General features: G+C 34.6%; 8 protein-coding genes and 1 pseudogene across 16 annotated transcripts; 8 read left to right on the top strand and 1 right to left on the bottom strand.

The window, feature by feature from the left end:
• The first annotated feature begins 2,686 nt into the window (after positions 1-2,686).
• LOC118061442 (copper-transporting ATPase HMA4) lies at positions 2,687-8,253 on the top strand. 2 transcript variants are annotated; one of them, XM_035074869.2, is made up of 9 exons: positions 2,687-2,885; positions 3,133-3,413; positions 3,688-4,433; positions 4,550-5,021; positions 5,123-5,290; positions 5,793-6,047; positions 6,301-6,423; positions 6,739-7,224; positions 7,660-8,253. In XM_035074869.2, exons 2-9 carry the CDS (start codon positions 3,138-3,140, stop codon positions 8,059-8,061), a joined length of 2,928 nt encoding a protein of 975 aa, XP_034930760.1. In that variant the 5' UTR covers positions 2,687-2,885; positions 3,133-3,137; the 3' UTR covers positions 8,062-8,253. The 2 variants fall into 2 exon arrangements, with proteins under 2 accessions (XP_034930760.1, XP_034930759.1); XM_035074868.2 differs by having other exon boundaries at positions 3,136-3,413.
• A 4,219-nt stretch (positions 8,254-12,472) lies between these two features.
• LOC140954764 (copper-transporting ATPase HMA4-like) lies at positions 12,473-12,850 on the top strand. The gene has a single exon (XM_073405509.1). The coding sequence runs from the start codon at positions 12,473-12,475 to the stop codon at positions 12,848-12,850; it is 378 nt and encodes a 125-aa protein (XP_073261610.1).
• A 3,731-nt stretch (positions 12,851-16,581) lies between these two features.
• LOC118061440 (uncharacterized) lies at positions 16,582-19,804 on the top strand. 2 transcript variants are annotated; one of them, XM_035074867.2, is made up of 3 exons: positions 16,582-16,716; positions 16,944-18,715; positions 19,520-19,804. In XM_035074867.2, exon 2 carries the CDS (start codon positions 17,296-17,298, stop codon positions 18,673-18,675), a length of 1,380 nt encoding a protein of 459 aa, XP_034930758.1. In that variant the 5' UTR covers positions 16,582-16,716; positions 16,944-17,295; the 3' UTR covers positions 18,676-18,715; positions 19,520-19,804. The 2 variants fall into 2 exon arrangements, with proteins under 2 accessions (XP_034930758.1, XP_034930757.1); XM_035074866.2 differs by lacking the exon at positions 19,520-19,804 and having other exon boundaries at positions 16,944-18,946.
• A 1,307-nt stretch (positions 19,805-21,111) lies between these two features.
• Positions 21,112-23,255, top strand: LOC118061439 (ADP,ATP carrier protein, mitochondrial). The gene is made up of 4 exons (XM_035074865.2): positions 21,112-21,259; positions 21,655-22,166; positions 22,258-22,629; positions 22,722-23,255. Exons 2-4 carry the CDS (start codon positions 21,678-21,680, stop codon positions 23,016-23,018), a joined length of 1,158 nt encoding a protein of 385 aa, XP_034930756.1. The 5' UTR covers positions 21,112-21,259; positions 21,655-21,677; the 3' UTR covers positions 23,019-23,255.
• Positions 23,256-24,221: 966 nt separating this feature from the next.
• Positions 24,222-28,517, top strand: LOC118061438 (pentatricopeptide repeat-containing protein At2g22410, mitochondrial). The gene has a single exon (XM_035074864.2). The coding sequence runs from the start codon at positions 24,351-24,353 to the stop codon at positions 26,355-26,357; it is 2,007 nt and encodes a 668-aa protein (XP_034930755.1). The 5' UTR covers positions 24,222-24,350; the 3' UTR covers positions 26,358-28,517.
• A 378-nt stretch (positions 28,518-28,895) lies between these two features.
• Positions 28,896-34,186, top strand: LOC118061437 (E3 ubiquitin-protein ligase BIG BROTHER). 7 transcript variants are annotated; one of them, XM_035074861.2, is made up of 10 exons: positions 28,896-29,062; positions 29,655-29,743; positions 29,833-29,987; positions 30,219-30,456; positions 30,760-30,794; positions 31,453-31,494; positions 31,837-31,964; positions 32,878-32,986; positions 33,082-33,133; positions 33,420-34,186. In XM_035074861.2, exons 3-9 carry the CDS (start codon positions 29,847-29,849, stop codon positions 33,130-33,132), a joined length of 744 nt encoding a protein of 247 aa, XP_034930752.1. In that variant the 5' UTR covers positions 28,896-29,062; positions 29,655-29,743; positions 29,833-29,846; the 3' UTR covers position 33,133; positions 33,420-34,186. The 7 variants fall into 7 exon arrangements, with proteins under 7 accessions (XP_034930752.1, XP_073266966.1, XP_034930753.1 ...); XM_073410865.1 differs by lacking the exon at positions 33,420-34,186 and adding an exon at positions 33,250-33,358; XM_035074862.2 differs by lacking the exon at positions 33,420-34,186 and having other exon boundaries at positions 29,838-29,987; positions 33,082-33,358.
• A 1,879-nt stretch (positions 34,187-36,065) lies between these two features.
• LOC140955205 (uncharacterized) lies at positions 36,066-37,021 on the bottom strand. Its single transcript, XM_073407165.1, has 2 exons — positions 36,406-37,021; positions 36,066-36,357 (listed from the first exon to the last, which is right to left on the bottom strand). Exons 1-2 carry the CDS (start codon positions 36,748-36,750, stop codon positions 36,142-36,144), a joined length of 561 nt encoding a protein of 186 aa, XP_073263266.1. The 5' UTR covers positions 36,751-37,021; the 3' UTR covers positions 36,066-36,141.
• A 20,233-nt stretch (positions 37,022-57,254) lies between these two features.
• LOC118061436 (uncharacterized) lies at positions 57,255-59,395 on the top strand. Its single transcript, XM_035074858.2, has one exon. The coding sequence runs from the start codon at positions 57,270-57,272 to the stop codon at positions 59,133-59,135; it is 1,866 nt and encodes a 621-aa protein (XP_034930749.2). The 5' UTR covers positions 57,255-57,269; the 3' UTR covers positions 59,136-59,395.
• Positions 59,396-65,681: 6,286 nt separating this feature from the next.
• LOC140956175 (uncharacterized) lies at positions 65,682-67,556 on the top strand (annotated as a pseudogene).
• Positions 67,557-71,135: the final 3,579 nt, after the last annotated feature.

Below are 71,135 nucleotides of genomic sequence, written 5' to 3' on the forward strand. Positions count from 1 at the left end.
TTTAATATCTAACTAAAATCATCTCATCAACATCCTTTAAATGATACTGATTATGTAAAAAAAACAAAGTCATGGATTTCTTTTTCGTTTCTTTTTTATATCATATTGTCTTATCTCTTCATTCTTTTTTAACTATTATATATTGAAAGTTAATTTGCGTAAGACTTGCACATTGATTTTAACTAAGCATTAAATGGTTGCTATTTCTTACTTGTATATTATTCTTCAGGACTTTTATCAAATAATCAAACCTTGTCATTTTTCAAAAGAAAAATTCATAAAATAGTTACCCCACTTCTTTGTTGATCTTGACATGCACATTGTATGGTGTGCCACTGTCATGGCTTGCCAAAGCAAAAGCTCTGAATAGTTGCCATCAGGATCTTACAGAGCACCAGAAAGACTGGAACGATGTGACCTTGCACTCCTTGGATTCGAAAACTTAGCCATCACAAAGCAATTCTGATCAGATTCCAGGAACATCGTGCATCTTTGCCATGGCTGAGCACACAAGCTTTAAAGGGTTTGATCCACTGTTACTCCGTAGTGGAGACTCTGACAAAGTGCTCGCCATGTCTGAGTGCACAAGCTTTTCAAGGTTTGATCATTGTTTCTTCGTAGTGGAGATCGACGAGGTGCAAGAATCCAAAATAAGCATGGCCTGAGAACAAAGAGATATACAGAGGACCATCCAGGACGATGATGAAGTGGTCCTCGGTCAAGACTCCCAACGTTGTTTAGCCAAAGTTATTGAAGGGCAAAAGTCGAAACAACCCTTGATCTGGTTTTGGAAGAACATCATGAGAGCCAGACTTGATTACTTGAGCTAGCATGCTCATGTGATTTGTCTCGATTAATCTTTGAATAATAAAAGATTAGTTTTGGTTGTCCAATACATGAAGGTGAGCATACTTTGTGACTATCCAAAATATCTGTAAAAGCTGATTTGAGATAAACTATATCGAATGATTTTTTTTTTTTTAAATTTGAATAATTTTGATTTTAATTTTTTTTTAAATTGGTTTGGTATTTTTTTAAAAATAAACTAAAGAAATTCATTGTAAATTCAAAGCTTGTTGTGAACTAAAATCGATTAGATCAAAATCATAAAAATAACCCAACTAAACATCTATTAATTCAAATTAGAATTATTATGTTTTAATAAATTCAAACCAATAGGTTTGGTTCTTTTTATTGAATTTGGTTGGATCTTTTAATCCAAACCAAACCGTTTGAACCAATGCTCTCCTCTGTTGACTCATAAAAACCACAATTTCTTATCAAAAAAATAAAAGTTTTTTTTAATTAATATGAATATTTAAATCAATTTACATAATATTATTTACATATTAATATTACACAATGTCAAATAGCCATATTACTATTACTTTCGATGGCTATTACTTTGCTCACGCTCCCTTTTTATCACATTTTTTTTCCTTCTCCTCACATTATCTTTATGCTTAACATACTCTTTTTTCTCCTCATATTTATTGACCTGAACATGGAAAGATTCCCTATTTTTGGCATGAAAGCTCTTGGATTCATTAAGCAAATATAAGCTCATGATGTTGTCATAATTTCGATAATCGAAATGCTGTGTCAGTGCGAGAGTCTTGGGAGTGAGCCTTGACATGTGACAAGAAGAAAAGATGACAAGAAGAAAAGATGACATGTTCCCTTTCTCTGTATTCTGGGTTTAAATTTTATTGTGCATGTCTGTCATTCCTGCGATACCTTATATATTCATTGGATTTGTAGGATATTCAGTGAGCCGTGAGATTAGTCGTGGTACGTGCAAGCTAGCCCGAATACCCATGTAAATAAAAAAAAGAAAAAAAAAAAGATGACATGCAATATTTAAACGTTCTATACTTTTGATGGCTTTATCACATGTACTGTTTTTAATTTTAGTACTATTGATATTGATATAGATGGCTTTATCTACAAAATATTTTTTATTTAAAAATATTTAAAAATCATATATTTTTTTATATTAACATGTAAAAACAATTTAAGGACAGGAAATGGTACCTTTTTCATTACTTTGTGTATGAAATTATTCCAATTTATTTTTTCCACCTTTTCTTTCTTTGTTTATTTTTTTCCTTACAAGGCTCAAAACTTATCCAAACATGTCAGAATAGTTAAATCGAGTAAAATTAAAGCAAATCAAATTAAATTTACACCCACCAAATATATAAACATATCTTTTCAATTTAGATTGAATGTTAGATCAACTTCTGAAATACAAGTCAAACTTATCATAAATTTTTTATTAAGTCATTGTTATTTCAATTTTTAAAATAATTAATTGATGTTGACATGATCAAGTTTAAATCAGAATAATATATATTTTTTTAAATTTATCAATAAATTAATTCATCGGATTGAGTTTAATAATTATAATGCTGATAGTAGCAAATCATGTTGCTGATAAAAGGCAATTTGTGATTAACGAACGGTGATAATCATGGTGGTGTTTCAAAACCATAGTTGAATTGTTCAATGTACCAAAGTTTAAAAATAAAAAAGATGAGGGATTTAGCTGTCAACTTATAAGCAATGCTCTAAAAACGCAAGGGAAAACCATTTTCTCCACTTGCAGTCCATCCACCAATTATACAGTGCCAAGTGGATCAGTCTAGACCGGGTGGGAAGGCTTTATATAAACCGTTAAGATTTCAAAAATTCAAAAAACCTTAAAAAACCCACAAACCCCCAAAGCACAAAACTTTCTCGCGCAACGCAACCCTCTCTCTCTCTCCCGCCTCCTGCCGACGTTTTACACCTGTATCTCATCTCAATCAAAATCAATGAAACCCTAATCATCAAATCGTGATCCCTAAATTCCCCCTTTGAGAACGGTTGATTTCTTCAATAAAGTAAGGACCTTTTCCTCTCCTTCCCCGCGGTTCTGTTGACTTGGAGAACTTGATTTTCTTAATATTTTTTGTGTTGAAATGGTTCGATTTCAATAAGTTATGGATTTATTTTGGTAAATTAGAAATATGTTTTTGTATCTGTGATCCTGTTAAAGTTTCAATGATGGGGGTTGATTGGTTGACTTTTTTTTTTTTTTTAATTTGGATTAAAGAGTGCTAAATTAATGTTTTTATTTTTCTGATTTAGCAGATATGGGCTCGGATGGTGAAATGAAAATCAATGGGAAAGAAGATGATGATCTGAAGGCACCTTTGCTGAAGCCGTCGGAGGATGTTGCAATTACTGTCTTCCCTGATAAAGGAGATAAGAAGGTCAGAACTGTTAAGTTCAAAATAGGGGAAATCAAGTGCACATCGTGCTCGACGTCTATAGAATCTATGTTGGGAGAGGTTCATGGGGTTGAAAGTGCTGTAATATCGCCCCTTGATGGCCGTGCTGCTATCACTTATGTGCCTGGGCTTGTTGATGTAAGTCAGCTTGGGAAACTTGTATAAGCTTATTGTTAGTCATGTTTCTTTTGTCCTGTTAGAATAAGTATGTTTATGTATGTTTAGAGTTGTTTTGTTTCGATTATTTATACTTGTCAAATGTGGATGAAAAGGCACATGTGGTGGACTCTGTGATATTTGTTTGATTTCGGATTTGAGATAGCTAGTTTGAATTTTTTGTTGGTACTAATTTGTATGGTATTTTTCTCCTGTTGATGAGTAGCAATTTTATGATTTTTTTTAATGTCTTTAGGTTAATAAAATCAAGGAAACTATAGAAGATGCTGGATTTCCTGTTGATGAATTTCCAGAGCATGATATAGAAGTATGCCGGCTTAGGATTAAAGGAATGATGTGCACCAGCTGCTCTGAGTCTGTTGAACGTATCCTTCTAATGGCCGATGGAGTTAAAAAAGCAGTGGTTGGTCTAGCTCTTGAAGAAGCAAAGGTCCACTTTGACCCAAATCTCATTGATACAGACGGCATTCTTGAAGCAGTAGAAGATGCTGGCTTTGGAGTTGAGCTCATCAGTTCAGGGAATGACATGAACAAGGTGCACCTTAAAGTTGAAGGATTTAATTTTGCAGAAGATGGTAACATGATCCAATCATGTCTTGAGTCCACACCAGGTGTGAATCATGTTGAAGTGGACTTAGCTGAACATAAGGTAACTGTTTGCTATGATCCAGATCTCATTGGCCCAAGATCTATTATACAGCGCATTGGAGATGCATCATCTGGTCCCAACATTTACCACGCAGAATTATATGTTCCTCCAAGGCGAAGAGAAACAGAGCAACTACAAGAAGTTCGGATGTATAGAAACCAATTTTTGTTGTGTTGCCTTTTCTCTGTTCCAGTACTTGTATTCTCCATGGTACTCCCAATGCTTCATCCTTATGGTAACTGGTTAGAATACAGGATTCACAACATGCTCACAGTTGGGATGCTTCTCAGGTTGATCCTTTGTACACCAGTGCAGTTCATTGTTGGCCGAAGGTACTGAAATAAGCATTACTTCTATGTTCATCAATTTTATTTTTACTTCTAAATTTTCTGTCATTGATAAGTGAAATTCAGACTGTTAAAATCTTTACTATTGATGTTATTTTCAGGTTTTATGTGGGATCATACCATGCTTTGAGGCGGAAATCTGCTAACATGGATGTTTTAGTTGCACTAGGCACTAATGCAGCTTACTTCTATTCTGTATACATGGTGATAAAAGCTATAACATCAGATACATTTGAAGGGCAAGATTTCTTTGAGACTAGTGCCATGTTGATATCGTTTATTCTTTTGGGAAAATATTTGGAGGTTGTGGCTAAAGGCAAGACTTCAGATGCTTTAGCAAAGCTGACTGAACTCGCTCCTGAGACAGCTCATTTGGTAGCAGTAGACAGTGATGAAAATGTTGTCTCAGAGATGGACATTAGTACTGAACTGATACAAAAGAATGACATGATTAAGATTGTTCCTGGGGAAAAGGTCCCTGTTGATGGGATTGTTATAGATGGTCAAAGCTATGTGAATGAGAGTATGATCACAGGGGAGGCAAGGCCCATTGCTAAAAGACCTGGAGACAAGGTATAACACTGCAATTCATCTGTTGTTCACATAGATTTTATATGCAGCATTTGTACAATTCAGAAGGCTCAGCCAGGAATTTCTGTTTCAATTGTTAACAGGTGATTGGCGGGACCATGAATGAGAATGGGTGCTTAGTGGTCAGGGCTACTCATGTTGGATCAGAAACTGCACTTTCCCAAATTGTTCAACTTGTTGAAGCTGCTCAGCTTTCCAGGGCCCCTGTTCAGAAACTAGCTGACCGAATCTCCAAGATTTTTGTTCCTACAGTGAGTTCATTATATCCTTCGTTTGATATCCTAATTAATGTTTGGTTATCGGGTCTTTTATGAGATGACACACTCCACATGCTTTACAAGTTTGCTATTGCTTGAATCAGTAAAAATCTAAGTAATTTAAAAAATAATAGACTTTGCTGTCTGACTAGGAGAGAGATGCATCATTCTAGAAAATGAAGCGAGTTTCTCTCTGTCTCTCTATCTGTCTTTTTCTGAGGCTTAATTGATTTTCTTGAAGAGTTCTCTCCCTCTCCCTCCTTCCTTTTGTGTGTGTTTTCATCTAGTTCTCTCTTTATATAATTTTCTTTCCAAGGGCTTGCACTTTCATGATATAAGGCATCCATCTGTACATATAATAACTGTGAGGGCAAGGCACTTTCTGATCTTTTCACTCTTGCACATGTTTCAATACTGTTTTTTTTTTTTAATTATATGGGATAACTGGGAATGCAGAACATTCCAATTTTTATGTATCTTGGAAATGCCATTTCAGGTTGTTATTGCAGCATTTATTACATGGCTGGGATGGTTTATACCTGGAGAAGCTGGTCTTTACCCAAAGCATTGGATACCCAAAGCAATGGACAGATTTGAGCTTGCACTGCAGTTTGGTATTTCAGTACTGGTAGTTGCTTGCCCATGCGCTCTAGGTCTGGCAACACCAACAGCAGTCATGGTTGCCACTGGAAAGGGTGCTTCTCAAGGTGTGCTCATCAAAGGCGGAAATGCACTTCAAAAGGCACACAAGGTAAGGCAACTTTTCTGATAAACCTTCATCTCTGTTGTCAGAAATTGGGTTTAATGCATGGGCTCCTTTGCTGTTATGAGAACTTAGCAAGCCTTATCCGTGGTAGATTTGTTTCCCATGAAGCAATTTCTTGGCCATTTTTTACATTAGGCAAGAGTAGATTTCACAAATACATTTCATATGCACTAGGGACAAAGTCAATTGCCGAACTTCAATATCTCTTGTAACTGATCATGCTGTTACTGTCCTCCAGGTGAAAACGGTTGTCTTTGACAAGACAGGGACATTAACAGTTGGAAAACCAGAGGTAGTTAGTGCTGTGCTCTTTTCCAGTTTATCAATGGAGGAATTTTGTGACATGGTTACTGCTGCAGAGGTGGGCATCTATATCTCGAGCATTGTTCTGATATCAAAACTATAGGATTTAGATACATCTTGATTTTCATAAAAACATCTTGATTTTCATAAAAAAGAGGTTCGAGAGGCCACTTTAATAAACAGCTTGGTTTACCATGGGGAGGGAAGGAATAGTGCTGTCTGAAAAATAAGATTAGTTTCCATTTCTGAAGTATTATTAAATATGTATAGTTATTGTTTTCTTGAACAATCATTGATATATTAGATACTGAAATCATACTCATAACATGTTGGGGAAGATGGCTTATTTTTATTTCCCCATCCATATCCTCAGGCAAATAGTGAACATCCAATAGCAAAAGCTGTGGTGAAGCATGCTAAGAGGCTGCGCCAGAAGATTGCTCCTAATGCAGAATATATTGCAGAGGTTAAGGACTTTGAAGTGCACACTGGAGCTGGGGTGAGTGGAAAAGTTGGTGACAGAAATGTTTTGGTTGGGAACAGGAGGCTCATGCAGGCATGTAATGTCTCAGTTGGTTCTGAGGTTGAGAACTACATTCAAGAACATGAGCAATTAGCTAGAACGTGTGTGCTAGTAGCCATAGACGGAGGGGTTGCTGGAGCTTTTGCTGTGACTGATCCAGTGAAGCCAGAGGCTGAGTGTGTCATATCTTTTCTTCGTTCCATGGGCATCTCAAGCATCATGGTGACTGGTGATAACTGGGCTACAGCAAGTGCCATTGCTAAGGAGGTTGGGATTGAGAAGGTGTTTGCTGAAACAGATCCATTAGGAAAGGCTGACAGGATTAAAGATTTACAGGTATGCTTACTTTCCAATGCAAGAAAATAAACAGAGAAGTAGGCAAATAAAAATTTGTGACGTGCTGTTATATGTTAATGAATTGGAGCTTTGAATAATGATTAACCTTTACTAATCTTATGAGGATGGTGACATTCAATGAAACATGCAAATGCCCATCCCTTTATATATTGAATGTATTATGGTATGAAAAAAAATGTTAACAGTTTACATTGGATGAAATCCTAGATGAGTCCCAGGGCAAGACGATGACAAGAAACTTTTTTGAGTTTTAACTTCCACAATTGGCAGCTAATGTAATTTTAAAAGGGGTCTGAGCGGTTCTGTTTTTTATTCATTCTTTTGCATTTTGATTGAAAAGCAATAGGGTTGGGTTGGGTGTGAACTGATTTCTTACTAGTGTTCAAATTGTGTAAATTTGTAAACTGAATGCAGGGAAAAGGAATGACTGTAGCAATGGTGGGAGATGGAATAAACGACTCGCCAGCTCTAGTTGCAGCTGATGTTGGGATGGCAATTGGTGCCGGCACTGATGTGGCCATAGAAGCTGCTGATATAGTTCTCATCAAAAGCAACTTAGAAGACGTAGTTACAGCCATCGATTTATCAAGAAAAACCATGTCCCGGATACGGCTAAACTACGTATGGGCTCTCGGCTATAACATACTCGGCATGCCTATTGCTGCTGGTATCCTATACCCATTCACTGGAATTCGGCTACCACCTTGGCTTGCTGGTGCTTGTATGGCTGCTTCATCACTTAGCGTGGTTTGTTCTTCTTCTCTCATGTTGCAGTCTTATAAGAAGCCTTTGCGCGTTAGAGATAGAGCCTCTTGAAGGAAAACTCATTACACGATATTTGACAATCTCATGTTAGCTAGTTTTTACTCTTTATCTGTATCTACCATTGCTCTGACTGCTGTGATTATAAACATGTGCATGCCCTTGGTAATATACACAATAAATTTGTCCTGATCTCAGGAACTAATACACTAGAGCAAAAAAGGATTGGAAGATTTGAATGAGAAATGACTAGAGTGTTCCATCCACCATGCTCATTTGCAGTCTTCCTACTTGCCAGCTGCAATAAACAGAATGAAGGAAATGTCAATTCTACTTTCTAATTTAGTGTATGCATTGGAAAAATTACCAAATCCTTAGTGGGAAATTCATTGGGAACATATATAGCATGTATCATTTGGAAGTTTATGCTTTCTTTTACCTCCCCAGATCATAACTGTGCCCTTCCTTTTTATGTGAAAGAGCAGGTGTTGCTGCTTGTGATCTTTCCCAAAGAACAAAGAAAATAGATTAGCATCCAAGGTACTGTGAGAGAGAAAGCAAGATAAAGTAACAAGCATAGACGTTAAATTTAAATATGATATTTAAACCTGATTGAATCAATATCAATACATCTTTAAAAAAAAAAAATAAAAAAAATATTATTTTAATAAAAATAATTGATCTGAATTGATTTGATAACTTATTTATGACCTAATAATCTAATAATCTAAGTATTTTTTATGTTAATTCTAGATAATTAATCTGAATGAAAATCTAATAATCTAAGTTATTTTCATGCAATTGATCAAATTAAATTTTTAGTGATTTAATTTACATGATCAAGTTTAATTTAAATCTAATCAGATTAATATTAATAGTCTTTAATAAAAAATATATTTTAATAAAATAATTAATCTAAATTGATTCACTAAGCCATCAATGACCTTATGATATAATAATCTAAGTTATTTTAAGTTATAATTGAACATACAAGTTATTTGCAATAAAGAAACTGCAGTAGTTCCTGTTTAGTGGTAGTTAAGGTTTTCATGGAATCAAGAAGGAAACAAGTTCAAGGTGGGAAGCTCAGCAGCATTAAAAAACAAGAGAGAGCTGGCTGGCTGGCTGGGCAAAATTATTTAAACAAAGAATAGCACAGTAATTAAAAAAATTTAACAGAATAATACAATTATTATTATTATTATTATTTTTTTATGAAATAGAACGCTTTAACTTGTAGTATTTTAAAAATACAACATTTTAATAAATGTTACATCGGAAAGCGTGACATGTTATTAAATTTCCACGTAGATGCTCTTCTTCTCTCTTAAGCCGAAGAACGCAAGCCCATTCTGTCAATTTTCCATGACATAGGTATTTAGAGCGTGTTTGGTAGTGTGGTAGCGGTTGCTTTTCAAATAGCTTTTCGTGCCGAAAAGCATGCCAATGATGTTTTTTTATTTTTTAAAAATCATTTTTAAGATCAGCACATCAAAACGATCTGAAAAGTACAAACCGAACTCAATTTTAGCAAAAAAAAAAAAAAAAAAATTCAAAATTTGACGAAACACAGTTACAAACGCAATGCCAAACACTCTCTTAGTCCCTTCTGTCCCTTCTCTTCTATCTATAATTGACTTTTCTAAATAAATCACTTGTTTTAGTTTCTTTCCATTTTCTTGAAAAAATTGCACTCCTTCACTTCCATTTGCAGTCCCAAGGTAGAGTCAACTCTTTTTTTTTTATTAGCCTTTGGCTTCTTAGAGGGTGTTTTGGAGTGTGGTAATGGTTGCTTTTCAAATAACTTTTCGTGTTAAAAAACATGCAAATAATGTTTTTTTATTTTTTAAAAATTATTTTTGATATCAGCACATCAAAACGATTCAAAAAGTACAAACCGCACTCAATTTTAGCAAAAACAAAATTTTTTTTTTGAAATTTTCCGAAAAGTAGGTTCAACCTCAATGCCAAACACCCTCTTAGCCTGCTTTCTTATCTTCTTAGGCCTTTGGTGACTTGCCTTTTATATTCAATTCAACTAAAAACTTTGTTTTCAAATAAAATTTTAACATATAATTTATATTATTAGAGTTCACTTTTTTTTTATTATCCATTTAAACTTGAAATTTATTCTTTATATTATTTTATACTTAATTTTTTATTAAATAAATAAAAATAATAAGATTGAAACTCATGACTGTTTAATTATAAAAAGCTATGATATCATATTAAAAAAACTAATTTTATTTAAAAATATAAACTATTAGATAAGATATTAGAAAATAATTTATAATTTATGTTATTTATATTATTCTATGTAATTTAATTGTTGTGATTAATAATTAATTGTTATCGCGATATTCATTAATTGTGGCAGTCATGAACAGCAGGAAGAAAAGCTGTGAAATTCATCTATTTTTTTTTTAAAAAAATTATATGCTAATTGCCTAATTTGTCCGAACAGAGAAGCAAGCTACTTCCTCTAACAGGAAACTGGATCGTTCTGTTTCCTGTTACATGTTAAAACCTTCTCTTAACTCAGAACCACCGCTTTCTTCGGTTGTTATTAACTCGAACTCGAACAAAAGGGTTGCTTGCAGCTCGTATCAGCATCCACTCTCTCCATTGTATGCACATATTGAGGATTACTTGTGTGGAGTTCATGTTGAGTTGGTGTGGATTCCAGCTGCTATACTTCTCATCGAAAGCAACTGAAAGATGTGGTTGCAGCCATGGAGCTATCGCGAAAGACCATATCCTGAATTTGGATTAGTTGCTCCTGGAAACTTGGCTGCAACATGACTAGCTTGCTGGTGCTTGCATGGCTGCTTCATCTCTTAGTGTGGTCTGTTCTTCTCTTTTGTTGCAGTCTTATGTGTAACCTCTTCGTATAAAGCACTGTAAACCTGCTTACTTGCTAGCACAGAGATGGCCTCATGGATTCTGTCCCAATTTCTGCTTTCTGCAGCTGATACTTTTTAATTTGCTTCAAATAAAACATAGTCAATACATCTCATTTTATGTCATTTCTGCATTTCAAGCTTGACATAAGTTTAATCAAAGCTTCCTTTGTCATGAGGTTTTGTCTTTGTAGTTGACTAACAATCAGGGCTCAAGCATTGGTAGCAGAAAAAGCATGAAACAGGTAGAGTTGAGGAGGCCTGATTCTATACTCTTCAATCATTATTTAGATTATTGATGAACACTATAATTGTACAGGCAAACCTATCGGGTCTTGATGACCCATCAATTTAAAACCTAGCTTAACTGCACTTGAGGTCTTGGCACAGCGGTTGAAGGGACTTGTTCCCTTTCTTTGCATTCTAAGTTCAAACCTCATCGTGCATGCCTGTCACCCCGCGGTGCCTTACATGCTCACTGGGTTTGCAGGATGTTAAGTGAGTTGTGGGATTAGCTATGGTATGCGCAAGCTAGCCCGGACACCCACGTAAAAAAAAAAAAAAACCTAGCTTAACTTGATTCAAGTTTGTTTTTATTTTTGAATTATCTAAAACGTTGACCTAACCAAACTCAGATGATAATATTATTATTATTTTATTCAAAACAATATGTTTTTGGATTTAAAAAAAAAAATTATGTTCAAAATAACATATTTTTATTAAAAAAAACTCAATGTATTAATTTATTGATAATAGGTTGTTATAAGTACAAAATGTATCATTAAAATCATTTAAAAAGATATTTAATTTTGATTGATACATTAATTGGTTAGATAATATCATCCCATAACAAAATATAAATAGATTTAATAAATAAATACTTTTACTTAAAAAATCACAAAAAAATAATTTCCTAATATAAGTAAATATCATTATAATTATATTTCAATAATTCTAATTTAAAAAGAATGCTAGTTGATGGTGCTACTCCTATAATATATTTTTAGGGAAAGTGCTACTACTATACTAGAAAATAAAATTTATTTAATCCTAAAACTTTTTAATGCTACATGGTGTAGAATAAAAGTTTATGTGGGATTATTCGAATACTGTCATCTCTTCAATTTTGCCAATGTATTAAATGGAGACCAAAAAAAGGAGAAAAATGAAAAACGTTTCAAACTTGAAAGGGAAAACTGAGACAAAACAAAGTTGTGGAGCTAAATTTAGACAAAACATAAACTTTAAGGGTGAAAATTGAAAATTGAACCTATGTGATGTGAATGTATTATGGTATGAAAAAAAATGTTAACAGTTTACATTGGATGAAATCCTAGATGAGTCCCAGGGCAAGACGATGACAAGAAACTTTTTTGAGTTTTAACTTCCACAATTGGCAGCTAATGTAATTTTAAAAGGGGTCTGAGCGGTTCTGTTTTTTATTCATTCTTTTGCATTTTGATTGAAAAGCAATAGGGTTGGGTTGGGTGTGAACTGATTTCTTACTAGTGTTCAAATTGTGTAAATTTGTAAACTGAATGCAGGGAAAAGGAATGACTGTAGCAATGGTGGGAGATGGAATAAACGACTCGCCAGCTCTAGTTGCAGCTGATGTTGGGATGGCAATTGGTGCCGGCACTGATGTGGCCATAGAAGCTGCTGATATAGTTCTCATCAAAAGCAACTTAGAAGACGTAGTTACAGCCATCGATTTATCAAGAAAAACCATGTCCCGGATACGGCTAAACTACGTATGGGCTCTCGGCTATAACATACTCGGCATGCCTATTGCTGCTGGTATCCTATACCCATTCACTGGAATTCGGCTGCCACCTTGGCTTGCTGGTGCTTGTATGGCTGCTTCATCACTTAGCGTGGTTTGTTCTTCTCTCATGTTGCAGTCTTATAAGAAGCCTTTGCGCGTTAGAGATAGAGCCTCTTGAAGGAAAACTCATTACACGATATTTGACAATCTCATGTTAGCTAGTTTTTACTCTTTATCTGTATCTACCATTGCTCTGACTGCTGTGATTATAAACATGTGCATGCCCTTGGTAATATACACAATAAATTTGTCCTGATCTCAGGAACTAATACACTAGAGCAAAAAAGGATTGGAAGATTTGAATGAGAAATGACTAGAGTGTTCCATCCACCATGCTCATTTGCAGTCTTCCTACTTGCCAGCTGCAATAAACAGAATGAAGGAAATGTCAATTCTACTTTCTAATTTAGTGTATGCATTGGAAAAATTACCAAATCCTTAGTGGGAAATTCATTGGGAACATATATAGCATGTATCATTTGGAAGTTTATGCTTTCTTTTACCTCCCCAGATCATAACTGTGCCCTTCCTTTTATGTGAAAGAGCAGGTGTTGCTGCTTGTGATCTTTCCCAAAGAACAAAGAAAATAGATTAGCATCCAAGGTACTGTGAGAGAGAAAGCAAGATAAAGTAGCAAGCATAGACGTTAAATTTAAATATGATATTTTAAACCTGATTGAATCAATATCAATACATCTTTTTAAAAAAAAAAATAAAAAAAATATTATTTTATTAAAAATAATTGATCTGAATTGATTTGATAACTTATTTATGACCTAATAATCTAAGTATTCTTTATGTTAATTCTAGATAATTAATCTGAATGAAAATCTAATAATCTAAGTTATTTTCATGCAATTGATCAAATTAAATTTTTAGTGATTTAATTTACATGATCAAGTTTAATTTAAATCTAATCAGATTAATATTAATATTGTTTTTAATAAAAAAAATATTTTAATAAAAATAATTAATCTAAATTGATTCACTAAGCCATCAATGACCTTATGATATAATAATCTAAGTTATTTTAAGTTATAATTGAACATACAAGTTATTTGCAATAAAGAAACTGCAGTAGTTCCTGTTTAGTGGTAGTTAAGGTTTTCATGGAATCAAGAAGGAAACAAGTTCAAGGTGGGAAGCTCAGCAGCATTAAAAAACAAAGAGAGAGCTGGCTGGCTGGCTGGGCAAAATTATTTAAACAAAGAATAGCACAGTAATTAAAAAATTTAACAGAATAATACAATTATTATTATTATTATTATTTTTTTATGAAATAGAACGCTTTAACTTGTAGTATTTTAAAAATACAACATTTTAATAAATGTTACATCGGAAAGCGTGACATGTTATTAAATTTCCACGTAGATGCTCTTCTTCTCTCTTAAGCCGAAGAACGCAAGCCCATTCTGTCAATTTTCCATGACATAGGTATTTAGTCCCTTCTGTCCCTTCTCTTCTATCTATAATTGACTTTTCTAAATAAATCACTTGTTTTAGTTTCTTTCCATTTTCTTGAAAAAATTGCACTCCTTCACTTCCATTTGCAGTCCCAAGGTAGAGTCAACTCTTTTTTTTTTATTAGCCTTTGGCTTCTTAGAGGGTGTTTTGGAGTGTGGTAATGGTTGCTTTTCAAATAACTTTTCGTGTTAAAAAACATGCAAATAATGTTTTTTTTATTTTTTAAAAATTATTTTTGATATCAGCACATCAAAACGATTCAAAAAGTACAAACCGCACTCAATTTTAGCAAAAACAAAATTTTTTTTTTTTGAAATTTTCCGAAAAGTAGGTTCAACCTCAATGCCAAACACCCTCTTAGCCTGCTTTCTTATCTTCTTAGGCCTTTGGTGACTTGCCTTTTATATTCAATTCAACTAAAAACTTTGTTTTCAAATAAAATTTTAACATATAATTTATATTATTAGAGTTAACTTTTTTTTTTATTACCCATTTAAACTTGAAATTTATTCTTTATATTATTTTATACTTAATTTTTTATTAAATAAATAAAAATAATAAGATTGAAATTCATGATTGTTTAATTATAAAAAGCTATGATATCATATTAAAAAACTAATTTTATTTAAAAATATAAACTATTAGATAAGATCTTAGAAAATAATTTATAATTTATGTTATTTATATTATTCTATGTAATTTAATTGTTGTGATTAATAATTAATTGTTATCGCGATATTCATTAATTGTGGCAGTCATGAACAGCAGGAAGAAAAGCTGTGAAATTCATCTATTTTTTTTTAAAAAAATTATATGCTAATTGCCTAATTTGTCCGAACAGAGAAGCAAGCTACTTCCTCTAACAGGAAACTGGATCGTTCTGTTTCCTGTTACATGTTAAAACCTTCTCTTAACTCAGAACCACCGCTTTCTTCGGTTGTTATTAACTCGAACTCGAACAAAAGGGTTGCTTGCAGCTTGTATCAGCATCCACTCTCTCCATTGTATGCACATATTGAGGATTACTTGTGTGGAGTTCATGTTGAGTTGGTGTGGATTCCAGCTGCTATACTTCTCATCGAAAGCAACTGAAAGATGTAGTTGCAGCCATGGAGCGATCGCGAAAGACCATATCCTGAATTTGGATTAGTTGCTCCTGGAAACTTGGCTGCAACATGATTAGCTTGCTGGTGCTTGCATGGCTGCTTCATCTCTTAGTGTGGTCTGTTCTTCTCTTTTGTTGCAGCCTTATGTGTAACCTCTTCGTATAAAGCACTGTAAACCTGCTTACTTGCTAGCACAGAGATGGCCTCATGGCTTCTGTCCCAATTTCTGCTTTCTGCAGCTGTTACTTTTTAATTTGCTTCAAATAAAACATAGTCAATACCTCTCATTTTATGTCATTTCTGCATTTCAAGCTTGACATAAGTTTAATCAAAGCTCCCTTTGTCATGAGGTTTTGTCTTTGTAGTTGACTAACAATCAGGGCTCAAGCATTGGTAGCAGAAAAAGCATGAAACAGGTAGAGTTGAGGAGGCCTGATTCTATACTCTTCAATCATTATTTAGATTATTGAAGAACACTAACTACCCGGCAGGTCAAGTTTATTTTTATTTTTGAATTATCTAAAACGTTGAACTAATCAAACTCAGATAATAATAATATTATTATTTTATTCAAAACAATATGTTTTTGGATTTAAAAAAAAAATTATGTTCAAAATAACATATTTTTATTAAAAAAACTCAATTTATTGATCATAGGTTGTTATAAGTACAAAATGTATCATTAAAATCATTTAAAAAGATATTTAATTTTGATTGATACATTAATTGGTTAGATAATATCATCCCATAAAAAAAAATATAAATATGATATAATAAATAAATACTTTTACTTAAAAAATTACAAAAAAATAATTTCCTAATATAAGTAAATATCATTATAATTATATTTCAATAATTCTAATTTAAAAAGAATGCTAGTTGATGGTGCTACTCCTATAATATATTTTTAGGGAAAGTGCTACTACTATACTAGAAAATAAAATTTATTTAATCCTAAAACTTTTTAATGCTACATGGTGTAGAATAAAAGTTTATGTGGGATTATTCGAATACTGTCATCTCTTCAATTTTGCCAATGTATTAAATGGAGACCAAAAAAAGGAGAAAAATGAAAAACGTTTCAAACTTGAAAGGGAAAACTGAGACAAAACAAAGTTGTGGAGCTAAATTTAGACAAAACATAAACTTTAATGGTGAAAATTGAATTTGTCCCCTTTGTTAAACCTGTTTGATACTTGGGACTTGGGAGTTGGGAATTAACAACATTCCTTGTCTGTAGCCAGCAACCTTTTCACCGACAACAACATCTCTACACGTGGCATATCTAAGTATATTCTCTCAAAGCCCTCTCTGTCTCGCTCTCTCTCTAAAACCCATCTATTCAAAGCGCTTTCTCTCTCTCCCCCCCTCCCCCTCTCCCACAGTGCACCCTCCATTGTGGATCACTAAAAGGGTAAGCTTGAAAAATAACGCCTTTTTTTTTCCAAAAACATATCATATAGTATAGTTTCATTTGTACTGTGTTTTTTAGCTTCAGTTAATGAAAAGATATCCATTTTTTAATAATTTAATAAGGAAAGTTTCAAGATTTATTGCTTGGAATAGAAAAGATTGGATCTTGTTGGGTTGTTTACTTGATTTTGATTATAAAATCCTTTTTTATTTTTTGTATATTTGCAGCTTTAGGAATACTGGGTTTTTGAGTAATATTAGAGATTAAGGTTGTAGGTTGGTTTTGGATGATTAGTACTCATTCTAATATGGATTGGATTGGTGGGGTTTTTGGTGGGTTTTGAGGTTTCTATGGCGACCCTTTTGTTTGCTTGGTGAGTAAATGAGGGAAAATGGGAGAAAGTGGGATTTTTTGGGGGGTTTTGTTTTGTTTGGCTGTTAAGTTTCTGGTAATGGAAACTCGGTTTAGATGATCCACGTAGTTATTAGTGGAGTGATTGCTTTCATGAGCATTGGAGTGTATGAAATTTGAAATTTTGGTTCATTAGGATTTTGGAATTCAGGAATTAAGAGTGTTGCCATGGATAATTCGGGTTTGGGAGGTCGTTTTTTGTCAGGTCCAAATAGCGGTTTGTTAGACCTTGAGTCCCCGATTCATAGACACCAACAATCCCAGTTAGGTCATCCCTCCATAGCGCACCAACATCAGGTTAACTTAGTGGGTTGTTTTGATAATGATCACCAACCAATTGGGCTAACGGAAGTGAAAGGTACACCATCAAAAGTATATTCAGCGAATTTTGGTAAAGGAAAAGCTGTTAGTCCTTTTAATTGCGCAAGCAGTGGCAATGCGAGTGAAGATGATGACCAGAGTTTTATGGAAGATGGGAATGGTGAGAATTCTACTGGTGTTATGGGAAAAAAGGGATCTCCATGGCAGCGAATGAAATGGACAGATAATGTCGTCAGGCTTCTTATTGCAGTGGTTGCTTGTGTGGGTGATGACGGTACACTTAATGCTGTTGAGGGGCTTAAGAGAAAATCTGGGCTTTTGCAGAAGAAAGGTAAATGGAAAATGGTGTCGAAGCTAATGATTAGCAAGGGCTGTCATGTTTCGCCACAACAGTGTGAGGATAAGTTCAATGATCTGAATAAGAGGTACAAGAGGCTGAACGAGATTCTTGGGAGGGGAACTACTTGTAGAGTGGTGGAGAACCCTGTTCTTATGGATTCAATGCCTCATCTTTCAGCCAAGGCAAAGGATGATGTCAGAAAGATATTGGGCTCAAAGCATTTGTTTTATAAGGAAATGTGTGCTTACCATAATGGGCAAAGAATACCCAATTGCCAGGATCTTGATCTACAAGGTTTTTCATTACCCCTTGAGAGGAGCTCTAAAGATAATAATGGGTCAGGGGAGGATGAAGCCGAGGGAAATGGTGACAGTGATGATGGTGATGATGATGATGGTGAATCAGATAATGAAGAAAATAATAATGCTGATGAGGATGGGGAGAGGGTAGGCCAGTTGTGTGAGGGGCGAGTGAATGATGAGCATGCCCATCTTTGGTCTCAATCAGGTGGGCGAAATAGTTTTGATGTTGAAATGGCAGCGATTTTTCAAGACCCTGCAGTGTCACCATGGGAGAGAAAGGAGTGGATTAAGAAGCAGAGGTTGCAACTCCTAGAGCAAAGGGTAAGCATCCAGGCACAAACTTTTGAACTTGAGAAACAACGGTTCAAGTGGTTGAGATACTGCAGCAAGAAAGACAAGGAGTTCGAGAGGTTGAGGCTGGAGAATGAGTGGAGGAAACTGGAGAATGAGCAGAGTGCTTTGCAACTGAGGCAGAAGCAACTGGAAATGGATTTTAGGAGTTCGGAACCATCATTCGACCCTGCTTGCCTTGGTATTGACGGAGTGCAAGGAAGAGATCCAGTTGATCTGAGCAGGCCTCAATAGCTTCTTTACAGATGGATTGACAGTTCACTCCTGGTATCTTGTATGACTTTCACGCAATATCTATAGCATTATGTACACGATACCTAACATCATGTACCGCACATATTGCCTTAGATTAACCTTAGGAATGTTCAATATGACTTGTAAAATGTGCACAAGCTTTGCTCGTCTTCTTTTAATGCATTCCTTTTGTGACTTAATGGTTGTTCATATGACTTGTAAAATGTTTAATTTGCTAGTAATAGCTACATGAACAGAAGCTACAATCCTACTCTCGAACAGAATGGTACCATACCCCTCCCCCCTTTCCATGCTCGCGTGTGATATTTTCTTGCTTGAAACTTTGTTGATTTTTTCTTTTTGGTCTACCAAATCGATAAGCTTCAAGCATTCCCATTTACAGTTAATGAAACGCCCATCTATCTTCTTTTCTTTAGTTTTTATCCTTCACTAGTTTGCACCGGCCATTTCACATCAATACAAGTTTTAAGCTGCTTAAGTTGTACTTTTCCTGTCAAATAGTGATCTGTAAGACAGTAAGAACCTTCATTGTGCACGTTATGTTGGTCTTCTCTGAAATACTCCTTCATCTAGGAATCCCATTCATTGTTCGTGTGAGGTATTCTCCAGGCTTCTCCACTTTGTTTTTGTTGAGTTGAATGTTCTAACATCCTATAAACATATTTTCGCCAGCTTTCACTGCGCTGCTACTAGAGTGTTTTGTCATGGTGGTTGCCCCTAGTGTTTGATTAATTCATGATTCTCCACGTTGATTTTTGTCTTATATGTTGTGATCTTGTTGCAATGTGCTTTTCATGCTTGAGATTTTCATTTGGAGGCGCAGGTCTAAATCGCAGGTGGGGTGGATACTTGGAACAAGGATCAGGAGATGGCAATCTCACATTGTACCTCTTAACACTACAGATAGTATCTGGTTATCATTCTGCGATAGAAGAGACAGGGACTAGGACAAAGAAGACATGTTTTCTTGCTCTTCATGTTTTAAAATGATAGAAATTTACTCAAAAATTGTTCTAGAAATAGATTTGTTTTTATCTGTTTCTTCTGTCTGCAATACTAATCAAATATAAAGGTGCCAACTTTTCAAGGCAAATTCTTTCACAATCTCTTAAGAATTCGTCGGTCCACTAAACTCAGCGGATTATGTTGAAAGATATTTATCTACTCATATTTTATAGCCAGCCCAAAAGACGTGGAATTTTTTTCCAAATGTTCACACATGTTGAATTCTTGGTTGCAGCCGGTACACTCAGTTTATGCAAAAATAAATATAATTTTCTTTCCTCCTCTAAATCTAAAACATAAATGAAATAATATTTTACCTATATATATATATATATATACAGAAAAAAATATGATAGTAGAAATTTATTTATCCAACTTTATTTTGAACCAAATTTATTCCTATTACAAGAATAGAAGAGTAAACAAATTATAATCAAAATAATAACAAATACAATAAAAAATGATAATGAGGGTAAAAGATTTTTCATCCCAGCTACAAAAATGTTTTTCTTCTAGAAGTTGAAAATTCTTGAAATAAAGAGGCAGGCAGTGGGGACAATTTCCATGTTTTCTTCATTTCCAAAATAAGACCTTTCCTTTCAAACATGCATCTCTCTTCACCTACCAAGGTTTTCATTGCCGTTGGATACAAAGTTTTTCATAATCATACCATCTTAAATTTATTTTGCATTCCAGTCCAACCATGCTTTTAAAAGTTTTTAATTTTTTTAGTCTCACATGAAATTTTATGTGTTATTTGATTGTTTTAATGTACTGATATTAAAAATTAAATTAAAAAAATATTTTATTTTGATGCATTTTAAAATAAAAAATACTTTGAAAAATAATTTTTACAATATTTTCAAATAGAGTTTTTGGTCAACCACCAAACCTTAGTAAAAACTCTTATCATAACCTGAATTAATATATGAATCTGGTGACTTGCTAACCTAGAATTTATTCTAGACCAGGTTTGATTTTGAACCAATTAAATATTAATCAAATTAAACTTAAGTGACCGAACTGATTAATCATAACTCAGTTGATTCGATCAAATTTGAGTGAGCTAATGTTGACTCAATGAATTAATTAAAAACTTTGTAAAAAAACAATCATTTTAAGATTAACTAATATTGACTCGATGAATTAAAAATTGACCCAATAACCTAGCAACTCAAATAGAATCAGAAATCTCCTTGACATTATTGATTTTCATCTAAGATCTCACTTTTTCTTTTTATAAGGGATTAAATTGTCAAATGCTATATTTGAGGTCAAGGAAAACAAAACAACAACAAATGTACAACAACCAAGAATAGTCTAGGGACTAAGTTATAGTTTTTTCAAACATTAAGGACTGATTTGTAATCATATTAAGAAATCTGGGACTAAAAATAACCCACTCAAACTAAGAAATTGCCATTCCATGGACTCACACCCCACCCCACCATGTCTCTCCCTCCACATATAAATATGCGTATTGCCTCTCCTCACCACCTTGCCGTTCCAAACCGTCAAGACTCCTCCTTTCTCTCTTCACCACCAACAAAATCAAAAGGTAATGCCTTTCTCTCTCCCTCTCTCTAAAGCTGTTTCCTTTCCTTTCGTTTCATTTGACACGCCGCATGACTCGTTCAATTGTGATTTTCATGTATTTTTGAGTTTAGTTCATTGTCTTTTGTTGGACTTGTCTATGTTTTCTTTATCTAGCATTAACATCTTCATGTTTATATAAAACCCACTTCACTTCGCTCTTACATCTCTCTCTCCCTCCCTTCTTTTGCTGGTTCTTGGCATCTTTGTTAGATCTGTTGCTAAGATATTTTTTTTCTCTTAGATTTTTAAACTAACAGGTTTGTTTTTATATCAATATTTCTCTTTTCTTTATAAGTTTCACTGGATCTTAAAGTTTTGTTGTACCTTAATATTGTTTGTTGGATTTAATTGGAACAGGGGTTCATTATTTGTGAGAGGAAATGGCTGATAGCCGCCAGCAACCATCTGTCATGCAAAAGATGGCAAGCCAGGTCCATCACAGTTCTAGCTTTTCCCAAGGCTTTCAGAGACCTGCTTTACACCAAAGGCAGTTTGCATATGGAAATTATTCCAATGCAGGATTCCAGTATGCGATGACAAGGGCATGCCAATCCACCCCTGATATGTCATTGATTGCATCATCTACCTCACCAGTATTTGTCCAGGCCCCATCAGAGAAAGGCTTGGCTAGCTTTGCTATTGATTTTCTTATGGGTGGAGTTTCTGCAGCTGTGTCCAAAACTGCTGCTGCTCCCATTGAGCGTGTGAAGCTCTTGATCCAAAACCAGGATGAGATGATCAAGACTGGTCGACTCTCTGAACCATACAAGGGAATTGGAGATTGTTTCAGCAGAACAATGAAAGATGAGGGGATGGTGTCATTGTGGAGAGGAAACACTGTCAATGTCATCCGTTACTTCCCCACTCAGGTTTGTTCCATCTTGGATGCTTTACTAACCTATTTCATTCCTTTTGAGTTTTATTTATGTGCTTATCTAGTAATTCTATGAACCCTCCCAGGCCCTGAACTTTGCATTCAAAGATTACTTTAAGAGGCTTTTCAACTTCAAGAAGGACCGTGATGGCTATTGGAAGTGGTTTGCTGGTAATTTGGCATCTGGTGCTGCTGCTGGTTCCTCATCACTACTCTTTGTCTATTCTTTGGATTATGCCCGAACCCGTCTTACAAATGATTCCAAGGCTGCAAAGAAGGGAGGGGAGAGGCAATTCAATGGCTTGGTTGATGTCTACAAGAAGACTATGCAATCAGATGGTATTGCTGGGCTTTACCGTGGATTTAACATTTCATGCGTTGGTATTATTGTGTACCGTGGTCTGTATTTTGGAATGTATGATTCTTTGAAGCCAGTGGTCCTAACTGGAAAGATGCAGGTTAGTAAATTCTGCTATAAATTGTTTAACAGTTTCGATCTCATTTGTCGGTGAATTCTCATGTAGTTTCATCTATCACACGATGATTTCAGGATAGCTTCTTTGCTAGCTTTGCTCTTGGTTGGGTCATCACCAATGGTGCTGGACTTGCATCCTATCCAATTGACACTGTCCGCAGAAGAATGATGATGACATCCGGTGAAGCTGTTAAGTACAAGAGCTCCTTTGATGCATTCTCTCAGATCCTCAAGAACGAGGGTGCTAAATCCCTCTTCAAGGGTGCTGGTGCAAACATCCTCCGTGCTGTTGCTGGTGCCGGTGTGCTTGCCGGATATGACAAGCTTCAGATGATTGTGTTTGGGAAGAAGTTTGGTTCTGGTGGGGCCTAATTAAGTCTCTTTCTCATTCCCCCCATACAATCATAGATGGTGATGAAATTTTTGGCGTTCCATTCCATAATTTATCTTGGATAATTCTTTAGGCTCATTTAATGACCTTTTTTCTCAAGGTGTTTTCCCGGTTTCAGGATTTTCATTCCTGCAACCCTGTCTTTTCTGAATGGTTTCAATTGCAAAACATTGATTTTTATCTTATCAAAATTATAGATGATCATTCTAGTTTTGTCATTCTTCCGGATTCTTTTACTCCAAGTGTTACCTTTTCTTCTGGTTTCGAAGTATGTGTTTATTTTTGTGTTATTATTTGTTTTTGGATGATTCCAATGTATTGATGTTAAAAATAAAAAAATATAAAAAAATATTATTTTTAATTAAGAAACATTATTGAAAAGTACATGGATGACAATACTAAGCAAGCACTAAGGCTTGTGGTGTGGTAACTGGTGCGTTTTAATTGTTAATTTAAAAATATTTAGTTAATCAATGCACAGTAATTTTATATTGGTCATATTAAAAACTCTTAAACTACTAATAAAAAAATTATAATTTATAATTTTTTTAAACCTGATTTTTTAAATTATATTGTAAAAATTAATACTAAGATAGTTAAAGGAAGTTGAATATGTTCTTATCTAAGCAAATTAATAATTTGATTTTTAACATATAAAAATAAAATATTTAAATATTAAAAATGAAGGATTTTTACTTTCCAATATAGATCTACTTGGATTTAAATAAAGTACTGTATAATCTAATTCAAAATCCATTTCTTACTTCCTATACTATTTTTCTTTAAAATCTGAACACATTGAATACTTAAATTTAATATCTACTAGATCGGATTAATGGATTGAATATTTACCAGATTAAATTAAATTGTTATCTGTGTATCTCATTTGAGATTTAATTCTTACCTAAAATTATCAAACCAATCCAAATCGATAAATCAATCTAATGCTTGACTTGAGCTGAATTTAAATTTGAATTGTTGGAAGAATTAATCCGATCAATTTGTATTCTAAATAATTTGGTTAAAATATTTCATCATCATTTTTATTTTATTTAAACTGATATTGTTTTAGTTTTATTTTTTTTCTAAAGTAATACCATTTAGACAAAAATTTAAAAAAAAACCCCATAAATTCAAGCCAACCGCTGATTCAAGGGTTGATCGTCTACACTCTACCCTACAATTCGGACCTTTCCGGTTAATAGGCCGACCCGGGCCTTATAACTAATGACGACTAGACTACTACTGACAGCCTTTCCCGCCTCAACTCATTCTCTCTCCAACCCCCACAAACAGAAAACGAACATAAACAGATGACAGTTTACTATGCAACCAAAGTAAGATCTCATCACTTCATCCCAAAGCCTCTCTTAAACCTCTTCTTCTCTTGTCTTTCTCTTCACTCACACTCTTTCTCTACTCACAATTCAAAGCCTACTTCATGGAACACAACACACACTTACGTTCTCTCAAACCCACTTCTTTCTTTACTAGAAAACTGCAAATCTTTTTCTCAATTGAAACAAATCCAAGCTCAAATGATCCTTACAGGGTTGATATTAGATGGGTTTGCTTCAAGTCGCTTAATTTCGTTTTGTGCAATATCAGAATCAAGAAATCTTGATTATTGTATCAAAATTTTGAATAATTTACAAAACGCAAATGTGTTTTCTTGGAATGCAGTGATTAGAGGGTGCGTAGAGAGTGAAAATCCGCAAAAAGGTTTGGTCCTGTATAAAAGGATGCTGACTAGGGCTGGTTGTAGGCCTGATAACTATACTTATTCTTTTTTGTTTAAAGTTTGTGCTAATTTAGTGTTAAGTTATATGGGTTTTGAGATTCTTGGACAGGTATTGAAAATGGGTTTTGATAAGGATATGTATCTGTATAATGGGATCATACATATGTTGGTTTCGGTTGGAGAGTTGGGGTTGGCGCATAAGGTGTTCGATGAAGGTTGTGTGAGAGACTTGGTTTCTTGGAATTCATTGATTAATGGGTATGTAAGAAGGAGGCAGCCAAGGGAGGCAATGGGGATTTATCAACAAATGATAACGGAGCAAGTTAAGCCTGATGAGGTGACAATGATCGCTGTCGTATCCGCTTGTGCACAACTAGATAGTTTGAAACTTGGGAGAGAAATTCATCGGTATATTGAAGAAAGTGGATTGAATTTGAAAATTTCGCTTGTTAATGCACTTATGGATATGTATGTGAAATGTGGGGATCTTGAGGCGGGGAAAGTTTTGTTTGATAATATGAGAAAGAAGACAGTTGTTTCATGGACTACGATGATTGTTGGGTATGCGAAAAATGGGCTTTTGGATATGGCTGGGAAGCTTTTTCATGATATGCCAGAGAAGAATGTTGTGGCATGGAATGCCATAATTGGAAGTTGTGTTCAAGCCAATCTTAGCTTGGAGGCTTTAGAATTGTTTCGTGAAATGCAATTGAGCAATATGAAACCTGATAAGGTGACCATGCTTCATTGCTTATCTGCTTGCTCACAACTTGGAGCACTTGATACTGGAATGTGGACTCACAACTATATTAAAAAGCACAATCTCTCTTTAGATGTTGCATTAGGTACTGCATTAATTGACATGTATGCAAAATGTGGGAAAATGACAAAGGCTCTTCAGGTTTTCAATGAGATGCCAAGAAGAAACTCTTTGACTTGGACGGCCATTATAGGTGGTTTGGCTCTTTATGGGAATGTAAATGATGCCATATTTTACTTCTCTAAGATGATTGATATTGGATTGATGCCAGATGAAATCACCTTTCTTGGGGTCCTAACAGCTTGTTGTCATGGAGGGTTAGTTGAAGAAGGTCGCAAGTATTTTGATCAAATGAAGTCCAGATTCAACCTGTCTCCCCAGCCTAAACACTATTCTTGCATGGTGAATCTTCTTGGCAGGGCTGGTTTGTTGGAGGAGGCTGAAGAGCTTATTAAAACAATGCCAATGGAAGCAGATGCTATGGTTTGGGGTGCGTTGTTCTCTGCTTGTGGAATCCATAGAAATCTTCTAATAGGGGAAAGAGCAGCTGCAAAGCTTCTTGACTTGGATCCCCATGACAGCGGAATATACGTCTTGCTTGCAAATATGTACAGGGAAGCTGGTAAGTGGGAGGAGGCTCAGAACATAAGAAAGATGATGATGGAAAGAGGAGTCGAGAAGACTCCTGGTTCTAGTTCAATTGAGGTGAATGGCATTATCAATGAATTTATTGTTAGAGATAAATCACATCCTCAATATGAACAGATTTATGAATGTTTTAATCTGATTAACAAGACAATTGGAGTTTGCTATGTCTGAAAGTTTCAACTGTTTAGATGACTTCCTCTCAGGCTTTCAAGTTCAAACCCAATGGCATTCTCTACATCAGAGGCATTTTTCACATGGAACTGAGACAACAATTTGTCATGGAATGCTTCATTTGCAATGCTTGCCGAACCCATCTGGGCATGCATTGCCATTTGATCTCTCAAGAATGATATTTTGCTCTGGGTTCAATATGGCTGTGCTGTGTTGAACCCATCAGTGAGTGCTAAAAGAAATTCTTTGAAAGAGCTAGGGCTGGGTCTAGGTGGGATGCAAAACATAATAAAAAAGTAAGGAAAATAAAAAGCCCTACCTTTTTGCAGGTAAGTTGGGATCCAATGTTGGGTTTTGATATTAACATCAGGGATAGCCTAAAACAGAACTAAGCATTTAACAAGAGTGGAGATTAAGTATAGAGGGGATATATACACAATGATTCGCGCACTAGGTTTTGTTCATTCACATTCACGTTCTGTTTCTTTGTCACCTCTCTGTTTCTCCCACATGCTTGACAGCCTTTTAGGCTCTTTGGTCAGGCCACACTGATTGCGTGGCCATATGGTCCATGGCACTGGCCAGTGGTGTAGCCTCCAATCATCATAAATTCGAACTGTTGGGATGCAGGAACCTCTCTTTACTGTCCTAGTTGACTTGTAGCTACCAAGTATCTAATCGGTTTTACTATCAATTTTAGTCACATACCATGCAATTTTGAGAAATTTTATGTTCCTCAACTTGAAGCTGCAATTGCAGACAGTAATCACATCTTATCAATTACTTTTTTAGATTCACTTTGAAAAAAAAACTTACAGAATAGGAGAAATAAATCCTAGGTGGAAGTATTTTCCTTGAAATTTCTAGCCTTTTCACTTGAACATCTCAGCACAAACTGTTACCTGCTAATGATCAGTTAAACATTTATTATGTGATTGATTATATTGAAGAGAAGGGCTGACAACAGGACAGGCCAAGTTGGGAATGTAACTTTGACACCTATCCTTTCAACCCAAATAGGAAATTTGTTGGGACTTTTTACCTAAACTGGTTTAGCACTACCATTCTCCTTTACTACTGAGAAACTCTCCACCTACCAATATTTGGGGTTAGACAAATCATACCTTGAGGTGGATGAACAAATTAGGGAAGAAGATGGAGGGTGGAGGTAAGAACTTCCTTCACTTTTGCCCCGCATCATGGTGGACCTAACCACTCTATCCTTGCTTGTTACAAGAACTTCTCTGTACTTCTTGGAATAGTTTCCTCACGAACCCTAATCACCAACCACATGAGAATTCTTCTGTGGGATCCCCATTGAGGACATTCCAAAACTTTCTTCATGATTTTGATACTTTCCATGTCATGCACCTGCTAAAAAATGTCACCCCCATATTTAATTATACAAACCATGCACTTTATATAGAAACATGCTTATTTTTCCGTTTATATTAAAGCTTATTGTTCTAGATACCCTACCATGAGAAAGCTTGAAACACTAGGTAAAGCTCAGTTACTATAGAGGAACATTAAAAAAATGAAGTTAATGATATGAAAACATGTCTGGTTAAAACAATTAAAGCGAATATATAAAAATAAATTTTTTATAGGATAGTTTTGGATAAGATAACTTTGTAGTTTTTACTATCTTTTATCTTTTCGGTCTCTAAACAATAATTAAATGCTAACTAATGATCCCCATTACATAATTTTGTGTAGCAGAAGATGGATATATTTCCAGCAGAGGCAAATAGCTTTATCTTTGATGAGTGTGTGTGTGTTTTGGAGATTGATTTCTAATACCAACCTACCTTAACTGACACACACCAACTTCCTTTTGAGAGAATCATATGGTTTGGTGATCTTCCTGTATATATATATATATATATATAATCACATGTTCTAAGACACAAGCCAACCACTCAGTGCCACCCCAAATCATGTTCTTACAAATATTGGGCCATCCACTGGTTTATTATGTTAAATGTGGCCACCTTTCCAAGCATCTCATCAGTGATTTTCTTGACAACCGTAGCAGTTCCTGCCAAATGCCAAGATTTTTAGGTCAGACAATTAAATTTTGGAATTCAACTATTAATGATATGGTTTATTTATTTTTTAATCTGCCACCTTAATCGATTTTTTTTTTTTTCTAGTCTATTTTTTTATTTTAAAAAATAAAATTTTTTATTTAATATATCAATTTTTTTTTTAATATAAAATATCATAATAACTTTTTAACAAGTTTAAGAATTTTATCATGTACTAAATTCTTTTATTATTGTTTTTTATAGCCACTTAAAGAATGTTTGTTTTTGTGATGTAAAAATATTTTTGAAAAAAATTAGTTTTTTTTTTAAATTATTATTTTTAAATTTTTTTAATCTATTATATTAAAAATAAATTTAAAAAAAATAAAAAAAATATAATTTTAATATATTTATACCCAGTAAGAAAAGCCAATGCTCCAGGAAAGGCGTCACGCCACGAGACATCACGCAACCAACCTTCACTCCCACTTGCTCTCAGAACAGAGAATAAGAGGGGGGGGGGGGGAGAGAGAGAGAGAGAGAGAGAGAGATAAAAGAAAGTGAGTGTCTCTGTGTCTCTCTCTAGTCTACCTTCTCTTGTCTTTTCTTCTTGTAAAGCAATCACCAGTCAATGTCTTTCGGTTCTTTCTTCTTTCCTTTCTTTTTTTACTGCTTGTAAGTATCGGATTCTCTTTCTCGTTCTTTATTGCTTATGTGTGTGTATATATATATATGTATAGAGAAGTATATATTCTTGTCTTCATCACCTGATCCACTTGTTTCACGTTTCTCTCCCATTGCTCTCCCACATTTTCAGGTACAACTTAAATTCCTAATCCTTGGTTCAGTCTTACAATGTGGGTTCTTTCTCTTTTTAGAGATCAAGAAATCACTTAATTTAACAGTTTTTTCAGAGATCAAAATCTTGCAGTGGTTACAACTGTTTGAAAATGTAAAAAAATTGTTCCTTTTGAGTTGATAGAGGTGATTAGAGATCACAAGCATCTGGTTTAGATGCTTAATGGAAATAGGTTCTTGGCATTTTTGTAGAAACGACAAGTTATGGCTTAAGAGAGCTATTTTGGTTGTATTTCTCAAATTTTTTTCCATGTTCCTCTGTAATTATTGGCTTTTTTTGAAGCAATTTTCAACAAGTTGGATTCTTTGTTCCTTGGTGTGTCTTGAATATGCAAGCATTGCTGATTTCGTTGTTTGATTTTTCTTGTATCCATCAAAATTTATTCTAATTTGTTGGTTTGTTTTGTAGGAGTAGTGAGGTGATTAGGGGATAGTTTATTCATGCAAAAGTTTTGGTTTTGAGAGTGAGAACTCCGAGTCTGAACTTTAAAAGAGCAGGTTGGTTTCTGTTTTACCTGTTTTTTTTTTTCTAAACTAAATTCTATTTTGATGTTCTGGGATCATGTCATGACTTAATTGTGTGACAGATTAGTGGTTCGAAATGAATTGGAATACACACATGGAGGGTCATTACATGAACCCTAGCTACCCATATAATTCGGCTGGAAGTTTCATTGAATATTTCGAAGGTCTCACGTATGACCATGTTAATTTCATTTTCAATGGAGGTTCCCACGCTCAGGTACCTTTTATTTGCAAATTTTGGATGCTTTGAACAGTATTTAGATCCATAAAAATGCAAGCTCGTGGCCAAAACAAATAGAGTTTCTTTTTCTGGTTCTGTTATCTGTATTTTATTTTTAAATATATAGATGATGGAGCTATTAGTAGGTTGTGGTTTTGTTCTTGTACAAATGACCTTCTTGCATTTACAGGATATGTTCTTGTACAAATGACCTTCTTGCATTTACAGGATATCGTATACCCCTCGACAAATGCAAATTTCTACAAGTTCGGCATATCCCCACCAGGGAGCACTTCATATTATAACCCTACTCATATTTATGAGGTTCATGATAATGGACTACGGAATGAAGAATATGGAAGGCCCTTGGAGAATTCTTCTACAACGACCAATGAACAGACTTCCAGAGTAAATACAGAATGGGAAGTAAATGAAAACAGGACTTCTCATGATGACTCTGTAGAATGTAAGTTTTGAGGTCTATATTGGTAGTATGTACCCAACAAATCGCCTAATGAAAATTTTCTTACCTCTATTATTAGATGCAAGAAAGTTGTACCTTTTCATATTGTGAATTACATTGAAAAATTATTCATGGATCTTTTGTTCTGAGATTTTACATTTCCATTCAGTTGGTCACGGGATTAATGTTCTGTTGATTTGAGTTTAGTCATATCTTTGCATTTTTTGATATCTTCTTTTCACCTACACACCATTCATTTGGGACATTAACAGCCTTTTCTTACCTTTGTTATGTTGTTTTTTCCAGGTTTGCGCAGACATCATAATGTTCAGGATTATCAGGTGTGGTAACTTTGTAATGGTCTTAGTGCACAAGAAGTTATACCTCAATGCTACAGCTATATTAATTGCCTTCCTCACTCTCTCTCTCTCTCTCTCTCTCTCTCTCTCTCACACACACACACACACACACATCCCTACTCTAGGTTGCTGCCCAGTGGGAGCATCCGTGCTCTTTAGTTTTTAGGAAAATGTAGCAAATGTAATTAATCAGGAAACAATGTTTGGAACGAAAAACACTCAAATGATAGCAATGCAGGGTTCTAAATAATCATTAGAGTGAGAAGGAAATTGAGAAATAAGAAAGAGAAACTTCATATCTAATCCTTTAAATTTCATTAATTTGTTTCGTTTGCTTATAGTTTCATACAGAACTATGCAGTCCTTAGGAAAAGGCCATGTTTAGATAATCATGTAAAAATGGGAATCCATACTTCAAACACCTAATACTTTTATTGGAAATGTCTCTGCTTATTATAGCATTAGATCATATCAATAAGCAATCATGATCCAAGAGGCAGTTTTGCAGACAACTTTGGTTGATATAAGACATAAATGCAGTTAATATATGTTATTTGCTACTCTCTTTTCATCCCCAAAAATATCTTGTATGGTTGTACCCGCTTAAATAACTGTATTGTATTATCTATGGTCTACGCAGGCTGCCTGGCAAGAGGTTGATCCAGACAGTATGACTTATGAGGTTAGAGCATAATTCCCATTTCTTTTCTTCTGTAGTTTTTTGTTTTTATAAATTCCATATTGTTGTTGTACTTTACTTTCCAAAAGACATTCAGACTATGAAAGGTCCATTTCCAGATTGCCAGAAAAAAGCTGATTTGTCTCACTGAGATGAAATAAGAGATCCACCTCCTGCCACACTCCCACGCATGTGTTAAATTTTCTTTGTTCAGAATTATCATACTGTACAAACCTCCAAACTCAGAAAATCTGGCAATCAGAAGTCTCTGCTCTTTAGGACATTGTGTCTGGCTGACAACACTCTACTTGTATAAATATTATTAATAAAAAATTTCCCATTCAGGAATTACTTGAATTAGGCGAGACAGTTGGCACCCAAAATCGAGGTCTTTCCCAAGAGCTCATTTCTTCGCTTCCAATCTCAAAATACAATCACAGCTTCTTCTCAAGGAGGAAATCAAGAAGTGAGAGGTACCATTTGGGCTTACATTTGTTGTAAATTGATGAACATTTTTTTTGTCATGTGGTAGTTTGGCTGTCTATTTTGCTTACAGCTGTCATGTCTTGCTGGACCTGGATTCTGTGCAGATTGTTGTCAATAAATAAAGTGTTCATGCTCTCTGCTTCTATTTTGTTCTATTTATTTTCATTAGCATAGATTTTCTGTTATATTGCTAAATCTGTAAGGTTATTTAGATTGGTTAATTAATTGGTGAACTAGATGCAGGGTTAGTAATGTGGTATAAACACTGATTCCTTGTTATGGTTGGTAATTGGTTGCGTTTTTTAATTTTAATTACGTGAATGCAGTGAGAATTTTGACATAATTTTCATTACCCTTCTATCTTCCACTGGTTTGCAATCCAGTGTGCCATTAATTCTGTTCGTAATTCAATGTCTCATATAGGAAACTCGTTGAGCTTTCAGGCTAGTTTTACTGGTGAAACTATATTTTTTTATTTATATTTATTGGACTTTCGGTTTTGTGGACTCTAGCAAAACAATGCTTGGTGTAGGCTTTGAGATATGAGGCATGCTAGTCAAACATCTTGTAGACAACATCCATGTACGGGCACTGCACACCGTTTCAAGCATAATTTATGCTTATCCAAGAGTGTCAAAACGAATTCAAACATTTTTTTTCCAAATTTATCGGTTAATACTAGAACCAGAGGGATAGATGCCTAGATGCAAGGTTAAAAAAACAGAGTAAAGAATAGGTTTTCCTTGATCATTGGTGAAGCATGTGGATTTTTCATTCCTTTCTACGTGAACACTTTTATTGCAATTTCAGAATATACTTTGTGATGAATATCCTGATCACACTTGTTCATCTTCTCCTTTTGTTTCACTAGTCTAACCATTTTTTTCTTGTTGGATATAGGTGTGTGATTTGCCAAATGGAATATAAGCGAGGTGATCGCCGGATCACTCTACCATGCAAACATATCTACCATGCTGGTTGCGGGACCAGATGGCTTTGCATCAATAAGGTAAGCCGCTGAGATTTTCATGACAAAGTTGAGAACAACATGAGCTGTGGTTTATTTTCAAATTCCTTAAAAAGCTGATGACCATCTACCTACAGGCCTGCCCCATTTGCTACACGGAGGTTTTTGGCGATGCATCAAAACATTAAGGTAATAATGACTGATGGACATAAAGATGAAAACTCTCATTTTTCCATGTTTCTTAAGTTGGGGTATTTTTCTTGCTCACACAATTGTCTCTATCAAATTTTCATTTTCTTCTGTAGAAAGGAAAGATACTAGTTTTGTAATAAATCAGATTACAAACTTCACACAAAAATGAAGTCATCGAATCGAGATGCAGGGGATTTTATTGAGCTTTTATGATCAACCCAATCTCATGGTGTTATTAGCTTATTGTCTATCACTACTCGCACGTAACCGATGATATTCACAGGGTTAACTTTCAAACGAATGAAGATCCATCGACTTGTTTCCTTATTACGGGGCCTGCTTATATCCGTGTGAGGTCTTCATTAGAGCATGCCTGTTGGTGTATGGCATTCTATCAAGAACTTGTATCGGGGGGCAGCACTCATGTGAGCCGGAACGAAATTCCAGGGAGGAATTTTTCAAGATTTGGTCGAATTTTAATGCCGTACATATAATTCAAAGCAATCTAGATGCCATAACCTTTAAAAATCATTTTTTATGCTTGCAAATAAATTTTAATACCATCATTTTAGTCTAGATGGTTTGGTAATAACTGGGGTCCAGGTGATTGCTTCAAATCTATCCTCTGTTTTTTTTTTTTTTTTTTTTTTTTTTTTTTTTTTTTCCGGAAAAGGATCGATCCTTTTCTTCCCATAGTTATTAGTCATTTGGATGTCTTTGATCAGTTTCTGACCATTGCATTTTGTAAGATGCATAATTTATTTACATCCCAACCCCATTTTTTGGTTTCAAGCGGGAGTATTTCCAGGACAGCTGTTTTGCACCAAGACTGAATCATGTCTTCATCATTTCTTTCTCGCAATCTTGTATAGATTTGGACTGAGAGCTCCCAACTTCCTAGTGCAAGCATGATTTGCAAGCTAATTTTAGACAGCTATTGGCTGAGTATATACAAGACGGATTCACATTTGCTTCTGACTCTCCAGAAGCAGCTGTATAGAGTCGATCTTGGGATGGCTGCGAGCATCTATAGATTGGATTTCTACTTAATAAAATATAAGCTACTCTGTTACTTTATTCATCAAGTTTTGACACACACACACACACACACACACAAAATTTGAATTGAGTTTTGAAATCAGATTTGAGATAATAATATCCTATCCGTTATCCATCAAATAAACAATTTCATTCAATTTAAGTTTATATCTATTAGGTTTGGATTAAAATATCCTCCTTGATTGGATCGCTACTGACTATATGAGCATATTGACAACGATCTTGTTTTTGAAAGAAGAGAGCCAAGTAAATTGTTGAAGAGTTAGGCATCGAATTCTCCCAAGTCTTTGTTCTTATTATGCTAGTTTTCTTCGTGCAATTAAGGAGGCTCTTTGAAAGAAGGAGCTCCTAATCTCTTAGTGCAGGCATGTTTTGCAAGCTAATGTTAGACAGCTATTGGCTGAGTATACATATGTACAAGAAGGATTCACATTACTATTGACTCTGCAGAAGCTGCGGCATTGAATCGATCACGAGAGCCAAAGAGTTAGGCATCGCATTCTCTCAAGTCTTTGTTCTTATTATCCTTATTTTCTTTGTCCAATTAAGGAGGCTCTATACTTGGTTCTTTTCTCAAACAATTTGCATTAAACAATATCTTGGTGGTTGAATTGAAGATTGATTTACCAGACAAGAACACTACCTACTAATACTTGTGTATTTGCCGCAACAAAAACATGAAATTCTTGCTAGTCTAACTTGAAAACAAATACATCGTCGAAGAAATCTAACATTCATAACACACATGATTTAGAATAGATAAATAAAACTAACATAATTTTAAAAATAAATGGTTCAGATTAATTTTACAAATATGATACATCATGTTACTCTTAATTTAACATGGATAAATTTTGAATTCTGACGCGTTCTTGAATTGCAAGGTGTTAAATTTATCTTAAAAGAAAACGGGGCACTTTCTAAAAAGTCCAAACAATATGTCTATTTCATCAAAGAATTCGGTAGCAGCCTGGAATTTTGCAGAAACATTAAAAAAATGATTTAATTAAATTTGAAGTGGAATTAAAGTATACATTGAATTAATATGAATCTTCCCATCATTTTGCAACACATACAAAGACTGAACCCTAGATACATGTATAGCACAATATCCTTTTAATTTATGGTCCTAAATTGGAGTGTCAAGTAGGGGTATATATTGACTAGTCCTTGTAAAAATTAGGTGGGAATTATTAATTAGTTTAGTTTATTCCACGCGGAATTAGAGATTTTTCTACTCAATTAAATATCAAAATTGTCGTCTTAACTTTGAACTTTCAGGGAGATAAATAGTTAAGTGAGTTAAAATTATACTATACACCAATGAATTTACAATTCAATACGTGGAAGTCCAGCAAAAGCAAAAGGGATATATCTTTTTTACGGTGAAAAAATTTACTCGCCGACACTGAAATTGGTGGATCCATGAATTTGTAACTAGGAGCTGCATTTACCGTCCACATAGGCCTTATTGCATGTTGATCCTAAGCCATTTTCAAGACTTTGCCTTCCAAGGCTAAATTACAAGACACCAACGTTTTAGAGTGATCAGATTTGCAAATCTTGACTTGAAGGTACGTAGTAAAGAGGAAGTGTTTTGCAGTTCTAGATGAGAAGTAGCTAGGGCATCTCACCAACTCTTTCTAGCTGAAAATTTCAAGGTTTGTTATGGTTATGATTGAGATAGTGGGGACACACCAAAAAAAAGTTGACAAAAGACATTAAACAATAGGAAACTTATAGCGTTAAACAAGGTTATAATGATAATCGTTAAACAATATCTTTGTTAATAATGATCGGCGAGCTCTATATAAAGGGCAGCATCCATGCTTACCATGCAAACACAGAAGCAGTAGTTCTAAAGATGGAAAAACAGGGGCAGCCAGGACTCTTGTCTCAAATGATTTATGCTCTAGCATTTTGCGTGGTTGCCACCAGTGTAGTAGCTAAAGAGCCTTATTACTACAAATCACCACCTCCACCATTGAAATCTCCACCTCCTCCATCTCCCTCACCACCTCCTCCATATCATTACTCTTCACCTCCTCCCCCAAAGAAATCCCCCCCTCCTCCATACATCTACAAATCCCCACCTCCACCATTGAAATCTCCACCTCCTCCATATCATTACTCTTCACCTCCTCCCCCAAAGAAATCCCCTCCTCCTCCATACATCTACAAATCCCCACCTCCACCATTGAAATCTCCACCTCCTCCATATCATTACTCATCACCTCCTCCCCCAAAGAAATCCCCGCCTCCTCCATACATCTATAAATCCCCACCTCCACCATTGAAATCTCCACCACCCCCATACCACTACTCTTCACCTCCACCTCCAAAGAAGTCCCCCCCTCCTCCCTATGTCTATAAGTCCCCACCTCTACCATCCTCATCACCACCTCCCCCATACCACTACTCTTCACCTCCTCCTCCAAAGAAGTCACCCCCTCCCCCATACATCTACAAGTCTCCACCTCCACCATCTCCCTCACCTCCACCTCCATACCACTACTCTTCACCTCCTCCTCCAAAGAAGTCTCCCCATCCCCCATACGTCTACAAGTCTCCACCTCCTCCACACTACTAAGCTTCTTTTTGATCAAGATATGAGATGCATACGTAGCAGTAGCAATAACGTACTTCTCTCTATATCGTTTACGAACAAAATTCCTAAATGACGGCAATGATCTTGAATGAAACAAGCTTTTCTCTACAATAAGGATCTATAGTGAAGGTCCATGGTGAAGTGAAATAGTGTTATTTATTGTATCACTTTGTTGTCTCGTAATGTAATGGCAGTAATTACAATTCCAAGAAGGATTATATACTTGCGTTTTCTTGATCAAATTCACATATTGCTTTCTATTTAAAATTATATGAATTGTTTGATTCCAATCTAAATATGATCATGCACTGTGGAAACGCACGTCAGCTTTCCTTCCTTGAGCTAGGTAAGTCAAAACCCTAAGTTTAAGTAATTGACCTCAGGTTTGAAACCTCCTGATCAGCATTTTAAATAGAGATTTAAAGTCTTAATCATTGGAATTCTTGAAAGACTCCCCAAGTTATTTGAAGCAAATAATATTGCACGTCCCTACTTCTACCTCATTAGGCTTGCATGCCTCTAAGTAAGCCTACGTATAAATTATTGTAATTGCCTTTTTACTTAACATAAGAGCTTGATCAGATCTCGAGCTTTGTATTACATTTTTTTAATAACCCGAAGACCAATGCTATTTAAACACCAATCTGAAGAACCAAATGGAGAAAAGGAGTGCAACAAGCTACATATTGAATAATTTATTCAAAAACTTTTCTTTATTTTGACCAATAATTTAGAAGGATTCGATATTTTTAATCCTTGTAATTATCCATGAACTCTTTCGTATTTGCAAGATTAGTCCCGGAAAATGTTCACCTTATCAAGGGTTTTCGCAATATAATGGCGCATCAAATAATCTTCATGACAAAATCAAACAGAATCTTGGCACAATAGGAATGTCTCGGTCCATCACACTTTTCTTACTATCTACTTACTTGTAAAAAGATAATTTGATCTTGAGTTACAGAAGAAAATAATTCTATCCTTGTATCTTTATCCCTCCCTCGTTCTTTTTAACCAATGATATGAGTGAAATTTGAATTTAATTAAATCACCTAGCCTCTACAAGCTAGCTAGTTAATAAGCTAATTAACAATCACCTTCATATCTAATATTTAAAAACATCTTGGTGTGGAGAATGGATCTCGTATTCAGTCAGTTAAACAGATCAGACAAATTTTTTTTTTGTAGATTGGGTATACTTAAAATTATATAAAGAACAAGGGACAACCAGCAATTTGATAATTTTTTTTTATAATATGAAGTCATACAAGAGTGTGATTGTTTTAGCTTTGTGGTTGATGTTGAGATTAGTTACAATTTATTTATGCACAAAACTCTATCACAAAAACTAATTTTTCTTGTTTTTTAGTGGATCTTATACACAAAACTCAACCTCAACTTCTAAAACAAACACACTCAAGATCTTTTTAGTGGTTCTGTATATCCCAGACAATCCTTATCATAGTTATCATATCTAGTTTGAGGTTTAATCCGATCTGGATTGGTTTGTAAGTTTATCAAATTAATTTTAAAACAATATTATTTTTCTCTTAAATAAAATAGTATTATTTTGAATAAAATTTTAAAAATTTCTTAAAATTGTTATAGTAGATTCTTACTCGGGTTTAACAGGGTCAACTGTGTTTGCTGAATTTAACAAAATCAATCTCATCTATCAAGTATAATTAGGTCAATCATGTCTGCTAGATTTAATAATATCAATCCGATATGATCTATCAAGTAAAATTAGGTCATCCTACAATTTGATTTGAAATTAAACTTAGCCTTAGCCTTGGCTAGGCTCTACATCAATAAGTCACCGCTAACCTACTAACCAAGTTCAACACGTATGGTTGATGTTGCGTGGGTAATCATTATATTTAATGGAAACCATAGGTTATTCTATATTGGAAGTCTCGTGGTTCAATGATATAGTCACATTTAACCCTATAGTTTCGAAAACGACAAATGGATCGTTGATAATTTGAGTTCTGGAAAAAGTTACTCCCTTTAGTTCTGTTAGAAATTCCTATTGAAGTCAAGATTATCAACTTAAAATGGACATGTGATGCGTGCTAATTAGCTAAGATTTTGGCCAACTTTAACCATTTGACTAAATTTGATTGACAAGTACATTGGATAGGGGAACTAACTCAGACCTTAATTTGTGCGCAATTATACACCAATTAATGCATGCCGACAGATAAAAGTGATCTTTGAATTTGAAAGATCGATGTTAGTGCTGCATTCTATTTGATTAGCTTCACAAATATATTCTTGACATATTTGATGAACAGAAACCTTAGGGTTGAGGGATACAGTACATACCTCATCGTAAGTGAAAATTAGCAAACTTCGACTTCAAATCTCTATCTCCTCATGCATGACCTCCACTATCTTGAACTTCTAGAGTACATGTTTTGATACAACGTGTTCCTACTTGAGATTTACTTTTTATATTTTTGTTTTGTTTAATCCACCCGATTTTCATCCAAAAAAAGAAAAAGAGAAGATATTTATTGTTGAAATACATTAGTGGGAAACAACCATGCATTAATGAGTTGATCACATAATACAAAGATTATAAGAAATGTATGGCAGTCAACTCGAACTTGGATCATATTTTAATGGTCTAATACAGGCCGTAAACAAACATATATCTTTCTGAATTTGCGATTAATGATTGAAGAGATACTAAATAAAGGGATAGCATCTGTGTTTACTGTTGTTATCTATTTTTTAAACTCCACAAAAAAATAAAATAATATATATATATATATATATATATATATAAAGAAAAATGGAAAATACAATTTAAAAAAAAATGTCAGACAAAAATGGAAAAATATATATATCAATGAGAAGAGTACACCAAAATGGTAAGAAAAATTGCTAAAGACTGGCCTGGAAAGATCAAATATACAAGATTGAAAAATTAATGTGTATTTTTGACTAATGAATGCTCTATTGGCAAACAAAATCCAATTTGAGGAGGAAAATTCATAATGGGATGTTTAAGGACTTAATTAGAATTTTTCAAGGTTTATTTGAATTTATTGAGGGCTTAATCGCAAGGAAAAATGATTTTTATAGTCAATTTAGGCTTTAATCGGAAGAAATTAAATTCTGGGGGTCGAATTGTAATTTTTAAGAGTTAATTTGATCAAATAAGGGGCTAATTGCATAAATATTGAAGTTTAATGAGAAATTAGAGATTTGATTGAAGAAATCCAAAACTAAAGACTAATTTGTAAGACATGCAAGACTTCAAGGATTGAAATCAGTGAGATCGGGGGCCAGATTGATAATAATTAAAAGTTTGATGATTAATTAGGGGTTCAATTGAACAAATAAAAAATCAAGGACCAAAATGAAAATGATGCTAAATTACAAGGCTAATATTTGAGTCTGGTCGGGGGGGGGTTAAATTTCATGCAATTAAAAAAGTTTTTGTGTCAATTAAGGATGCATGTGCGATAATTGGAAGAACATGGACTCAATTTTATCAAATCCCATAGGGTTTTAACCTAGATGACACACTGTTCAACCTCTGTTTATTTTTTCCAAGATCTCATTCCGGAGTTCTAGACCTTCAAATAACATGATGTTTTTTTGCAAATAGAAAAGGAACATCCTATCTACAACTTTATTTCCATGAAATTAGACTTTTACATCCTAAGTTTTCCATGAAAGTCCCCAACATCTTGTCTATGATAAGTCATCACTTAATTTTTAGATTTGAGGCTGATTAGGTTGACACCTTTGAACGAATGAATGTGGAGCTACAAATCTTCAAATTAAGTAAAAATGGATCCAAATGAAAGGTGAGAACCCCCTTTATCAAATTTAGGTTGTCTTAGGCGACAATGACATTTGAACTACTCCAATAAAGCCTTGAAAGTGAGCAACTTGGTTAGCTTTGACAGTGGAATTATCTTGCAAAAAGAGATTTGATTTTTGTGTGTTCACACATATAAAGCTCTTCAATGAGTCCTAATCAAGGGTTTACAACACTCCTCTCAAGATTAAGAGGTTAGAAATGGATTCAAAACCTCTTAAAACCCTATAAATACTCCCTCTTAAGCATGCTTTAAGAGCTAGACAAAAAAGAGGGAAAGAAAAAAAAAGAAAAAAGAGAGTAATAAAAATAAAAAAATATAAGGCTAGAGGTTTAAGAGTAAAAACACAGTTTCTTAAGCTTTGTAAGCTTGTAAGAGGCAAACTTTTCAAAGAAAATTCAAAAGAGAATAACTGTTCTAGGTATACATAACAGACCCAAAAGTAAGTCCTTTGTTGCTTGCTTTTGTTACTTTTATTATTTGTTTTGTTTATGTTTATGTTTATTTTTATGTTCACAAGTATAAAAATAGGTTTTGAATGCTTAACAAGTAATGTTGCATTCTCCTCTTTGTTGCATTGATTTTTATTTTGATATATAAATGTTGTTTTAGCTTTGTTTTAGTTTAAGTTATGCATGTTAATGCAAATGTGTTTATCCTTAGTTTTTGGAGCTAGTTCATGCACAAAATGAGTTCAAAAAATCAATTTTAAATCCATGTTGTATGAACATGTAGGCTGTTTTAGGTTGTCAGTTTCTAGATTTGGTATCTTATGCTTGATTTTGATTTTTTTTTTGGTTACTTTTTTAGATTTAAAATGTTGGTGTATGATATTGTGACTTGTTGGGATAAATAAAGTATGCCTTAGAACCGTCATCCAAGGTTTTCTGATGGATTTTGGACTAATGTTCTTCGTGTCCTTGGAAAAAATATTGCATTACCAACATAAAGAAAGTATTGTGACTTGTTGGGATAAAGAAAGTATGCCTTAGACCCTTGATTCAAATCAATTTTGGCCCATTTCTTTACACAAAACCCTTCCTTATGCATGACTAACCAATAATCTAGTATTTATTTGTATCAATAACATATTTATAATGATTTTTAATCTTAAGGTTTTGATTTTGAACCAAAACTCATTTTAGCCAAACCATGATGATTTAATGAAAATCGAAGTGAATGAACCCTTAATTCTAGATCTTTGAATGATTTGCAACCTTTATGTGCTTTTGATTTCATGAAATTTGGTCAGGATTTGAGTTCATGTTGTTAGGTTTTGTTTTGGGTGTTCTTTATATATATATATATATATATATATATATATATATATATATATATATGTTTGATTCATTTTGTTCATTGATTTTTTTTAATGTTTTGTTGCTTTAATTTTGTTTCTGGTTTGTTTTTTGAGTTGAAATAGATTGTTTTGTTCAGTTTATAGTCAAATCAAAGATTTTAAGTTGATTCAGTTAGGTCGACAATTTTTTTTTCCTTGCATATAGCTAAAAATATGTGTTTCTGCATATTAGTTTGTGTTTTCTTGTATGCCTCTTTCTTGGCGTTATCTATGTCACACGTCCCCACGCAGCGTTGGTGGCGATTTTTTGTTCCTTGATTTGATTTGGAAGTCGCCACCTAGTATTCAATTCATGGTTACTAGGAAACCCAAGTGTATTGGTTGTTGTCAGAGATTCAAAGGTAAGGGACTGGTTATGACCAGGGAAGGTATTAACACCCCTAGCGTACCCTACCTAAGGTAAGCTGCTTCATGATTTAATGCGATTTAAAAAATTAAAATATTAGCCAAATTCTCAAGGCTTTAATAAATCAGTTATTAAATCCCAAAATATATGTAGAAACATGTTCTTATATTTTCACGGGAAATACAACATGGTTTTATTTTTTCCTTCAGATACTTGACCATATACAAATTAAAACATTAAATTCTTTTTTTATCCTTTTGATTTTATAATTCAATAAAATACATAAAAAACACACACACACACACGCATCACCTTTTACTATGTGTACTCACCATAGTTACAAGCTTACAATGTAAATAGAAATCAAAATTACCCAAACAAAACCTTAACAATCCTAAAATTACAAAATACAATTCCCCAAAAATATCTGGAATTGCTAGGAAGCCTTGTGGAACCGCAGAGACTGGTGGTGCGTGGGTTCTCGTGCCGCTGCAGGAAAAACCCAAGAGATGGGGTGATCTAGGATGTTTTCTCCTCCTTTCCCTTTCTGCACTAGTGGTGACAACCACCATTACCTGCGAAAGAAGAAACACAAGCAAAGTTTATGGTTTTTTCTCCTCTTTTTAGATCTTTTTTTTTTTTTTTTTTATAATCTTCTTCTCCTCTGTTCCAGGTAGCTGGCGATTGTGGAGGGAGCTGTCAGCGGTGGTCGCTGCGTTGATGGTCTTCACTCCTGTTGGTGGCAGCTATGGTTGGTGATTCGTACTTAAAAATGCATTTTTATTAAGGTTTTATATGATCACTTTGCACTTGAAGTATCAATAACTCAACTAAAACATGTTTTATAATAACATATCTAATAATATAAGATACCTTTAATTTATGGTAAGTGTTCATCTTAAATGCAGGCCTATCACATAAATGAAAGGATTGATTGATGAGTTTAAGTACTGAAATTGAAAGGACAAAAAGAGGGCCAAACTTAGAAAAGAGATGTTGATGGAGTTCAAACTGGAACACTGTTCGATAATTGGGTCATATCTGGAGCTGTAGATCTTAGATTTAGGTCTACTTTATATGGATAGAAAGGTAAGACATAGGCCTCTTACGTTCATGTGGAGTCTAAGATTTAAAAAGGCCGTTTTCAAGTCCAAATTATAACAACAATGGATAAGCCCGAATATGTTTTACAGCCCAGACACTGTTCAGTGTTCAACCCATATATCGAGTTCTAGAAGTCCAAATGATCTCAATTGTTTTAAGACAATTTCCTATAACTTTCATAAGTACAGGTGGTTCCAGTTTTGATGTTAGCAATGATGTTTTGTTCAGACAAGAAGATAAGGATTTTCACCAAGTCAAGAGTTGGCCACATACTCAACAATTAGTCATCAAATCAATAGTTCCAAATTTTGGCCTATAAAAGGAGGTATTTGCCATGCATTTAGGAGCTTGGTTGTTCAGATCAAGAACTTGCTCTTGCTCTCTCTCTTTATATATTTTTTTGTAATTCTTAAGTTTTGCTTCCATTAATATCTTGTTTACGCTTTTCATTTCCTTTCCTTTACTTAGTTAACTTGTATCTTATTTATGTTCTTATTTTGTTTATTTATGTTTCTCTTCTTCATTATGTTTAGCTAAGTTTATTATGTCAAGGTGAAAAGGTTACACTAATGGTGTAAGAATAAGTATAATGTAAACTCAACATGGACCTTAATATTTAATATTAACATGTCTTATCTTTTTTATCTTACTAATTCTTAATACCTTTCTTGTTAAATGGTTAATCTAGATTTGTGTTGTATAACACTTGGTACAACATATGCTTGACACTCTTATAGCTCAACCGTATGGTATTACCCACGCCTGTGCTCTATGAAAAGAACTTGATTTGTTGTTAACATAAGTTAGCATTATGAATTCCTAATAATATTTAAAAGTTTGGTGTTAATTAAATAAGATAATTAATATGATCATGTTTGTTTTTACTCATTTTTGGACCCCTACGTGCTAGAGACGGTGTATACCTCTTTTGAATAGAGTGTAGGAGTTTAGCTCATGTTCGCCAAAAGATTGACAAAAGCACATAAGAAATATTTTTTTTTCAAAAAAAAACTGGTGAGCTATTTTCTGCTCTTTTTTTAGCCTTCCCCTTTACTACTAAAATCATCAGGTTTTCTTAGGTTGATCAGGAGTCTTCAGAATGCTAAATTCATTCCTTCATTATCTTGTTTTTAAGGTTGAATAAATCCTTCAGAATTTGCACTAAAAAATGGTTCTGCTGTTGTCGTAATTTTTTGTTCCAACTTAGGCTCTGATTTTGACTCGGTTTCGTACGATATATGACCATCCTAGGTATATTCTGTCACTTATTACATGTTGAAAAATTGACATACACCTTTATTAAGTCCTAGGGATCATTGTTCTTAGAGCAGATTCTTAGTCAGATTTGGATGCTCAGCATTGTCAGATCAAGAACCTTTTTGACCAACTAGATTACTGCCAGATTCTGTTCTATAAAATGATTTTATTTCACTTTGACTCCTTCATCAAAGTTGTAGTCCTAGATGCATAGATGAATTTGGGCTATTGTATCGCTTGATTTCGATACTAGAAGCTTAAGGTATTCCCGTTTGAATATCTAACGTGAAGGCAGAGAATTCTGCCGCGAGAAGGATATTAACCTGAGTCTGCACTAAAAAAAAACTCTATTTTGGCCTAGTTTTTGTGATTTTTGTTCTTAGTTTACTTTAGTCATATTAGGATGCTCGACATTCGTCAGTTTTTGAGTTAGACCTGGAGATCCCTTTTGACCAACTAGATTACTGCCAGTTTCTGTTCTATAAAATAATTTTATCTCACTTTGACTCCTTCATCAAAGTTGTAGTCCTAGACGCGTAGATGAATTTGGGTTTTTGAATCACTCGATTTCGATATCAGAAGCTCAAGATATTCCCATTTGAATATCTAACGTGAAGGCAAAAAATTCTGCTGCAGGAAGGATATAGCCCAAGTTCGCAAGGCTGATTCGAAGGATTTTTTTGACCAAGGACTGAATCGAAAATTGTGAAAATAAGGGAGTTGATTGAAGATAAAATTAGAAGAAATTTTACCGAGTGACGAAATTGAAGAACATGAATTAGATCAGAAAAGGAAAACAATGCCTCCCCGTCCGCAATTCTTTCTTTCCTTTTTCTCTACACAGCTACCCTGATTATCTTCTTTCCTTTTATCTGCAAACCACGTTTTTATTGCTTCATTTTAAAGGGAGCAGGTGACTCTATGGAAGGAAAGAAAAGAGTCGCACCATCCTCTAACTAGGAAAGAAATCACTGCTGATCACAGAATCAGAATCAAATATTCTGGTTTCCTATTTCTGCTCACCCGATATTACACCATAGAGTTAATGTAATATTTGTTTCCTCAATAAAGCCATGTATAGGCTATATAGAAGCCTTGGCTGCTGACCTAAAAGAGGGAGAAGAGGAGAGAGGACAGAAAGAAGAGGAACGAAAGAAAAAAATGAGAGCAGAACTATACTGTCGAAAGCAAAAAAAATATAGAGGCAGGGGCGTGAACTCAACCAGTATAACACGCTTCATCGCCATCTCCCTCACCATCTCCACGGAGAGGCAGGCAATAGGAGAAGGAAAAGAGAGAGCAGCAAAAAAAAAAATGATGAAAAGAGAACAGAGGGAGTATAGATAAAACGGAGAGAACAGAAGGAGTTTCTGTTCGTCAACTGTGAAAAGAGAGAAAGGAAAAGGAAAGCAGAACAGAGAAGGAGGGAAAGAGAAGATAAGAAAACAGGAAGAAGCAAGGAAAAAGAGGTCAAAACCAGCGTGGCCATTGTTTTTTTTCTCCGCCAGAATCAATAACTACCGGCCGTGTGCAGAAGCTGCAGTGCCATCTCTTTCGCCTGTTGCAGCGCCAGGATCTGCAGAACATAAGAGAGGATAGAAAAAGCTAAAACCAGTAGAGAGAAAGGGACGAAGAATACAGAGCTGAATGCAAGAGACCGACGCAAGCAGAGAACAAAGGGAAAAGAGCTGGAACAGATGAACACGGGCAGACCAGCCATCACGCCTTCAACATCGCTGTAGCTCCTTCGTTTTTCTCCAGGTCTGTTATTCAATTCTGCATGCATTTCTTGGTTGCATGTGTTGCTGTTCAAGTGAAATTTAATTCACTTGAACAGTAACTCTCTAGTTTTGCACCCTTAAGCTGTCATTGTACCCTTTTGTGTCCAGCCGGGTCACTTGCTTGGGCAAGTGACCCAGCCGGACCCCCCCTTTTTTTTCTTTTAAAAAAATAAAATAAAAGAAAGAGAGATTTATTTTCTGACATATTTATTTCAAGGTCTGGATTTTTTTTTATGTTGTAAAAAATATCATATTTAGAATACCCGGTTTTTTTTTTTTCGACGCAATGTGACAAATATACATATATATAAAAAATGTTTCTTATGTGTTGCATACGGCCAATACCCCTAACATGTTTTTAAACATTTTTTTATATATACAAAAAATATTGGAAGTTTTAAAAAGTGTTTTCGCATGGATTTCGTAAAGACAACAAAAAAAATTATTTTCTTGCATTTTTGGATTTTACAACATGTTTGTAAAACTCCAAAGGGTATTGGCCAATATTCCAAAAAAATTATAAAAATCATATTTTGGGGGGAATTCATATATTATTCACCGCTAATGTTTGGATAAAGAAATCCTTAAAGGAAAAATATCCAAAATATTATTGGGAGTAATAAATCCGCACACATCCTTAAAAAAAGCCTTGATTATAATTGAGGACATTTCAATTTATTTGTTTTTGCTCCACGGTTTACGAGTCGTGAGAGTATAAAATACTACAAAATATATGTTTTTTAACGCCCTAGATTTTTAAATTTGTTGTCCCTCCTCCTTGCGATTTACGAGTCACAAACTCTTGAAATACTAAGGGAAAAATGAGCTTTCAAAGCACATGGAATCTCCTTGGATTTCTATCCAAATAATTTTTATTTGAATCAAACCTAGAAAAATTGATGGGATTAGAAAACACCAACACCATAGCAATTATAGAGCAAACGAAACATCAAGCAGCTTACCTTAGGTAGGGCGTACTAGGGGTGCTAATACCTTCCCTTTACGCAACCAGTCCCTTGTCTTAGAATATCTGAAAGACCAGTTAGGGTTTCTAGTGACCAAAATACTAGGTGGCGACTCCAAAGAACCAATCAAGCAAAACAACAAACAAATGAAAAATCACCACCGGATGCCGCGTGGATTTTGACGTGCGACAATGTTAACAATTTATAATGAGCTATTAATGATAAATCATCTGATTGGAACCTCCTTTCTATATGGTTTCCAGTTGAATAATAAGAGTTTATATTATACTTGTTTGAAATACCATTAGTAGATCCTCTAACCTTGACATTTGTTTTTATAATTGTTTAATCCTTACATTAATCTTCCATCTCAAAAGTCTCATCAACTTCTTCTTCTTCTTCTTTATTATTATTATAATATTACTACTACTACTACCACTACTACTACTATTAATATTATTGCTATTATTGTTGTTGTTGTATTATTGTTAATTATAATTTATACAATTAACTTCCTTGTGGTTCGATCCCGGTCTTGCTGGACTATTTATTACTACGATACTCTTGCACTTGGGAAAAGACATTAATCTTTTGGTCGTGTTAGTTTGCCTTGCTGTTGTTGTCCGTGGGGGCTCTTGCGATTATCTTCTGTTCAGCTGGCTTAGTTGTGGAGAAGAGAGTGTTGCTCGGGTGCTGCCATGTGTGGGCTGCTGGATCTCCAGTTAGGACGACACTGTTGCGGTAGACGGTGAAGTTCGTGGGTCTGTGGCCGCTGAAGTTGCAGTGGAGATGGGAACAACTGTTGAGCAGGGAGGCTAATATGTTGTTGGCTGAAGAGGAGAGGGATGATGGAGAGGCTGTCTTGGAGAGGGAAATGCTGAGGGGAGACTGGAGTAGCTTGGATGGTCAGCGGCTGAGGAAGAGGAAGTAAAAGGTTAAAAAGCTGGGGGGTGGTTGCCTGCCTAGAGAGGGAGAGCGGCGGCTTGTGTTTTTGTGGGGTTCTTTGGTTTTCTTTTTCAAGGCGAAGGGGGGAAAGGCGACGGCTTGTGTGTCGATCAGTTTAGGTTAGAGTTTTTTCTTTTGTTTCCCACTCATTTTTGCGCCAATGGCCCCTGTCTATGAATTATTTTACACCCCCCTGATGTTTACATTTCCACTGTATTTATAGATAAAATATTTTTTTACGTTTTCAAACTAGCCCCTCAACTTTAGGCAAAGTGGTTTGGTCCCCAAAACACATTGGTCCTTCAACTCTTTTTTTGTATTTTGAATTTATTTTGAAAATAAACAATATCAACGTTGACTTAATAAGAAAAATCAGTGATTTGTAAAATTAACGCGTTAAAAGTTGAAAGCGTTCAAAATACATTTGAAAATTTAAATTCTTCTGAGATGACATTGAAAATATTGCTAAAAACGATGCAAATATATCAAGAATGCATTTTTTTAGGGTTTTTGTTTTTTTTGCTATTTTTTGGTTTTTTTTCCTGAAAATTTATCGAAAACATAGGTTAAAAATTAGGTAGCAACAATCTTATAATATTTTTTTTATAAAAAAACAAAATGAAATTGAGGCCGAGAGTTGTGATTGTTTTGCCTGATTAAACAAATTTCTAGATTGAAAAAAAAACTTGGGTCATAAAAATATCTATCTAAATATATACTTTATATTCCTTTTTAGATAGCATGAATCATATAGAACATTTATGCACTAAAATAATTTATTAACCACATAATTGGTGTATAGTTGTCTAATTTTTTTTTTTTTTTTTTTTTTATGAGTTGGGAAGCAACACACTGAAAATAGCTAATTAACATCTCTTGCCCAATATTTAGTCCAACAACTCTTTGGGAACTTCATGAACAGGAAACTTGAGCACTAGTCTAGAAGAAAGCATGTTAATTTAGCTATATATTTCAGTAAAAAATAGAACACTTCATATCAATGCATGACATTATTGCTTGGAAGTTTCCAGCTGGAAACATTCAGCCTGGCACAAAATAACAATCAAAATTTTGACTGAAACGGGTCGTGGCATGCATGTTAGACTTAATTAGCTGACAGATCAGGCATGCACTTCACATATTTAAAATTTTAATATATTAACCTTTTGATTTCCAAACTAATTCTTGTAATATATATAATATTACACACTTTTTTGTTTTTAAAGTGATTAGAAAGTGGAGCAGATATGAAATAATTAAATAAGCTCCTTTTTTCCAACAGTTTTAATTACTTTGGTGATGATGATCTTTTCGTCTTTAGATAGACAAAATATATAAAATTCTAGAATCCAATTTTGAAAAATCTGTGTGCTCATTTTTTCTCCCTTTGTACCTAATAAGGGTTCTCAATTATTGTACAGTCTTCAAACAAATTGCATTAAATTATATATATTAGCCTCGATTTGAATGTCACAACCAACCAAAGATTTAGAAAAGCAAAGGGACCACTCTCTTCCACATTCTATGAATCAAGGTTTGATTATTTCCAATAAACAAAGTTTCTAATTTTGATCGTATGTGAAACGGGTTCTTTTCTATGAAAAATCATTCATCTTATTAGATAATAATATAACATTATTATTAAAATTTTAAATTGAGATAATTTTTTAATAAAAATATTTATTTAAAATATATACAACTAGGATGATTTATATTCCCTTTTAGGGGATGGAGAAAATTGTCTTCGAACTATTATGATTGCCTACCTCGATTGAGCACTCATCGACAAATTGCTCAAATATTTGAGTCCTTCATTTATTAAGAGTCGGTTCAACCTAACCCTTGGTTGTTATTTATAGAATTAAGTCACAATCAATTTCAAGATAAAAACGAGGGTAGACTTCTATTCATGATTTTCAATAAAAGCCAACGCCTGTTAAGATGTCTTTAAAGTGTTCAGCTAGCTAGTATACCCTATTGCGTGCTTCTTTTTTCACGTTTAGAATTTTTTTTTTTTTAATTTTAAACTGTTTGTTTTTCACATTTTGTTTTAATTAGAGAATGCATGCAGTGAAGTTTGAACTCTTCAAAGCTATTTTAGAAATTGATTTGGAGTTTTCTTGTGAGAACTTAAATAATTGGATATTAATTATTTGAGATTGGATCGAAGTTAATATTAGTACTTGGTTATTGTTTTTGAAAAAAAAAAAAAGAACAAAAAAAATATATTTGAATGATAGAGATAAAACATAAAATAAATTTTTGTATTTTGGAGAGAAACATATGTATATGCATGCTGTCTTTGTCTCTTTATCTTGATACAATAACAAAAAAAAAAAATTCTTGTCAAAAAGAAAATTTATTTGACACTAAATATCAATTAAAAAATATTAATTAAGATTTTTTAAATCTTAAATTTTCTTTGGCACTAAAATTTTTGTTAATTTTTCTCAAAATGCTCTAATGTGATTATTGAATATGATCATTTAGTATTAAAATATAATCTTATTATTCTTAAAAATAGATAAATGAAATTAATTATGGCTACAAAGCATGACACTTTTATAAAAATCTAATGACATTGAATTTTAGCCTTCGAATAAAGAGAGAATATTTTTACTGGAATAATTATTTATATTATATTTATAATTTAACATAAGAAAGGATATAAATAAGAGAGAATGAATATTAATTTAAACTACTATTAAAAATTTCAAAAAATAAATATTAAAAAAAAAGTATCGACAAAAAAAAGCAAAATTAGAAAGAAAACAAAAAAAAATAAAGTTAGGCGCTACTCGACCTTATCCATTTTGAAAGGGCTTGCGCGCATGAGCCCTTATTTTTTTATTTGATAATAGGGTGGATGGCGTCCACCCCATGAATATTTCTTTTTTTAAAAAGTCAGTAGATGATGAATTGTCTGTTTTACCCTAGATTCTGACAATTACAATAATCATCAAATCGTGGTTGAAGGTTTTTGACTTGAAAAGCCATTTTACAATATAGTTTTGATCAAAAACACCTATAAAATACTCTAAACACCTTGATAAACTCATTTGTGATTTTAAACAACCCATTACTCTATTTAAAAACCCAAAATCAACCTGGAACAAAACAAATTCTTGAGCTAGGATCTACCATCTCTGGCAAAGTTAAGGGCAAATAACTCTCCTCATCAAATGAAATCCATTGACACTATAATTGACCTTTTTCATGGTCAGAATTGGTGTCAACTTTGACTTTCTTTTACCACTAGAATTTGATCATTTTATATCTCTTCTTTTAAACAATGGATCAAAAACTAAGAAAAATAAAGTTTTGGAATAAAATTAATTTTTCAAAAAATCAAGGAACAAAAAGTTTATAATCTAAACAGTATGAGGGCCAAAGCAAACCTTTTTCACAATGTTTAAAATTTCCACCTATTTCCTTTGTTTGTTTTTCACTCCAGCCCCCTTTCTTTCAATCTTGCCATTGTTCAACAAATTTGAAGCAATCATGCTTAAATTTGGCTAAAAAAAGAATGGAATTGGTAAAATAAAAGTTTGAGGACCAAAATAAAACTTCCACAGTAAGTCTATGATGAAATGTGAGATTTGAAGCAACCATGCTTTAATTTGGCTCAAAAAAGGATGGAATTGGTAAAAAAAAGTTTGAGGACCAAAATAAAACTTCTACAATAAGTCTATGATGAAATGTGAGAGAGTGAATAGTGTTTTTATCTACAATATTTCTCTGACAAGATTTAAAGTTTTTTTTTATTTTTTATTTTTATAATAATAGTAATAATAATAACATCTCTTGCTCAATATTTAGTCCTACACCTCTTTTGGTACTTCATGTACAAAAGACATAAGCATGCTAATTTAACTATAATTTAGCTATTTATTAGTGTGGTAGCTTGCGTTATGTCACTGGTTAAACCAAACTTTTTCCAACATAAAAAAAAAAATATTTAAGTGATGGTAGCATTTTTTAAAAAGCAAGAGAAATCCATGAGTTGGGTCATTGGCTTGATTAGATCCAATAAGTTTGATTAAATTAATAATATGATAAAAAAACCAACAAGAGTAGATAAATCAAACAAAATAAAATTAGCCTGAGTCAACTTGAGTTAACCCGTCAAATTTGTGACCCGACACATGAGAGCAAAATAATCCTTTAGAAGGAAAAAGAAAATAATAACAAAGCCTAATCTCCAACAAACCTAATATTGAAGGATGTAATTGAAAAAAAAATCAATTGTAAAAAAATAGCCTATGAAAATACTTAAGTTAGCTCAAGTTAATCTTTTAAATATGTGACCCTGGTCCTAAGATCAGAATTAGCATAGAAGGAAACCTTGAAAAAATCATGAAGCCAAATCTTTGACCAACAAAATCCTCATCCATAAAATTAAAAAGGACATTTTCAATAAATAGGGCTCAAAACAAAATAAACAATAATCAAAAGAGTAAGGGTCAAAATTGACATAAAAAAATAAAATCAAATGTTAAGGGATGAAATTGAAAAATAAACTCAATTAAGAAAATGATTAAAAACAAAACAAATAGTAATCAAAACAATATGGACCAAATTTAATAGGTAAAAAAAATCAAATAAGGATGAAATTAAAAAAAAAATCTAATTTTATTATTTAAAATAAAAAATAATATTAAAAAGAATAGGGACCAAATCTAAAAGAAAACAAAATTGAAGGGTTGTTTTGAAAAATTAAAGGATCAGGCGCAAAAATTGAGGAAGAGAGGGGAAAAAAGGCCATTGACACCAAACTAGAGATATATATGTTGGCCAATTGGGAATGGAGGGTCTTCCATGATGATTCCAACATTGTTGTGAAAATCGGCGTATGGCCGTCGAGCAACACTACACATGTCGTTTGGTCCATTGGCTAGCCCACACTCTTTTGTGTGCAATGCACACATTATACTCTTTTCATTTTTAAATGATATTTACATTTATTAAAATGCCAAATTGCTCCTCAACCAACTTAATTATAACAAAAAAATCATAATGAAAATACTAAAAAACCCCTAGACGCCAATTAAAAAAACACTTATTTAAAAGGTAATTTATTTATTTTACTGAGTTTTTATAAATAAAAAGCCTAAACAACCTCAAAATGTCACTTAATTTAATATTTTCTATTTTAAAGGTTAAGTTAATCATGTTACCGTATAAAAAACATGAAAGTAGCCTATTACCCCAATAGGGAAGCCAATTATTTTTTGCTGAGAAAGGCAAAATTATAATTTTGCCTTTTCAATCCATAAATTAATGAGTATAGATTTACAATAAATATTGCTATAGTAATTTCTCAACCCTTTTAGTTTCTTTTAATAATTTATGTAAAAAATAGAACACTTCATATCAATGCACGGCATTATTACTTGGAAGTTTCTAGCTTGAAACACTCAGCATGACACAAAATAACAAGGCGTACAATCAAAATTAATCTATACTGAAATAGATCTTGACATGCATGCATGTTAGACTTAATTAGCTGACAGAGGCTCTTCACATAATTGATATGGTCGTCATGATAGAAAGTGGAATTGATTTTTCTTTCCGTCATTATCTACTATATATTTTTTAAGCTTTTAATCTCCCAACTAATTCTTGTAATAAATATAATATTATATGCACACTTTTTTGTTTTTATTGCGCAAAAGAAAGTGGAGCAGATATGAAATAATTAAATTAGCTCTTTTTTTTCCACGGTTCTGATTACCTTTTCTTTGGTGATAGTTGTTTCCCATTTTTTACCACACACACAAAAAAAGAAAAAGATACAAGAGTACATATATAAAGAAAACTTAGAATATTACCCGGGATTAATGATGGAGGACAAAGATTATTGTAACCTAATTTTTGACCTTTTTGTTTTTTTTAAATATTTTCAACATATAAAATAAAAAAAATATATTCTTGATGTATTTGTATTATTTTCAGTGTTGTCTCAAAAGGATTCGAATTTTAAATTTCTTTTCAACGCATCCAACTTTTCACATGTCATTTTTAAAATTATCGGTTTTTCTCATTGAATCGACATGGATTTGTTTTTAAACAAATCAAAATAAAAAAAAATATGAAAAATAAAAAAAATATTTGGAAAAAGATACCAAAATGAAAAGGATGACAACAAGGACTAAAATGAATTTAGATTTCTTGTTGGACCATGCAATTGAAAAAGAAAAGGAAATTTTCCACCTATAAAAAGGTGTTTATCTCACACAATAGAAGGAGGGGGAGATGTCACTCTCTCCCACTCAAAAAACTCTAACCCATTTTCTTTTTACCTAGCCACCAGCTCGCCACCTGATAATTTATAGGGTGGATGTAAAAATAAAATAAAAAAAAGGAAAAAATATAGTAAAAGTGTATGTGTGTGTTTGAATTTTATTTATTTATTTATGGATTTTTTTATATGATAAAATCGCAAAGAATAAAGAATTTAATATTTTGATTTGCTCACGATAAAGAACTATGAATTTACACGTAAGTCGTATTTCTAATATCTGATGAAAAGATAAAATTTTTAAAACTTCTTTAACACATTAAAGTCACGGAGTAGCTTACCTCAGATAGGGTGCGTTAGGGGTGTTAATACTTTCCCTATCCACAACTAATCCTTTACCCATGAATCTCTGACAAGACCAGTACACCCGGGTTTCCTAGTAGCCCTCAATTAAATACTAGGTGGTGACTCCTAACGAACCAATCAAGCAAATATAACAAAAAAACACCAACCGATGCCGCGTAGTTGATGTGCGATATATATATATATATATATATGTGTGTGTGATTTAGCATTTTTTATATGTACAAAAAAATTCAAAAAATATCTTTGCATGGATTTTTGGAGTTAATAACCAATTTATTGAATCCATGAGAACTTGACTAATATTTCAAAAACCTCTAAAAAATTTAATGCAGGATAATTAATGGTTAACATTCTAGTATAAATGTTGAATCTACAAGTAAGTTGACATTTAAATATCAGAAGTTGATTTGAAAATGCCCAAAATTATTTCGGGTATTCATCAAATTTAATTGGAGTGTTTTTTACCATAACATACAAGTTGTGAAAAACTCTTTTGCCTTCTAGGATAAGCGAACCCTGTCAAGGCACCTATATTGATTCTTCCCACAAGAATTTATTTGGGCACATGAGCCTATAATGAATTTGAAAGACCATATTTATTCATGAGAATAAATCTTTATTTTAAGTTATAGACAAACCATCTATTATAAATCATCAATACCTTTATTCCATATCTAGACTACACAATGTTGCTTACCTCTAGTAATATGTTTTAAATGGTGTTAATACATTTCTTAGTCATAACCAGTAACTTATTCTAGAATTTCATATAATACTAGTAAATTCGAGTTTTCTAGTAACCCTAAACCAGACAACTAAATAATGAAATCTTGATTCTAACACCACAATATTGTGTGCACACTTGTGAGAATGATAATGATTTTGTCTTTGCATAGCCAAAATATATAAAAGAGAAAATCACTCTAATTTTCTAGAAATAATTTACTCCCAATTATATTTTGTTTTCTAAAATTCTAAAAATTACATTTTATTTATTAAATATAAAAATCATGATGATTTTCCTCTTCCATACTTTATTTCAATGCAATTCTTCTCAATCATTGTACAGTCGTCAAACAAATTGCAATAAATTATATTAGGGGACTACTACTGTTATTATTATTGAAATTTCCATCTTGTTAAATTTCCTTCTCTAAAATAATTTTCCATCTTATTAAATAATAATATAAAATTATTGTTAAAGTTTCATTCAATAACTTAAGTTTTTGGATGGAATAATTTAAACAATTAATTGAAGATTTAATGTAAAATTATTACTGTTGTTGTGTAATGCTAAACAATGATTTAACATTTCATCCAGAAATCAAAATAGACAATTTTTTTGTGTCTTGAGATGAACCTTCTAATTTTCCATAACATGCACCGAATATACAACCTTCCAAAAATAATAATATTTTGTTGCAGTGATAAATAATATCATATCTTGTCGAAATGAATCTTCTCACTTTTCCATGATATATGCAGATTGCACTGAGATACAATACTCTCGATCTTATCTGATATATATATATATATATATATATATATATATATATATATATATATATATATATCCAATCAAACAAGAAAATAATAACTTATTTCCACTCCTACACCATTACTCTTGCTATGGTTTCTCTTATCTCCTTGCACCTGAATTAAACCTCAATTTTCGCCTCACTAGGTGGGAATAATTATGGAATTAATGTCAAGACTTACAATGACAAATTAACAGGAAATCAATTGATTGTTTTTTCATAAGATCATGGACTGACACAAACCTCATGAACTCCATAACAGTTAGTTGGCATTTTTTAAGATAGAAGTCTTTGACTTGATTTTTGCAAGGATTTAGCAGGTCCAAATGAGAAATGGCACCAAATTTTATTGTAAGATAGAAGTCTTTGACTTCATTTTTCCTGGTAATCACCTTTGCTATCTTTTGTAATGGGCTAAAACAATACCAATTTGGCTACGAACGCGTTTCACAGTTCAAACGAAGAATTTTATGGCACCTCACCAACTCTCAAGCTGACAATTTCAAGGTTTACTACATGCGTGGGAAGCCACCAAGAAGTAGTCAAAAGACAAGAATATAGAAGTTGTACCTCAGTCAGATTTGAAACTTAATTTTATGCTTTAATCCAGGCTGTATACATCATTAAAAAAACACATCTTTTTCAGCAATGATTGAATAGATCACTATATAAAGGGCTGGCATCCATGCTAAACATGCAAACACAAAAAGCAAGAGTTCTAAAGATGGAAAGCAGGGGGAAGACGGGGCATTTGTCCCCAATGATACATGCCATAGCAATATGCCTTGTAGCCACCAGTGTGATGGCATATGAGCCCTATTATTATAAATCTCCACCACCTCCATCTGAATCACCACCTCCACCATATCATTACTCATCACCTCCTCCAAAGAAGTCTCCACCACCTCCATACCACTACTCATCTCCTCCTCCACCAAAGAAGTCTCCCCCTCCACCTTATCACTACACATCCCCACCTCCTCCAAAGAAGTCTCCCCCACCTCCATACCACTACTCATCACCACCTCCTCCTAAGAAGTCTCCCCCTCCACCATACCACTACACATCACCTCCTCCTCCAAAGAAGTCTCCCCCTCCACCATACCACTACTCATCCCCTCCTCCACCTAAGAAGTCTCCCCCTCCACCATACCACTACACATCCCCACCACCTCCAAAGAAGTCTCCCCCACCTCCATACCACTACACATCCCCACCCCCTCCAAAGAAGTCTCCCCCTCCACCATACCACTATACATCCCCACCACCCCCAAAGAAGTCTCCGCCACCTCCATACCACTACTCATCACCACCCCCTCCAAAGAAGTCTCCCCCTCCACCATACCACTACACATCCCCACCTCCCCCAAAGAAGTCTCCCCCACCTCCATACCACTACTCATCACCTCCTCCGCCAAAGAAGTCTCCCCCTCCACCATACCACTACTCATCCCCTCCTCCTCCAAAGAAATCTCCACCACCTCCATACCACTACACATCCCCACCTCCTCCAAAGAAGTCTCCCCCTCCACCATACCACTACACATCACCACCTCCTCCAAAGAAGTCTCCCCCACCTCCATACCACTACACATCCCCACCTCCTCCAAAGAAGTCTCCCCCTCCACCATACCACTACACATCCCCTCCTCCACCAAAGAAGTCTCCCCCACCTCCGTACCACTACTCATCCCCACCTCCTCCTAAGAAGTCTCCACCACCTCCATACCACTACACATCCCCACCTCCTCCTAAGAAGTCTCCACCACCTCCACCACCTCCATACCACTACACATCACCACCTCCTCCAAAGAAGTCTCCCCCACCTCCATACCACTACACATCCCCACCTCCCCCAAAGAAGTCTCCACCACCTCCATATCATTACTCATCCCCTCCTCCTCCAAAGAAGTCTCCCCCTCCACAATACCAATACTCATCACCTCCTCCTCCAAAAAAATCTCCACCACCTCCATACCACTACACATCCCCACCTCCTCCAAAGAAGTCTCCCCCTCCACCATACCACTACACATCCCCTCCTCCACCAAAGAAGTCTCCCCCACCTCCATACCACTACTCATCCCCTCCTCCACCTAAGAAGTCTCCCCCTCCACCATACCACTACTCATCCCCACCTCCTCCTAAGAAGTCTCCACCACCTCCATACCACTACACATCACCACCTCCACCAAAGAAGTCTCCCCCACCTCCATACCACTACACATCCCCACCTCCCCCAAAGAAGTCTCCACCACCTCCATATCATTACTCATCCCCTCCTCCTCCAAAGAAGTCTCCCCCTCCACCATACCACTACACATCCCCACCTCCTCCAAAGAAATCCCCCCCTCCACCATACCACTACTCATCTCCTCCTCCACCAAAGAAGTCTCCCCCACCTCCATACCACTACACATCTCCACCCCCTCCATCTCCATCACCACCACCTCTATACTACTATAAGTCACCACCACCACCATCGCCATCACCTCCACCACCCTACTATTATAAGTCTCCACCACCCCCAACTCACTCTCGACCTCCTCCATACATTTATGCATCACCCCCACCACCAAAGCACTACTAAGATGTTGTAGGGTCAATTTGAAGTGTAACAACATGCAATAAGTTGCTATTTATTTCCATTTTTTTTGTTGTTTACGGAAAAAAATTCCTAATTTGTTTAAATTATCAGTCTTGTGTAATAAGGATCGAGCGAGATTGTATATCCATGGTGAATTTTTTTGTACGGAGAAGTGATCATTGTAACATTTCTTTGTACCATTTTGCAATGTAATAGTTGTAATTGCATTTGAAAGGATAAATATAGCATTACATTTCTCTTTCTGTTGAAATTATATAATTTTGCTTCTTCCAAGTTTGAAAATCAATGTCTTGTTATTAAATGTCTATTGGCCCTAAGCGATTTCATGTTTGCTGTGTCTTTTTCCAGTACAAACTGCGAAGAAACCTTTTGTCTTAGCTAGGCTAGTCAAAACCCTAGGCTAAGACATGGTTATCTTGATATTGTAAAGAAATATAGGATAGGTCACGTACTTTGACAAATAAGTAAAGATATAATATAGGCCGAATGGTGGATTGAAACGTTCGAGAGAGTTCAATTTATGCTCTAATCACTTTCAATACAAACCGAATGTTAACAAGTAAACTTTATTTTATGTATAATTAAACAAGTCAATTATGTCCAACAAAATTGGGTATAAGAATTTCTACCCCTTGTTTATTTATTTATAATAATCAAGGAATTTATTGATAGATGCTAGTGTTAAAAAGCCAATGGCAAATTACCATGAAAAAAGAAAATTACAATTCTTCATTTACAAAGGAAAACAAAGAAAGAAGAAACAAGTATGAAATATTTACAAAAACCATGTTTGTAATCTTAACTAATAAAACTTTACTTATTCGACTAATTTATAATACATTCTGAATCTCTGAATAAGTTCAATCTCGTGTATATAAAGTTTCTATTAATTTTCTGCAACTATAAAACTAGACGGGGAAGAATTAGCTCAAACATTGTATCCCAATTCTTGGAAAACCAATTTGTTACTAGCCAACTAGATTCGCACTGAAATCTTCCTTTTGGCATAGACCATTGCAAGTCCAACATACCACAAAACGGTTCCATAATTTCCACTATTTATTGGTTCAGATTGCTTACTTAATTAAAAATAACTTTTTAAAGCACGTAATGCAGGTTATAGTTCATGGCTATGAAATAAAAGAATTTTACAAGCTCAAAAGGTGTTTGAGAATTTCAAGAACCTAGGATCAACATCAATTATTTATCAATCTTTTTTTCTCTCGTTGTTTTTTTATATAACCTTGTTAATCTCAAAGATCAGAATTCTCTTAACATATGTCATAATACTAATCCAACTTTTTCTTTGATGAATAACCAATCTAATTTTTTTTTAAGATACTAGAGGCTTTATCATGCACACACTAAAAGACATGAAGCTTGATTTTTTTTTTGTGTTGACTTTTAACATTTGTTGTGTCTTTCTTCAATTGAAACCTCTTTTTCCCCTCTTAGAATTGACGAGCATTCTCCTTCCCTTTTTTCTTTTCTTTTTTTTTTTTAGCTTTTATATAGCATTTCTCAAAGTTTTCTTAGATGCCCTTCAGTCTTTGGTTTCTTTTTTTTTTTTTTCTTTTCTTTTTTCATTGTTGGGCTTCCAATCTTAACCTTCTTTTTATCAATTAATTCTATCACTGTCTTCAAAATATCTCTCATTTGCCCCCAATGTGGAGTGTGATTCTAGTTAGGGTTTCTTTGTTGAAATGAAATATTCTGTCAGGCTCAAATGGGGATCACAAGGGATATAATCTTTAGAAAGTGAAGGGATAACAACAATGGTCTTTTCTCATTTCAAGTAAGGTCGTTTATAATCGATAAATTTTGACTTCGTTTAGTGTAATGATTTGGACTTGTAAGAATCATGATTCACGAGTCCATAACTATTGAATCCACTATGTGTCATTATGCATACTGCTAAAACTTAGCTACATGATGTGTGGTTCAGTTTTATGTGTGAGTTCAAAATTTTCTTGGTCACCTCATGTCATTTCAACAAGCATCGAGTCATTTCTGCGATCAAAATACTTTTAATCTTCAGAATTGATCAATTTTAATCGCATGTTGGAGCTTGATCAAAATATTTTATGAAAATAACCTTTGAAAGAAACATCTCATGCTTTCAAAACAACAAAAAAACAAAGAAAATATTTGTTTCGTTAAAGTATGAGATGTAATCCCAAAACAAAATACAAAATGGCAAAAATCCATAACAAAGATGATTGACAGTTTAACCTTTTCTTAGATCAGCTTCTCTGACAATATCTATTTTTTGCCAAATAATTTCGATCACTTGTCATTCCAAGTTAAGTTCCAGCACCAAAAGTCATTACTCAAGTGAATTTCAACCCCTTGTGTGCTGCCAGGTATAGGACTTTTAAAATAATAATAAAGATGATAAAAAAAAGTGGGCTTTTATTTTTTAAGTACACACACTAGGTGCAACCTGCATCGGCTATCCATTCTTGTCCTACACAGGCGATCCTAACTGGGAATATATTGACTAATCCCAGAATTAGTTTAATGCAACCTAGATAATGTTATCAACTATTTCTGGTCTTACAAATGGGGACGAACTGGGAAAAACGTTGACTAATAAGCAATGAATAATTCGCTTTTTTCACCAGTAGTCATCATTTGTCTTGTGAGGTCTCTTCTGTTGAAATATGAAGGAAATAAAAGCTCCATGTGAAAGTGAGATTAGAGAAAATGGAAGAGTTCCAAATCATTTAAGTTTGAAAGCCCATTATTGAGGTTAACAATAATTTATTTATGCTAAAAGTTACAACTAAACGAACAAGAACACGAACCAATTCTTCTTGCTGCTGTAGTTTAATTTCCAATAGCGAGATTTCTTGTTTATATTTGCTAGATGAATTATTGCATTTATGAAAATAATATATATATATGAACTCTATTGATTAATTATCAGATCTTTTAAATTCATACGGACACACACACACACACACACACATACAGCTAACGTATTTATTTAAAAGCAACGAAGGAGAAGGAGTTTATAAATGGTGAGTAATAACGTTTGCCTAAATTTGTTACATGACTGACCTCTTAAAAACTACTGTCTCATGTTTGGATTCACAGTCTCACGCTGGATTTCGCCTTATGACAACGCCTTTTGAAGAGAGATATGTGATACCTGGAATTTATAAACTACTTAGATCCTCAATTCCTAATCAATATGGAATATTGATATAATAAGTGAGAGATATGAAAAAGTTTCCGCTGCAAAAATGGAGCAGCTAGAAAATGGTAGCAAGGTAGGAAGACGAAGATCGATGCCATGTGGATAAAGCCTTGGTTTCTGCCAACTTACAGTTTTTAAATTATATCGGACACTCATAATTTCGTGTTCCACCCTGTTATCTGATAATTATAGTTTCTTTTTAATTTAATAAATCAAGTGGATTCGAAAAAAAAAAAAAAAAACAGAGACCAAGATAGCTTACGGAGAACAGCAACAAGGTGTAAAAACAAGTAACAGCATTACAAAAGCTTATATAAAATACACCGACAATGAAATATAGGAATTGAAACTTCTTTTGGATTACAAGATTGCTACTATGTAATAGTATATTGCATACAATAGATTACTTTTAACTGGTAAAGTTCAATGTTAACCAAGAAGAGGTAAAGTTCAATGTCAATCAAGAGAACAAACAGACTTGATTGTGGATTATACTTTGTAGAAATCCAAACTTATGTAAAAAAGAGTTTATATAGAACAAAGAATGGATAAACATCAAGGCAAAAAGGAGTCTGTGTACGTAGAAAGATCCTTAAGACAATGACTGATATAAATTGAAATAACAGTTACCAATTTTAAAGAAGGATATTAGGGAGGAACAAATTATTAGTGTTCAAAGTCCTCTTAGCTGAGGTGGGCACAAAAAAAACTCTAAAATATTTGGTGATCATAGTGAGAATATCATATTTATTTCTTTGAAATTATGAAACCGAAAAGAAAAAAATTACCAAAAAAACTTAGGAGAAATTAAAAAGAAGAATTGGTAGACGTCTCTATTGAAGAAGGAAGTGAAGAGGTAGCAGCCAAGACTATTTTAGATATATATTTAGTATGGGAGAATATTACATATAATATTATCTATGAGTACATCATGTACAGGAAACCAGAGCACTAGTCTAGAAGACAGCATGTTAATTTAGCTATTTATTTCAGTAAAAAAATGAAAAAACTTCATATCAATGCATGGCATTATGACTTGAAAGTTTCCAGCTAGAAACATTCAGCCTGGCACAACAATCAAAATTTTGACTGAAATGGGCCGTGGCATGACTTACTTGACAGAGGCACTTTTACATTATTGATCCGGTCGTCAAAGAGGTTGCAATAATATTTAAAATTAATCTATTCATTTTTCCAAAGACGAATTGATCGATTTCAAGTTTGTTTTATGTACGGAATTGAAAAATTAACCAAGAAGAACTAGTCATTAACAATTGTCTACCATTAATTTTCTTCGAGAAGTAAAGTTTGGTTTGTTTCCAAAAAAATCAAAAAAATATCAAGTCAAATGTGAAATAAGATGTATAAAAAACTATTATTAGAACTCATTCAATAACTTAAGTTTTGGATTGCAATAATTATTTAACAAATTCAAATACTAAGACGATCAAGAATTAGAGATATCCATGTAGTGTTTGTTAAATAAAAAGAAAGATAATATTGTAAGTGAAGAAAGTTGTATACAGCTATATACGTGGGTAGTCAGAGCCAATCTCTTTGACTTCCCTAGTTAACAAACACAAACATAAGAACTTGCATTGTCACGTCTTTCATTGCGTGTGAACTGACCAACTCCCTCAATATGTCAGACTTTTTTTTTGTGTGTGTCTTCAGATGAACCTTCAAATTTTCCGTAAGTACTTGCACCGAATACACAGCCTTCCAATAATAATAATATTTTGTTGCAGTGATAAATAATATCATATCTTGTCGAAATGAATCTTCTCACTTTCATATACAGATTGCAATGAGATAGAATACTCTCAATCTTTTGTCCTTAATAGGGTAATAAATATATATGGGAATATATATATACATATTGACCAATCAAACAAGAAAATAATAACTTATTTCCACTCCTGCAACCATTACTCGCAATTAATGGTTTCTCGTTTTCAAAACGTTAAGGAAGCTAGTGCAAACTCCTTGTCCATGGAGGTAGAGACTGGATGGGTTGCAACTGAATTAAAACCTTAATTTTAACATCACTAGCACTACCAAAAATTTACAAATACAAATGGACATGGATATAATTTTAAAAATATTAATTTTTATTGTATATTTCTATACTATATATATATATATATATATATTGTTTGGATGCTTACTTGTTTTATAAACTTTTTCTCATAGAAATTTGTTGTATAAATATATTATTTGTATATGTTAGGGTTTGTTTGAGATTTTTGTAAAATTATATTTGTTTGTAAATTAATGAAATTTAATTTGAATGTGTAAACTTAAGTGTTTTGTGATGAAACAAAATAATAACTTATTTAATGAGTTTCCTTTTATATTTTTGTCAATTTTATTATTGAGTTGAAATTTTCAGTAAATGTATATAAATTTTCCAACAGATTATTTCCATTTTGTGATCATGCCGGCAAGTTTCTTTCCCACGAATTGTGAGTATAAATATCAACAGAAAATTCAATAGCAAAAATATTGATAGAAAATTCCGTTAATAAATCTAAAAAAATTTGTAAAATAGGTGGGCATAATCATGGAATTAATGTCAAAAACTTACAATGACATTTTAGCAAGAAATCAATTGGTTAGACTTTCAAAACCAGCAATATTGATTTTTCATGTTGTCCAATTGCTTGACAAAGTCAAGAAAGATCATGGACTGACACAAACCTCATGAACTCCATGAGAGTTAGTTGGCATTTTTTTAATAAGCTGTTGGACATTAGCTCTTAAAGGATATTTTAATGTATTGTGCCAATCTGTTTTATCAATTTCACCGACGACGGTGAGATATTTTACTTGGATCAAACATAGATTTGTTATAGAGCTAGTGTTGAAGTAACTTGATACCTTCCGAAATAATCCTTTCAGTACAATGTTCAGCCATTTTGCAAGGATTTACCAGGTCCAAATGAGAAATGGCACCAAATTTTATTGTAAGATAGAAGTTCTTTGACTTAATTTTTCTTGATAATCACCTTTGTTATCTTTTGTAATGGGCTACAACAATACCAATTTGGCTACGAACGCGTTTCACAGTTCAAACGAAGAATTTTATGGCACCTCACCAGCTCTCTAGCTGACAATTTCAAGGTTTACTACATGCGTGGGAAACCACCAAGAAGTAGTCAAAAGACAAGAATATAGAAGGTGTACCTCAGTCAGATTTGAAACTTAATTTTATGCTTTATTCCAGGCTGTATACATCATTAAAAAACACATCTTTTTCAGCAATGATTGAATAGATCACTATATAAAGGGCTGGCATCCATGCTAAACATGCAAACACAAAAAAGCAAGAGTTCTAAAGATGGAAAGCAGGGGGAAGACGGGGCATTTGTCCCCAATGATACATGCCATAGCAATATGCCTTGTAGCCACCAGTGTGGTGGCATATGAGCCCTATTATTATAAATCTCCACCACCTCCATCTCAATCACCACCTCCACCATATCATTACTCATCACCTCCTCCACCAAAAAAGTCTCCCCCTCCACCTTATCACTACACATCCCCACCTCCTCCAAAGAAGTCTCCACCACCTCCATACCACTACTCATCTCCTCCTCCACCAAAGAAGTCTCCCCCTCCACCTTTATCACTACACATCCCCACCTCCTCCAAAGAAGTCTCCCCCACCTCCATACCACTACTCATCACCTCCTCCTCCAAAGAAGGGGAGAAAGAAGTCTCCCCCTCCACCATACCACTACTCATCACTTCCTCCTCCAAAGAAGGGGAGAAAGAAGTCTCCCCTCCACCATACCACTACACATCACCTCCTCCTCCAAAGAAGTCTCCCCCTCCACCATACCACTACACATCCCCACCAACTCCAAAAAAGTCTCCTCCACCTCCATACCACTACACATCCCCACCTCCTCCAAAAGAAGTCTCCCCCTCCACCATACCACTACACATCCCCACCACCTCCAAAAAAAGTCTCCGCCACCTCCATACCACTACTCATCACCACCTCCTCCAAAAAAGTCTCCCCCTCCACCATACCACTATACATCCCCACCTCCTCCAAAGAAGTCCCCGCCACCTCCATACCACTACACATCACCACCTCCCCCAAAGAAGTCTCCCCCACCTCCATACCACTACTCATCACCACCTCCTCCAAAGAAGTCTCCCCCTCCACCATTACCACTACTCATCCCCTCCTCCACCTAAGAAGTCTCCCCCACCTCCATACCACTACACATCCCCACCTCCTCCAAAGAAGTCTCCCCCTCCACCATACCACTACACATCCACACCACCTCCAAAGAAGTCTCCGCCACCTCCATACCACTACTCATCACCACCTCCTCCAAAGAAGTCTCCCCCTCCACCATACCACTACACATCCCCACCTCCTCCAAACAAGTCCCCACCACCTCCATACCACTATACATCACCACCTCCCCCAAAGAAGTCTCCCCCTCCACCATACCACTACTCATCCCCTCCTCCTCCAAAGAAAGTCCCCACCACCTCCATTACCACTACTCATCCCCACCTCCACCTAAGAAGTCGCCCCCTCCACCATACCACTACGCATCCCCTCCTCCACCTAAGAAGTCTCCCCCTCCAACATACCACTACACATCCCCTCCTCCTCCAAAGAAGTCTCCCCCACCTCTATTACCACTACACATCACCACCTCCTCCAAAGAAGTCTCCCCCACCTCCATACCACTACTCATCTCCACCTCCTCCAAAGAAGTCGCCACCTCCACCATACCACTACTCATCTCCTCCTCCTCCAAAGAAGTCGCCACCTCCTCCATACCACTACTCATCTCCACCTCCTCCAAAGAAATCCCCCCCCTCCACCATACCACTACTCATCTCCTCCTCCTCCAAAGAAGTCGCCACCTCCTCCATACCACTACTTCATCTCCTCCTCCACCAAAGAAGTCCCCCCCTCCACCATACCACTACTCATCTCCTCCTCCACCAAAGAAGTCTCCCCCACCTCCATACCACTACACATCTCCACCCCCTCCATCTCCATCACCACCACCTCCATACTACTATAAGTCACCACCACCACCATCGCCATCACCTTTCCACCACCCTACTATTATAAGTCTCCACCACCCCCAACTCACTCTCCACCTCCTCCATACATTTATGCATCACCCCCACCACCAAAACACTACTAAGATGTTGTAGAGTCAATTTGAAGTGTAAACAACATGCAATAAGTTGCTATTTATTTCCATTTCTTTTGTTGTTTACGGAAAAAAATTCCTAATTTGTTTAAATTATCAGTCTTGTGTAATAAGGATAGAGATTGTATATCCATGGTGAATTTTTTTGTACGGAGAAGTGATCATTGTAACATTTCTTTGTACCATTTTTGCAAATGTAATAGTTGTAATTGCATTTGAAAGATAAAATACCACATTACATTTTCTCTTTCTGCCAAAATTACATAATTTTGCTTCTTCCAAGTTTGAAAATCAATGTCTTTTTATTAAATGTCTATTGGCCCTACATTGACTTCATTGTTTGCTGTGTCTTTTTCTATTAAAAACTCCGAAGACATATATTTGTTAATTCAAGGGAAGCACATAAAAGAGTAATTCGTAAGTCCCAAGTATGTGTTTGTTTTTAAAAACAACGATGTGGGTTTCCAAATTATTATTTTTTTACTTTAACCTAAGCCATGTATGCCAGTACCTCTAATCTATGATAGTCTATTGAATGACTTTCTAAACAGTAAAACAATGTATGAATTAATATAAATTAGGAGACAATGTGATAGTTTTATACACTTATTTTGGTCTAGGATTGATTAATTACGTATCTATTGTATACATTATTTTGGAAAACACATTGTATTAATTATAATATGTTGGATCAAGTGAGAAATAACAGAAAAAGCATGTGTTTAGGTAGGCACCAACAAATGAGAAATACTCTAAAGAAATATATAGGAGAGGTCATGTACTTAATTTGACTTATAAGTAAAGATATGATATAGGCCGAATAGTGGATTGAAACATTCGAGAGAGTTCAATCTATGCTCTAATCACTTTCAAAACAAATCGAATGTTAACAAGTGAACTTTATTTTATATGTAAATAAACAAGTCAATTATGTCCAACAAAAATTGTGTATATGAATTTCTACCCCTTGTGTATGGCAAGGTATAGGACTTTTAGGTCGTATGGTTCTTGACTTCATCATGGCCAACACAATTAACTCTCTTGTCTTAAGTAGTTCTGATTGAGATGCCACTAACTAATGGTTGACACATAAATGCACCAAACAACACGGAAGATCACTATATAAAAGGGTTACAGAAGCTTATGCAAGTCACAGAATTACAGTTCTAAGAATTCAATTTCAGGTTATATATCAACCTTCAATTCCTAGAAAGGTACTTGGGGAAGGCCGGGGAATTGGCCTTTACAGCCTGTTTATGCAGTGGCATTTTGCCTTATAGCCACTAGTACTGTGGTTGCCTACCAGCCTTACATTTATTCTTCACCGCCACCGCCACCTCACCACCCCAAACTCATCTACAAACACTCATAATATTATAAGTTACCTTCAATACCAAAACATGTTGCTCATCTTCCACACCATTACAAACCTCATCTTTTGAAGCATGAAAAATCTTCATCATACCAGTACAAGTCACCTCCACCACCACCAAAACTTGTGATGCATTTGTCTTGTTATTACAAATCACCGCCTCCACCTAAATATGTGACACACTCACCTTATATTTACAAGTCACTACCACCAACAAAGCAATCGAAATATACTCCTAAATACTATTACAAATCACAACCACCAAAATGTAAGGTGCGTTCACCACATTATTACAAATCCCTACCTCCACCAAAATATATAAAACATCCATCTTATTATTACAAGTCACCACCACCACCACCACCACCAAAGCATCATCAAGCACCATATTATTATTACAAGTCATCACTTCCGCCATTGAAATCTCCACCTCCACCGTATTATTATAAATCTCCACCACCTCCATCTCCATCACCTCCTCCTCCATATTATTATAAATCACCACCCCCTCCATCCCCATTGTCGCACCCTCGAGGCGGAGCGCGGCATCGCGGTGACCCTTCCCGAATCGGAAGAATTGATTGATTTTGGTTTTTTTTTTTATTTTGTGAATAAGAGAGTCACCACCTAGTATTATGGTTACTAGAAACCCTAACTGGTCTTTCAAAAATTCTAAGGCAAGGGACTGGTTGCGTAAAGGGAAAGTATTAGCACCCCTAGTACGCCCTACCTAAGATAACTGCTTGGTGTTTGGTTTGCCTTATAATTGTTATGGTATTGGTGTTTTCTCAATTAGTTTTTCTAGGATAGATTTTCTATAATGAACAAACTTGGACTCAAAGTCTAAAAAGAAAGAACCATTGGTCAATGTGGATCGCACCCTTAGATATGTCTGTTGTAACCCATTTTTGGGTCCCCGCAAAAAAAAAAAAAAAAAAAAAAGACCAAACGGTGCCGTTTTGAACGGCACTGTTTCTCTTCTTCTTCCCCCCCCGCAGGCGTAGCAGAGGAGAGGAAAACCGGGGTTTTTGTCCCCGCCTCTCTCCTCACGTGCCATGGCCCGACGCCCCACACTTTGGGACCCCCGAAGCCGAAGCCGATGGCCGATGGCCGACCACCCGCCGCGCCACCGAACCCGAGAGAAGCACCTTGGCAGCGGCGCCTGCCGACCGACCGACCAGCACGCCTTGTTCCCCCATGCATGCCCCGATATTGCCTATAAATAGAGAAGAAGCAGAATGAAAAAAAAAAAAAAAAGAGAGGAGGGGACCCGAAAGAAAGAACCCGAGACAGTTAGAGAGAGAGAGAGAGAGACCGAAAGAGAGAGAAACCACAAAACTTACGAAACCGTGACTGAAAACCCATGGTTTGAAAAGCTTGGGATAGTTGAAACCGAGAGGGGACATCCAGAAGTTGAAGCAGAAGCGAGCGAACCGCAGGAGGTGGTCTCGGTCCACTTGGAAACCACCGTGAGCTAAGCCGCTGCCATCGCCGCCACCGCGGCCTCCGCCAGCAAGCCACCGTCTTCGCCGCGCCAGGTACGCCATCCTGGCCCCCCCCCTGCATTTTTTTGTTAGGCCGGCGTAGTTTGGCCTCCTGCATGCAGAATCGTTTCTGCATGCAGGAGGCATGGGGGGGAAAATAATTCCCCCCCCCCGTTCATTTCTTTTTTTGTTGGCCAGACAGTGTCTGGCCCAATGACATGGGTCTGGGGCCGGTCCGGCCCAGACCAAAGCAGGTTACTGTTGGGCCGAGTCCGGCCCAACAATTTTTGGGGCTGGAGTCCGGCCCAGTTAGTTGGGCCGGCCCAGCCATGTTAGTATATTAATATATTTATAAATATATTATATTATATTATTATGTTATTATATTATGCATGTGTGTGTATATATTTTTTTTTTAAAAAAAATACTAAAAAAGAAAAAATAAAAATTTTTTTTGAAAAGTAAAAAAAATATATTGTTGTTCTTGGTATATATTGATTTGTTTTTTTATACTATGGGGATATAATTTCAGTATTTAAAAAACACCTGTTTTCGAAAAAAAAATGTTTTTGTTTTCATGCATACGGCCAATACACTAGCATGTTTTGAATGTTCCCTTTTTATATAAAAAAATATTGGAAGTTTTAAAAATGTGTTTTCGCATAGATTTCTTAAACACAAAATCATTTCTTGCATTTGTGGATTTACAACCCGTTTGTAAAACTCCAA

Source organism: Populus alba, chromosome 1, assembly GCF_005239225.2.
Source record: "Populus alba chromosome 1, ASM523922v2, whole genome shotgun sequence".
In the NCBI taxonomy this organism is placed as follows: Eukaryota; Viridiplantae; Streptophyta; class Magnoliopsida; order Malpighiales; family Salicaceae; genus Populus; species Populus alba.

Coding starts and splice junctions, on each gene's coding strand:
- LOC118061442 (XM_035074869.2), top strand. CDS start 3,138: ATGGGCTCGGATGGTGAAATGAAAATCAATGGGAAAGAAGATGATGAT. Junction 5,022..5,122: donor CTAAAAGACCTGGAGACAAG/GTATAACACTGC, acceptor AATTGTTAACAG/GTGATTGGCGGGACCATGAA. Junction 6,424..6,738: donor ACATGGTTACTGCTGCAGAG/GTGGGCATCTAT, acceptor CCATATCCTCAG/GCAAATAGTGAACATCCAAT.
- LOC140955205 (XM_073407165.1), bottom strand. CDS start 36,750: ATGGGGGATGGGGAGACTTCTTTGGAGGAGGAGGTGAAGAGTAGTGGT. Junction 36,358..36,405: donor TGAGTAATGATATGGAGGAG/GTGGAGATTTCA, acceptor TGTATGGAGGAG/GAGGGGATTTCTTTGGGGGA.
- LOC118061437 (XM_035074861.2), top strand. CDS start 29,847: ATGAATTGGAATACACACATGGAGGGTCATTACATGAACCCTAGCTAC. Junction 31,495..31,836: donor CAGACAGTATGACTTATGAG/GTTAGAGCATAA, acceptor TTTCCCATTCAG/GAATTACTTGAATTAGGCGA. Junction 31,965..32,877: donor AGGAAATCAAGAAGTGAGAG/GTACCATTTGGG, acceptor TGTTGGATATAG/GTGTGTGATTTGCCAAATGG.
- LOC118061439 (XM_035074865.2), top strand. CDS start 21,678: ATGGCTGATAGCCGCCAGCAACCATCTGTCATGCAAAAGATGGCAAGC. Junction 22,167..22,257: donor TCCGTTACTTCCCCACTCAG/GTTTGTTCCATC, acceptor GAACCCTCCCAG/GCCCTGAACTTTGCATTCAA. Junction 22,630..22,721: donor TCCTAACTGGAAAGATGCAG/GTTAGTAAATTC, acceptor CGATGATTTCAG/GATAGCTTCTTTGCTAGCTT.
- LOC140954764 (XM_073405509.1), top strand. CDS start 12,473: ATGGTGGGAGATGGAATAAACGACTCGCCAGCTCTAGTTGCAGCTGAT.
- LOC118061436 (XM_035074858.2), top strand. CDS start 57,270: ATGGAAAGCAGGGGGAAGACGGGGCATTTGTCCCCAATGATACATGCC.
- LOC118061438 (XM_035074864.2), top strand. CDS start 24,351: ATGACAGTTTACTATGCAACCAAAGTAAGATCTCATCACTTCATCCCA.
- LOC118061440 (XM_035074867.2), top strand. CDS start 17,296: ATGGATAATTCGGGTTTGGGAGGTCGTTTTTTGTCAGGTCCAAATAGC.